This window comes from Solanum dulcamara, chromosome 5, assembly GCF_947179165.1.
Source record: "Solanum dulcamara chromosome 5, daSolDulc1.2, whole genome shotgun sequence".
Classification (NCBI taxonomy): Eukaryota; Viridiplantae; Streptophyta; class Magnoliopsida; order Solanales; family Solanaceae; genus Solanum; species Solanum dulcamara.
Window position 1 is genome coordinate 77,067,619 of NC_077241.1, and position 70,862 is coordinate 77,138,480.

At 33.0% G+C, this 70,862-nt stretch overlaps 6 protein-coding genes and 1 long non-coding RNA gene across 9 annotated transcripts in view; 5 read left to right on the forward strand and 2 right to left on the reverse strand.

Annotated features, from left to right (window-relative positions):
* Positions 1 to 3,489, forward strand: part of LOC129889994 (protein IQ-DOMAIN 22) — a 3,897-nt gene extending 408 nt beyond the window's left edge. Inside the window, exons 1-4 of the mRNA XM_055965483.1 lie at positions 1 to 247; positions 1,807 to 2,007; positions 2,439 to 2,516; positions 2,587 to 3,489. The exon at positions 1 to 247 is cut by the window's left edge and continues 408 nt beyond it. Of these exons, the coding sequence (XP_055821458.1) occupies positions 1 to 247; positions 1,807 to 2,007; positions 2,439 to 2,516; positions 2,587 to 3,312 (1,252 nt within the window). The 3' untranslated portion in view covers positions 3,313 to 3,489. The remainder of the gene's footprint in view (positions 248 to 1,806; positions 2,008 to 2,438; positions 2,517 to 2,586) is intronic.
* A 2,609-nt stretch (positions 3,490 to 6,098) lies between these two features.
* LOC129888570 (2S seed storage albumin protein-like) lies at positions 6,099 to 7,569 on the forward strand. Its single transcript, XM_055963528.1, has 2 exons — positions 6,099 to 6,390; positions 7,141 to 7,569. Exons 1-2 carry the CDS (start codon positions 6,134 to 6,136, stop codon positions 7,343 to 7,345), a joined length of 462 nt encoding a protein of 153 aa, XP_055819503.1. The 5' UTR covers positions 6,099 to 6,133; the 3' UTR covers positions 7,346 to 7,569.
* Positions 7,570 to 12,091: 4,522 nt separating this feature from the next.
* Positions 12,092 to 12,823, forward strand: LOC129888571 (uncharacterized). The gene is made up of 2 exons (XR_008766682.1): positions 12,092 to 12,369; positions 12,450 to 12,823. It is a non-coding gene; the product is annotated as an uncharacterized LOC129888571 (long non-coding RNA).
* Positions 12,824 to 19,098: 6,275 nt separating this feature from the next.
* Positions 19,099 to 19,967, forward strand: LOC129888572 (2S seed storage albumin protein-like). The gene is made up of 2 exons (XM_055963529.1): positions 19,099 to 19,245; positions 19,602 to 19,967. Exons 1-2 carry the CDS (start codon positions 19,099 to 19,101, stop codon positions 19,884 to 19,886), a joined length of 432 nt encoding a protein of 143 aa, XP_055819504.1. The 3' UTR covers positions 19,887 to 19,967.
* A 1,191-nt stretch (positions 19,968 to 21,158) lies between these two features.
* On the reverse strand, positions 21,159 to 25,694 carry LOC129889996 (RHOMBOID-like protein 2). The gene is made up of 5 exons (XM_055965485.1): positions 25,060 to 25,694; positions 23,008 to 23,171; positions 22,497 to 22,660; positions 22,057 to 22,307; positions 21,159 to 21,471 (listed from the first exon to the last, which is right to left on the reverse strand). The coding sequence occupies exons 1-5, from the start codon at positions 25,365 to 25,367 to the stop codon at positions 21,360 to 21,362; spliced, it is 999 nt and encodes a 332-aa protein (XP_055821460.1). The 5' UTR covers positions 25,368 to 25,694; the 3' UTR covers positions 21,159 to 21,359.
* A 3,472-nt stretch (positions 25,695 to 29,166) lies between these two features.
* Positions 29,167 to 33,224, reverse strand: LOC129889997 (replication factor C subunit 2). The gene is made up of 7 exons (XM_055965486.1): positions 33,009 to 33,224; positions 31,136 to 31,242; positions 30,936 to 31,037; positions 30,504 to 30,699; positions 29,981 to 30,109; positions 29,698 to 29,892; positions 29,167 to 29,611 (listed from the first exon to the last, which is right to left on the reverse strand). Exons 1-7 carry the CDS (start codon positions 33,162 to 33,164, stop codon positions 29,501 to 29,503), a joined length of 996 nt encoding a protein of 331 aa, XP_055821461.1. The 5' UTR covers positions 33,165 to 33,224; the 3' UTR covers positions 29,167 to 29,500.
* A 1,602-nt stretch (positions 33,225 to 34,826) lies between these two features.
* On the forward strand, positions 34,827 to 58,280 carry LOC129889999 (protein unc-13 homolog). 3 transcript variants are annotated; one of them, XM_055965487.1, is made up of 26 exons: positions 34,832 to 35,280; positions 35,834 to 35,898; positions 36,156 to 36,408; positions 36,509 to 36,575; positions 36,759 to 36,918; positions 39,049 to 39,216; positions 40,119 to 40,193; positions 40,279 to 40,488; positions 40,562 to 40,663; positions 42,083 to 42,313; positions 42,433 to 42,513; positions 44,662 to 44,745; positions 44,825 to 45,010; positions 45,104 to 45,259; positions 46,189 to 46,281; positions 46,698 to 46,769; positions 49,385 to 49,502; positions 50,215 to 50,387; positions 51,935 to 52,019; positions 52,396 to 52,533; positions 54,160 to 54,266; positions 54,438 to 54,515; positions 54,599 to 54,694; positions 56,453 to 56,548; positions 56,642 to 56,825; positions 57,744 to 58,280. In XM_055965487.1, exons 1-26 carry the CDS (start codon positions 35,100 to 35,102, stop codon positions 57,911 to 57,913), a joined length of 3,429 nt encoding a protein of 1,142 aa, XP_055821462.1. In that variant the 5' UTR covers positions 34,832 to 35,099; the 3' UTR covers positions 57,914 to 58,280. The 3 variants fall into 3 exon arrangements, 2 of the variants coding, with proteins under 2 accessions (XP_055821462.1, XP_055821463.1); XR_008766977.1 differs by lacking the exons at positions 56,642 to 56,825; positions 57,744 to 58,280 and having other exon boundaries at positions 34,827 to 35,280; positions 54,603 to 54,694; positions 56,453 to 56,544; XM_055965488.1 differs by lacking the exons at positions 34,832 to 35,280; positions 35,834 to 35,898 and having other exon boundaries at positions 36,354 to 36,408; positions 36,498 to 36,575.
* The last annotated feature ends 12,582 nt before the right edge of the window (positions 58,281 to 70,862 follow it).

A 70,862-nucleotide genomic window follows, 5' to 3' on the forward strand; every position in this document is an offset into this window, starting at 1 on the left:
GGAAGCAACCGCCGTCGTAGCAGAAGCTGCTATCGCCGCCGCTCAAGCCGCTGCTGCGGTGGTGAAACTCACTAGTAGTGGCAGAGCTACTACTACCACTACTAGTGGTGATGCCGCTGCCGTGACGACGTGGAACGGTGTTTCTCTTAGCTCCTCTGTGGCGGCTGTTAAAAGAAAGGGAGCCCCCACCGGCGACCGTGAAAGTTTGGCAGCTGTCGTTATTCAATCACATTTCCGAGCTTATTTGGTTAGTATAAATAATTTGATGTTTTTAAGTTATTTATAGTAATAATATAATAAAAATTTAATCTTTAACATGTTAGTTGTTACAGCTAATCTGCCTTATTATGTGAATTAATAGAAAGTTGTTTTGTGATGTCCGTTTTTGCTGTGTTTTGTTCAATATAAACAAACCGACGTAGCTTATATTGTAGTTTCCAGTGTGTCATAAGCATATATGTTTTCATTTTTTCAAGAAAAAAATGATTTTTTTTGTTTTGTGGGGTAGGGTGGTTAAGGGGGTGGGTGGTTAAGAGTTGGAACATTGGTGAGGGGGAATGTAGAAGAGAAGAGATATGGGGCCAAAGTAGAACCATGTGGACCTGAAAATCTAAAAATGGAAAATATTATGGGTTAGGTTGGAATTTTCAAGATTCATTTTATTATTAATTTAAAGAAATGGGCTCAAGTGTGTACTTTTTATACAAATTTAAGAGATGGGCTAATATGAATTCCAAGATGGGTAGTTTCCTGTTCTGTCTTTCTATTGTTTTATGTTTTACTTTGATTAGTATGTTTTTTGTACATTAGTGCAACTGTAGTGTTACTGTTACAGCCAGCAAGCAAGGTCACAAGCACTGTTTGATGATGTTAAAGTTGCATGAATTTGGCTATGTGGTACTCTTTTTGTTTCTTATATGATGGAAAACTTGAACTACATCTCAAATATTAATACAAAAACTTAGGTAAAAGGTAGATAATTAGTGAAAAAAGTTTAGAATTATTTGTTTGCTTTCTTTTTTTTTTGGGGTATTTTGAGCATCATAGACTATGACTGGAACCTAAAAAGCACTTTATGTTGGTTAGGCACTGAGGAATTTCATATTAATATCTCAGTTAATATGGCTAAGTGTTAGGTAATTCAGTTCAGTGTGTGGAAACATCATAATTTCTGTGCCCCGAAGGCAAAGGTTATTAACTTATTATAATAGTTCAGCTGGTTTTTTGGACCACGTGGTGAATTAGTTGATAATCAATATGTATTGAATTCTTTGAGTATCAGTAACTTTTGTGATGGTTTTGGAGTTCTTGATTTCTTTTCAAGGTATAATGAATGTAGTATTATTGATGGTTTTGTGACTCGAAATGTTGTCTCACCTGTGTTTGATCCTCCAAAAATGCACTACTTTCAGAGGATTCGACACCAAACATACTCCCAATTTTGTTCCTTCCATATCCAAGAAGATTATAAAGGAAAAGGAGATGAGAACTTGTGTGTAGTACAATTACTGTCTTTAGAGAGTTGGAAGTCAGAAGCTTTTATGGTACTACTTTTCATTTCTTTATTGGAAGGTTGGTGAATTGTCATATGTCCTAATCTTCTGAAAATGTCAGACTTCACTTTAGAAGAAGACTTCAGGGGTGTGAAAATGAAGTTTTAAGGCGCCAACACCTTTGAAAATTTTCATGCTTTTCTGTGCGAAGGCATCATCACAAACTAGTTACTGTTACACTAATATTTTGCCAATTAATTACATTTAAGGGTCTTAATTTTACTAAGTTCATGTTTTCATATGTAATTTGAAGTCAAGGAGAGCGTTACGAGCGTTAAAGGGATTGGTGAAGCTTCAAGCGCTGGTGAGAGGTCATATTATTAGGCAACAGACTGCTGATTATCTACGGCAAATGCAAGCAATGTGTAGAGCTCAGTCAAGGGCTCGTGCTGGGCGATCTCAGGTCTCAGGATCCCCTCATTCGAGCACTAAGTCTGTTCAATTTCTTCATGCTGTAAGTAAAAATAATCTTCCTTCCCTCCAATTGTACAAATTTGAAGAGAATTCCTATTTTCTTAAAGACTGCTGTACTAAAGTAAAGAGTCTTTAACAGAAGTTCTACTTTGATAAAGACTATTCTTCTAGAATAAAGATGCATGCTTTAAACATTCACTGTAGCCCCCACTCCTTTTTACCATTTATTGTAAAGATGGCACTCTTTTTTCCTCTTATAATAGTCACTCTTTTGGAAGTAGATAAACATGTCATGTGACGCTAAAATTCTTTTACATGTCACGCGGGGTTCTTTGTAATTTATGTATTAACACTCTTTGTAATTTATGTATTAACACGCTCAATTTTTCTTAGCCGAAAATCTTGTCCCTGGTACTGTGTTAGGTTGCTCTGAGCTGCCTATGGTTGATCAAATGTGTTCTTTTTGAATAGGATCCTACAACTCCAGAGAAATTCGAGCATGTTATCCGTGCAAGGAGCTTGAAGCACGATGAAACGTCTACGCTCAAGGTATTTTATGCTTGTTTTTTAACCAACTATTTTAATTGTTAATGACTAACTTGGAGTGTTAATAATGTAGAGGAATACCTCAAAATCAAATTGGAAGGTGATTGATTCGGAAAAGGCACGAATTAGACCCCAAGGATCTTCTGCAAGAACTAGTTCTATTGATGACGAAAAGAGTGACAAGATCCTTGAGATAGATACTGGGAAACCATATGTTACGCCTAAACAAAGGAACCTCTTCCACTCCTCACATCTTAGCTTGAATTCTGACCAATACAGCTATAGCTTAACAACATCGAAGGAATCAACAGCTCATCAAACTGTTCCTAGTCCATCGTCCTGTGGAAATCAACCCCTTAGTCCCCTGAAATTCAATGAAGATCTTGATGAAGCTTGCTTCTGCACTGCTGACAATAGCCCTCAGTTTTACTCGGCTTCATCAAAAGGCGGTAGTTCAAAGAGAGGTCCGTTTACACCAACTAAGAGTGACGGTTCAAGAAGCTATATGAGTGGTTACGCTGACCATCCCAACTACATGTCCTACACTGAGTCCTCGAAGGCTAAGGTACGCTCAATGAGCGCACCTAAACAAAGGCCTAACTACGAGAGATCGAGCTCAATAAAAAGGTACTCGATTCACGGGTACAGTGAGTCAAGAAATAACTCACAAAAGGGTTCTTTTTATGCCAACTTCACTGGTAAAGCTTATCCTGGTTCTGGTCGATTGGACCGGCTTGGAATGCCTGTTATCCGGGCAGATCCATCTGGATTCAGTGGTGGTCTTCGACACAGATATTAAGCCAGATATGGTAGTTTGTACTAACCAGATGTAGCTAATTATGAATATCTAATGTCTTGTGTTTGGACCATGGTGCTAATGTGAAGCATTTTATGTCTAGTTTTAATGTTACTTGGAAAAAGAATGCAATCTCTTGGTTATGAAAATTGTTTGATATTACTACATATTTTAACTCGAGGTTTCGAATTCGAGTCTGGAATTGTCTTGTCTTTGTTAGGGTCTTATACTTTTCTAATGCAGGACTTTTCTATATGAATCCAGATTAGCGGACACTGCCTTTTTGTTTTCCAACTCCCAAATTATCATTTCAACTTTTTATTTTTTTGTATTTTTTGAATGATTCAACAATCCAACATGAACTGAATTCAGCACTGGTTAAAACAAAAACAAAAACAAAAAAGGATTCAATTCTGGCAGTCTGGCACCCTCTATTTAAGCATATCTTACATTTTCCCTGGAGGATCTTTGTCATTGTAATTTTAAACATGAGATTTATGGGTCCACAATAATAACAGTATGAATGGATAAGGTGTGGCTTTTGGGACCATCATGAGAGAATTTTTTTGGTGCGAACTTGTTCCAAATCTTGATAATTTTGATGTACCAAAAAGTAAGTAGAAGTTGCATATATTAAAAGTGGGCAAAGATAAAAAGTGTCAATCATGGGATTTTTTTGACAAAACCTCTTTTCAGTTAATGTAATCCTGCTTTGGCTAAGATGTAATTTTTGAATCTAATTCAATATCGAAACTAGCTCTTTTCTCATTGTTTAAAATCATATATGGAGTCCACAACTCAATCCATCAACTAAAGCAGGACTTAACACTATCTTACACATCAAAACTTAAAGTAGATTACGAGCGGCAAATGAGCGATTTCACCTAAAATTTGAACTGATCAGAATGAATTGAATCAAGAAATGAGTCATTGACAGCTCTCTAAAAGAAAGTTAATTGAATTAGATGAGGTGAGTCAAGATGGACTAAACAAACTCATTGGCTCATAGCTCAACTCCTTTTCATACATGGTTTAATTTCTTTGTCAATGTTCTTGTCATTTGTCTATGACAGCAACAACAATATGTTCCGTATAATCTCAAAAGTTGGATCTGGCGAGGGTCCTTGCCTTGTAAAGGTAGAGAAATTATTTTCAATAGACCCTCGATTCAAGTAAACATATAAAAAATTAATAAATATTTTCTTCTTTACAATATAATTATATATAACATATCAAATAAAAATAAGTTATTTTGTTTCTCGTGAATCAATTTGTACTACATTGCTAGCCCAAATCAGTCCAATTTTTTTTAGATGGTTGAATTTGTGCGAATCAAGATGAATAAATATATATATTGATCGGTCATAATTAATAGGTCCAAGTATTATATACTAACTAATAGTGGGTCGGATTTTATGGTCATTTCATTTGCCGGTCTGCTTACGCACCTTTGCTCTCAGTTTCCTGCCTCTCTTAATTACATTCAAGTAAATGTCCCTCTTCAATATTTCAACCAACAACTATAAAATTTTAATTTTTTGAATTTTCTGTACTACATTCATTAGATAAGATAGTCTAGACTTGACTATTTATGTATTTTTTTTTAGATGCACTCTCAAATTGGGATTGCTTGATTAAAAAAAGAAGAAAAACATCAGTAGTTAGGGGACATAATCTTTTGACATATTAAGTACTGATTTTGTATTCTATTGGAGACAAGCATGTCCATTTGACTTGAAAAATTTCAAAACATATATAACAATGGTGAATAGTTAAATAGACACCACTACTAACATAATGCAGTGGTTGTGGCAGCTAAAAAGTCATACTCACACCTCTTAAATTTCTATCTATTTCTTCATTCTTGTATTTATTACTAATATTTTAGAATATATTTGTTTCTTGTGTAACTTTAGGTGAGCTAATAACTGTATTTATCAAGAATGGCATTTGGTGTCCAACATCATCGTAAATGTAATATTAATAAATAAAATAATTACAAGAATCGAACAATAAGGTGTCGTGGTGTAGCTGGTTATCAAATCACCCTAAACATACTGAAGGTATCCGGTTCGAACCCGGTTTGATGCCATTTCTTTCTTGTGGAAATCATTTTTCTTATATGAAGGTCTCCGGTTCGAACCCGGGCGATGCCATTTTTCTAACTATATGGTTGTTCCTTTTTTTTGTTTTTTTAAATTTATTTTAGTTATTCTAAAAATATATATTCATAAACACATTTTTTTCACCAAAACACATCAACTGTCTATTAACAGTTTCAACATTTCCATCATATATATAATGTTTTATTGTTTATCAACTATTTTATGATCAGTTAATCCAAATGAATTCTAAATATCTATAAATATTTAAATATAAATTCATAAATTTTATATTCTAAATTTACTTTTTACAATATAAAAAAATATATTTATTTTTGATTACCCGATATAGACCAAAACTATATAAGGTAATTGAAGTTAGTAATAACTTTATAATGTATAAATAATAATAATATAGTCCATGACATAATATAACCTCCAAATTCACTTACTATACAAACAAAATAGGTTCTCTTTTTTGCTACGAGAATACTGTGGATTTTTCTTCACAAAAAAAGGTCACGTGGAAGCAAAAATAATTACACATATCCAACATGCAACACATACACCATCCACATGCCAAAACCAATAAAATTTCGTCTGCCACGTACTTAACATGCAACCCCTTTCAATCCCTTATAAAATTCACACTCTCTATAACATCTTCCATTAAAAGAAAATAAAATAAAAAGAATATATTATCGATCCCTTTAATTTTCAATATGGGTAAAGTAATAATATTTGGAGCAATTTGTTTAGCCATACTTTTTATGTCAGTCACAGCTTCTAGCTTTCGTACTACAATTACCATATCTGAAAACCCAAAAGAACAAATTTCTCAAAGTTGCCAGCAGCAAATGCAAAGGGCACAGAACTTACGTTCTTGTGAAGAGTATTTAAGACAAAGCCATAAATTTACTGAGGAAGAGGAAATATATATGGACCAACAAAGTGGAGACTGGCGCCAATCATTCCCAAGGTAAACATTGTTAGAATTAAACTTAGGGAGTTTTAATAATTGCTATCAAAATCTCTCTATAACAACGATTATTTTCTTTTGTGACAGGTATAGCGAAATGTTGAAGAAAAGAATTTGAATTTTTTGGTTTAATTAAAATAAATTAAAAATATTTACATGTCTATTAATTATTTCATTAATTTTTATTAATAATGTTAATTAATTTTAAAAAGAAGTGTTGATATTATTTTTTTGTTATACGGGTGAAGAGATCATCTTGGTTTTTTTTAATTATATGATTTTGATGAATGGTCCGTTTATATAGTTTTGTAAGCTGATTTTTGGATTTGAGTAACTCTTTTAAGATTATTTTTTTACTGAACTAAACCCGGTTTGAATTGGGTTTGAATTGACTTATTTTAAGTGTTTATAAATTAAAATATTTTAAAACAGTTTTATAGTATTGGTAAAAATAAGATACATAAAAACGAAATAGGCTAAGTAACACAGTAGACGATTCATATGTCGCATATATATATAGACATATTGAGTTGCATCAATTCTTAAACAATTGATTATTGAACTATCTAGAACGACTCAAAATATACGAGTACGTCACACCTTCAGCTATAGCTATGGTTCAGTCGAACTCAATAACTTTGTTTTGGGTTCACAAGAGAACCCTTATTATTTGTGTCGATAAGATGAATTAAAAATATTGGTTCCGCCTCTCCATGTGATTAATTTTAGTGTGTAATTTGATGAAAACAGATGCTGCGAGCAGTTGGAAGAGATACAAGAGGAGCAATGCCGGTGCGAGGGAATAAAGGAAGTGGTGCAGCAGGAGCAAAAAAGAGGAGAATTACAGGGAAGAGAAATGCGAGAGGTTTTAAAGACTGCACAGAGCCTTCCTGATTTATGCCGCATTGCCCCTCACCAATGCCAAAATATTCCAACCGGTGGCACTTTCTTCTAATTAAGAGGGGATTATGAAATAGCAAGCCTTAGTTAGCTTGCTTTTTTTTATTATTATAATAAAAAATAAAATGAGTAGTAGTATTACTAGCTTAGTTAATGAATAATTAATCACCTCATTGGTGCCTGTGTTGTGTTGTTGTCCAGGCAGTTTAATTTGGTGTACGTGCTTGTAATGTTTTTGAGTCATTTTAATTAATAATAATATGATAATACTTTCTATTTCCTTCCTTCAAGTTAATTTGATCATCAATGATTTGCTTCTTGGTAGTCCATTTTATGTATTATGTTTTTAGAAGGGATTTAGGCATTATTTGTTTTAACATGAGTCAAGTCATTATGATTTAGATGTTTTAATTTGAATGTTAAAGATATTACACTATTGTGATTTAAAGTCATTATGATTTAGATGTTTTTATTCCCATAATCTCACTATTATTGATATCTATTTATTTTTCATAAATTCTTCAAGGTTACTTTTTACTTCCTTCCAAGTTAATTTGATCATCAATGATTTAATTTGTTTTTCGGTAGTCCATTTTATGTATTATGTTTTTCAGAGGGGATTTAGGCATTATTTTTTTTTATTATGATCAATAAAATTTCTGAAAAATGTGACACCAAGATTTAAAAATACTAAAACAGTACCCCTATTGAAGATATCGTACGAAGATCTAAATCTTATATAATATATAAATGAGAATTTTAGACCTCCTACTGTAAAAAAGGATTTTATTTATTTATTTTAAACCACAAAATTTGGGAAATTCCTCGAAAAAACAAGAAATCCTGCAAATAAATAAATAAATAAAACACCGCTTCGTAATGCCGTCGTTCAGAATTCTCCCTATTCCCTTCTTCCCTCTCTAATTCTTATTTCCATAAACTATTATCCCAAATTTCAGTAACTACATGTCCGCAAATATCAGTATTGATGGGATTAGGGACTGCGGATACAGAAATAGCAAACAATAACCTTAGATTGCTAACCCAGTTCTATATTTAGGGAGAATATCATCATACTCGACAAAATTGCTGTAATGTAACTAGGAGGTCATGATTCAAACATATAAGGCTAACATATAAGGCTGTATACAATAAACTCTTGTGGTCGGACCCTCTCGGAGGTCACGGTTCAAACATATAAGGCTGCATACAATAGACCCTTGTGGTCGGACTCTTCTCCGAACCTGAGGTCACGGTTCAAACATATAAGACTGCATACAATAGACTCTTGTGATCAGACCCTTCTCCGAACCTGCGCATGTGAGAGCTTTAGTGCTATGATTATATATATATATATATCTTCATACTCGACAAAGGTATGCAACTTTTATTAGATTTATATTTTTCCTATTCTCTTTTAATTTTGCAGGATAACAAAATTTACGCCTTTAATTGTTGAATTTATTTTCCTCCACACTGGGCCTGATGTTTGGTACCTATTCTCTTTTTATTTTGCAGGATAACAAATTTACGCCTTTGATTTTTGAATTTATTTTTCTCCACACTGGGTCTGATGTTTGGTAACGAGGTTGATGAAATTATTTCATGAGGTTTTAAGGATGTGTATTTCAACTTCTGCAGTTAGATTCATGTATTTTACACCTAAATTGATGTATTTGAACAAGTTCAGGTCTAAGATCTTCTAGGTTTGCTAATCTTGAAATGTGTCTGGAATTAGTCATTCTGAAGCAACCAACATAATAGATGCAACTTTAGTTGATGTTAAGATGTTCTTGTACTCTGTTAACCAGTCATTTTAATTAGTGTCGGAAATTAACAATTGGAGTTTAGTTATCATTTATGCTATTGGTATGATAATTAGTACCATTTTCATTTATTTAGTTGCTAAGGTCATTATAGAAAAACTCATTCCGTTCAAGTAGTTACTTGATTTGCTGATTTTTATGAGTAAAATACAAAGTTCAATTTTTTTTTTCCCTGTTTTGCTTTTATGCACTTTGTTAAATTAGTAATTTTGATTTTTTGTTCATGTGTCTATAGTGCCAGATTTATGAATTTTTCAGTTGCTGCCTATCCAAGTTCAAATCAGACTGTTTTCTGTGACCATGTCACCAGAAACTTGTGATATCACAAGAAAGTTCATATACACGTCGTGCAAATATTGGTTAAACGCACTGAATATTCAAGGGTATTAAACAGCTCTCTGCAAATGTTGACAAGGAAGAATGAAAGCTTGGAACACTGTGTTCTGTATGAGACGTTAGCGATCACTCAAAACATTTCTTTTGAGAACACTAGACGCAAGAGTGATTGGTCAACAGTCTGTGAAGCTGTTAATCACACAGTCTTAGGTACGCATGGATATCTGGATCAGAATATTAGGGACATAATCATGCACGAGTTTCACTCTAAATTTCTTTGTCCATATCACAACTTATCTGTTGGCTCGTGGTATTGATGTACAAGTATCACTTGTGATCTCCCAATTTAACCGGAGAATTATCTTCATCGTAGTATTAAAATAAGTAGCAGGTTGGAAGAAAAAGATTTGCAATCAACTTTATGATGCAGGCGAGATCTTACCCGCGGCTTCAACCGCATCAAAGAAAAACAGGATTACAGGTGACTACTAAATCAATTCTGAAATAAAAATACTATCTGATTATTTTTACATCCATGAAGTGTTGAAAACAGACACTATACTTGCAACATGTAAAATTTAAAGCAGACTTAATCAAATAGTTCTTTTTACTCAATAGATACATGTCTAAAATTCTTTAGAAACTAGTATGTACCACCACTATATTTTTGGATATATTTGCCGCATGTAGGATATATTTGTTCGTTGTAATATATTACTCTTTCAATATTATATTGTGGCCTTTGCAAAATCGATTGTCACATTCTCTTTTGCAAGTACACCTAAGTTTCAAATATAAGTTGGTGAACTTGAGGTTCACTTCAAAGATTTTGAACTGCTATTACTTTTTTAAAATTGATTCCGCGCCTTCTTTCTTTCTTTTTTCTCGCTAAGAAAAAAACTTTTTCCTTAATGCATCTAACAATAATGAAAGTTACGAGATATTAGTATACCGAATGTATATAATGTTGTCCCTGTTAATCAATACACATTTTGATATGCTATAAGAAACTTTCCTCTGGTATTGAAGGTAATTTCTAAAATTAATTGATCCTTTGGAGAATTTCATTTATACAACATTTGTTGTTTATGTTATAGATTCTAGCATAGTGTGAAATCAGATTCTAACATTATGTGAAATTATGTGTTGCATTCTTAAAGATATACATGGTTCTTTTTTATAAATTTCTGGCTTTATCGTTGGATCGAACATTTTAACTTTGAATCCTTAATTGCATGATGTGACACCTCTCTTTTGCTAAGATCTTCATTTATTTATTTCAGATGCCTAAAGAATCTTGAGGATTTTACTATCCCCTTTTTATATCATCACAGATTGCAGATTTTTAAACAGCAATATTTCCTTATCTCCATTTCTTTTGTTTTATGTTTTAATACAATATAAAAATATGTACTTTACACGATTTAGTATTTTTAATGGTTCAAATGTTGTTTCTGTTTTGAATCTGTTATCAATTTTATCAGTAGCTATTGAGAGGAAGGAGAAGCATCTCCAATCCAATCACTGCTGTATCAAAATAATCATTCCAACAAAAAACTTGGGTTGTTGTGCATTAGCCCTAGAAAATGATTGTTGTTCAGTTCACATATATAAAGCTACTATCAGCTTGACAACAGAAAAATAAATAAGACATCTCAACCAAAGTAAATAGAAGGGATCAATCCTAAGCTGAATATGTAATAAGTAGCCTGCAATAATCATTAGATTGAGTGTTTGATTGTTACATGTCATCCATAGTTTTAGCAATGTCATATTGACGTGACTATAAAAGTTAAAGAATTAAAACAGTTTTATTGGGTGATTTCTTATGTTTTTTTCCAAATATTTCATAGATGTTACCATAAGTTGGGAACAATAACAAAGCATGAAGAGTTGACCAGTGGCTAAAAGATATGGAGAGAAGGAATCATAGGGCAGAGAAATGAATGAAAGGAGGTAACAATTCTTTTGAGACATATTTTCTGTCCCATTAAAGTTGGAAGTCTATGTGATCAACTTTTGGTATCGAGGTCATACTTCATGACTACACGTTGTTTTACCTTTGCCATCACTTTTCATAATGTTGTATAAGTTAAATTCTGGATTTGACAACTTCACAAATATGATTAGTATCTAATTTTCATTCGAGTGAGTGAGACAACTCCACCACATATTAGCTTTTTTTTAAAAGATATGCTTTGCTGGTACATATATTATGTTATTGCATTCACGACTTTACATTGCTATTTTTTATAGATAAATAGATTCAAATACCAGGTAATATTACATATCGTTGTTAACACTGAATGGATACTTGTACTGTAACAAGTGTTGGGTTTGCCCTGACTTTCCTTGTATAATTAGGTTTTCCTTTTCCTAAAAGGAAAACACAATGTCTCCATTTTTGGCTAGTCCTTTTTCTTATAGGAAAAGGTTTATGACTTTATAAATAGAAGCTTATTCCATCTAACTTGGTAGCATTCACAATGTAGTCCTAAGGGGCTTTGAGAGTTTTGTGTGGGGGGAGAAATTGTGAGACACAAGTGATACGTTATTACTTGTGTGAACCTCTTTGTATTCCGAGTGAATTGTGTGAGGTTATTTCTCTCGATATTTTGTACTCTTATATTTATAGTGGATTGCTCATCTCCTCGTAGATGTAGGTCGGTTGACCGAACCACATTAAATGCTTGTGTCTCTTTTGGTATATTTCTCGTTTGTCTTCTTACTCATGATCATTCGAGGTTTGCTTTGCTAGATTTCGCATGACAGCTAATTATTTCGGTCCTAACAACAAGGTTCCTTACAAGGAAGAGTTCTACAAGGAGACATGTGGCTAGGTTAAAAAAGTACTTCATTATTTTGCTTTGTCTAAACAGGACGGATTTCAATTGGTTATTCCTTTTCTCTATTTGAGGTACATACCAAGTTGAATTTACAAAATAAGGATCTAGAAAATATTGATCACAACAGAGACTTATATTTTATTCATTTCAGATTAAAATTGTAGCAATGATTGAGAAGTGGGCTATCAGGATGCCTTTGATGATGAGGAGCACTCCTACCTCCTAAATGTCCTATATCTTCATTTTACATCTGATTTCTAACTGATATGGGAAGTTATTTTGCTAATAAAAACTAACATTTACATGCCTTGCATAATATTCTGTATAGGCATAGAGCAATTCAGTGATGGTCTTAAACTATAGTTGGATACGTAGACTCAAAACCTCATGTCGAACATGTATGGTTCACAATTTCAGTATCCATAATTACAATTTGCTTTATCGGCAAGTACTTTCTTGTTTTAATAAGCTGACTTAGAGTTGTTGAGTGGAATGTTTCTCTGTCAAAGAGCCTTGATTTTTAAACGATGATTGCTATTGTTTTGCATTCTCTACTTATGAGAATGATATGGCACTATAGCTTATGGGTAATTTAGCCACAAAGATCATTGTCAATGTACTGAGCTCACAATAAGGAGCTAGCAGTTTGTTGTCCTAACAATTTGCTCATATTGAGTATATTATTAGTTGTTACTATTATTTAATATAGTATCTTATATATAGAGAGGATCATATCCTACTGATTGGCAGCTTCTAAGGCCTACAAGCTATATATCTTTCTTTTCTTTTTTTTTTCCATTTTTCCTCCCATTTTTTAAAACCTAATTTTCCAATCAAATTTAAGTTATTTCTCCCAAAAGTCACGACTAATCAAGATTCAATCAATTAATAATTGCAGTTTTCAGTTAGAAAACTCCAAAAGACACATTTACTCTCATCTCATATGTTTTCTCCCCACTTCGCGATATTCACTGGTTGCAGCTTTGGGAACTAACAATTGCAACAGAGATTTCCCTGTTTCTTTCCTAAGGTTAATCTTTTGACACTTTTCCTCTGATTTTCTTGTCTTTTTCTTCTAATCTCGGGCCTTATGTTTTTTCTCTCCACACTTAGCAGCATTTGTTGGAGTAGATTTTTGCAATGTAAAGAACTATTGATTGAAGCAGAGATTTTTGTAAGTTTTATATGTTTTTCTCTTGAAAGTGTCTTTTTAAATTAAAAAAAAAAAGAACAAGCTTTTTCTGTTAATTCAGGAAATTTGGCACAACAACCTAGTTCAATGCGATATAAAGGAAAAAAAACTTACTATATAGAGTTAGTTGATGGTCCACTAGATATCTAACTCTCCAAACGGGGATATTTATTTGTCTTTTATCTTTCAATTCTAACATATTATTTTTCTCTGACAATTTTTCGCGCTAGGCGCTCACCTTTTTTGTCTGGGTGGATGCTGGCGGGCAGGGCTTGCTTAACCGGATACATGGAATTGGGATCTCTCTTGCAGTCATTTGAAATTATTAGAAGTGTAGTTATCAAAAAATTATCACTAAAAATTAAATAGGATCTTTTTATATTGCTTTGATTATATAACTTTGTGCTATATTGGTATTATTATAATAACGAATGTGATGTGGATTTTCTGTATGCAAAAAGTGCACTTATCTTTTTTCTCCTTTCCTATAATATTTTTATATCTTTAAGCTGATATCTGAGAAGAAACTACCTCTTGAAGAAGCAACATTTGAGAATCCAACTGTTACAAAGTCTGGAAGCAAAAGAAATAAACAATTGTTCTCATCCTTACTACCCAAAATCCCTAAGACATATTACTGTGAAGAAATAAACAACTGTTCTCACCATAACCCCAGTAAATAGTCATGATTCTATTTATTCCTCCATTGCTTCTTCTTTCCTTATTTCATGTCACAGTTATTCATTATTTTTCATCACTTAGTTATTGTAATTATGAAGAAGTATTATATATTGAACATATATATTGTATAATGTTCTATTCTATGTTGTTCGGGCTCTCTAAAGATGCTTCTACACATGTGTTGGATCCTTTAAAAATGCATCACTTTTGGAGGATCTAGCAAAGAGTTCGAGCAACATAAGTTTTATTTATATATTGGTCTTCCCCCTTACCCCGCAATAAAAAGTTAGCAGGATGTTGATTTGGTTGTATAAATTTTGCAGTTCTACACCAATTAATGAATGATAATATTTGTCACGATCCAAAATGGGCCATGAGTGGCACCCACACTTGACCTCCTTGGTGGGAGAACCAACGATACAAACCCCAACTAATAACAATAACGCGGAAGCTCAAATAAATACGTTTTCCCCAAAACCTGAAAGTCATCACATGAAGGACATCTAAATTCTAAAATTAAGTCTCGAATTATCAAACACCAAATAAATAAATAACATAACGTGTCTGAAAACTAAGGACACCATGCCATGATAAGAGATTCCATCGCCAGCTAGAAGGATAGCTCACCCTGAAATCTTATGAACTGGAGACTGACTAGAGCTGAGATCGAGTCAAAGTCGGTGGAATACTCGCTGCACCCCACAAAATAAAACAAAAAAAGATACAAGTAGGGGTCAGTACAGGACAACATGTACTAGGTAGGTATCATCGGCCGACTCAAAATAGGAATCAATATGCAATAAGTAATAGCGGGAAATCAACTGTAGCACTTAACAGGTGGCAACCAACAGGATCAAGATCAAGTGACAACACAATGAACAATTTCATAACCAATCAACAATATTAAGATCACACATGAGGACTCAAGCCTCCATATCACACTCCTTTGGAAAATGAGTTATTGGAGATTGGGTAGTATTAAGTCATTTTAATATATTTTTCTTTAATATTACCGTGCCGGAACGTGACACCCGATCCAAATATACCATGTCGGAACGTGACACCCGATCCAAATATATCGTGTCGGAACGTGACACCCAATCCAAATATATCTAATTTATCATTCTTCATGATTACATTCCACTTCATTAACAATATTTCATCAAGCCTTCTTTATTCAAGGCACCACTTTTGATAGGGCAAGTTCAAGATTATGGATTTCATGGCCTCAGGATTTCAGACCAATCACAACAACATATCAATCATCCAAACCACAATAATTAAATGCATAGTAAACTTCACGCATTACTCAATGACTATCGATCACTCTTAAGAGTCTATCTATGATATAGAATAAAAAACCATAACCTACCTCAACCGAAGAACCGAAGTAAAGCAAGCTAATCCACCAATGTCTTTCCTTTCTTCAATGCCTCAGACCAATTTCAATCTATTAAATATATAATATTTATAAGTAAACTAATCCGTAAACACCAATATTATATATATGTTTAACCTAGACCCAATAACTCACCTAATTCTATAAATACGTTCCTAATCTTGATGCCACTTAACATGTCCACTCCCATATTTTATGAATTTCAAAGCTAGGGTTAAACCTTAATTAAATTAAATAATCACTTTAAAACTTGAGCCTCTCGTAACGCTTCCGAATTATCAAAATATGTTCAAATACATAATCTTCATAAGAATACGAATTCAATGACACCCATATAGCTATATTTATTTTCGGATAAAAAATTAGGTCAAAAAGTCATTCCGAGTCATTGAAGTCAAATCTGAAATTTTCTTTCCAATTATGTTCACTCATGATAAAATAAATTCACATGTCAAATTTCAGCTAAAACGGATCGTTATTCGACCCCCAAATCAAGATTTTATGTGAAGAATCCTAGGATCATATTTTCTTATTTCAACATTATTTCTTCACCAATATACCCTAAAAATATGTTCATAATCACATAAAAATTTAATGGAAAGGATGAAAATAATTACCTTGACGCTTTGGAATGAAAATTCCTATTTTTCTCTTCTCCTTTATTTTTCTTTTCTCCTTTCTTTTCTTTCTTCCTCCGTATTTTTTTCCCCAGCTTCTGCGTTCTGCTTTGTCTTCGTCACTGTTCTCTTCATTCATTTTTTTTTCCTTTCTTTTTGCTCCAACTAATTATGTAAAAAAAATAATTATAAACCCTATCCTTTTCCTTTAATAATTGGTATGTAATATTAATTAAATTAAGACTTTAACCCATTAATTTAATTAGTTATTTAAATTCAACCCTCAACTAAATAATCATACTTATTGAATAATCCAAAATACCCATTAAAAATTTACGGAATGAGTCTTTTATAAAATAAAAAGCTCTAGTTCTCAAAATGACCTAATGGGTCGTTACAATATTTTGATCATGTTTAAGTTGGAAACTTCGCTGCTTGTGTGTACGAACTTTTTAAGACTTATATGATTATTATTGATATATTGTTTGAATCTCAATTATTCAATTAATCATCAATTTTCGCCGAGATTGTTTTCTTCTTTCATTTTATAAGATCTTGTACAAGATTTTATAGAATTCTGTTAACACAACGTAAAAACTTCATCTTATCTAAGTTGCTTATGGAGTTAGTAATATAGAAAGTGTTGGTGTTAATTGAATCCTCTTTTCCCCAATTGAGAGGACTATCCCTCGAGAACTCTATAATTTCTAAAAATTATAAAATCATATGATGTGTTGCATATATTGATTACTTCGAATTTTTCATTTGTGTAGTTAGGAGAAGTTTCATAACCGCGCGAAGCAAATAATTTTACTAGTATTAAATAATTAAAAATTATTTAATTTGTTCATTCTATATATGTAACTAGATAAAAGTTTGTCTTTTTCTAAAAGTTAATAAATACTCGAAAAATTCATAAATTACTAAACTAGTTTAATAATGTTATTATATCGACTAAATAGTTTGATAAAATTATATGTTACTTGAGGGTGGTGTATTGGCTAAGAGATAGTCGATTGGAGGATAGTATTTTGTGTTGGGGATGACAGTAATAGTTGATGATTGTTATGGTAACGATGGGGTTAGTGATAATTAGTTTGTAGCGAATGATGAAAAAAAGTATATATTTGTAATTTTTTGACGAAAAAATATCACTTTTTAACATTATTAGAGTATGTGGTTCTGTTACTGTAATATAATTGATGGTGATAATTATATTGCGAAAGGTGTCTAGTGTGCTGATATTTGAATGTAGAAATCTTTAAATAAACATTTTAGTGAATGATATTAAAATGGTATTGCAAATCTTGTTTAGATTATTAAGATTTTGTTGCAAAATCTTATCCAGATTCATTAAATGATTCTAACATAGACAAAACAAATACACTACTTAATAATTAAAATTCAAATCTTAAAAAATAAATGCACAATAAGTGAAATCTGAATACTTAAAAATAATCTGAATAATTAAAATTTTAATCTTAAAAAAGAAACGCACAATAACTGAAATTTTATTAATGATTAAAATTAAAATCTTACATTAAGCATAAACAAATAAAATTTCAATAGATCAAGATCTTTCATTAAACATAAACAAATACTTTTTTTGTCCTAATTTATGCGTCACTGTTCAGATTTCGAGAGTCAAACGGTTTAATATTGAATTAAGTATGAAATTTTAAAATTATTTGAAATAAAATTTGCATATACGTAAAACATATAAGTCACAATAATTGATAGCTCAAGATATAAGTCAGAATAATTGATAATTCAAGATATTTAACAAATATATGAAAAAATTAAGATCAAAGAAAGACTAGTTTGATCTCGAAATCCAAAAAGTATCACGTTTACGAATAGTTACGGTTTATTTTACATTACAATTTTTTTTTAAAATCATTTTTATTTTAAATTTTGTATCCAAACAAACAATGTCTCATAATGAAATTAAGAGTCTGTTTGGATTGACTTATTTTAAGTATTTTTAAACATTTTTTTAACGTTTGAATTAAAAAATAATGCTACTAAGTACTTAATTTAAAGATAAAATAATAAAAATAAGTCACAAAATTCTAAGTTAAAATTTATAACTTGTGAATTTTCACTTATAAGTCAGAAACAAATTCAAACATGCTCTAAGAGTGAAAGGGTATAATAGGCAGTATAATGCTCCTCCATTGTTCCTAGTGTTCAATTTTTTTGACGAAGAAACCAAAGTAAGCAAATAGAAACAACAGTTTCTATACAGCTCCTAAATCAGTTTCTAATTTACAAACAAACAAAGTTATTTTTTTTCTTAATTATGTAAGAGTGTTGTAATTGATTTCTTCTTCTTTTTCCATGCGATATCCGAAGTTTGTAGAGCTCTAACTAAATCTGAATCGTGCTCTGTAGGCTCATTTGGGGGTGGCGTTCTCAACAGAATTTTTACCATACTCAAGGCTCGAATTGGAGACCTCTGATTAAGGGTAGAGCAGTCCAACTAATGCACCACAATTCATGTTGGTTATAATTAAATTTTTTTCCACCATAATGTCCGGAGTTCGTAGAGTCCCGAATATTAAATCTTGAATCATGCACTGCAAGCCTATTTGGAGGTGGCGCTCCCAACAGAATCTTCGTCATATTCAAGGCTCGAATCCAAAGCCTCCAATTAAGAATGGAGCAGTCCTATCACTTCACCACAACGGTTATAATTGATTTCTTCACCTACGTGTTACCAAGGAAGATAAAAACATAACAACATGCAGAAAAAGACACCATATATCCACCTGCCAAAACCTATACCACGTACTTAACATGCAACCCCTTTAATCCCCTATAAATTTAGTCCATTTTTTCCATTGAACAACATCTCACATCTTTTCATTATAATCATCATCATCTAAAAAAAAGTTTAATTAAATTAATCATGGGTAGAGTAATGATTATTGGAGCCATTTCTTTAGCCATCCTTTTCATGGCAGCCACAGTTTGTAGCTCACGTATCATGACCATCACCATTTCTGAAGATGCTGAGAACCCACAGACTCAAAGCTGCCAGCAGCAAATTCAGCAGGTTCTCTTTTATTTTATCAATCACAAAAAATGACCTTTTTTATATTTAATTTATATGGCATGGTTTCAATTTTGAGAGTCCAACTTCTTATTTTTTTGATGGTGAATTCAAACCTACAATTTTGAAGATTTTTAAAAAATAATCTATATATTTAAAATATTACCAAGTAACCAGAATTAACAATTTAAAATCATGCAAATAAATCACAATTAGTTCTTTTTATTCGACTCTCGAACTAAAATTGAGATAGAGAAAACAATAATTTATTCTATATGGTGACAAATATTTATGATTAGATGAAAATTTTCGTGTCCCTTCACATGAATTGAAATGGTGATGTGTTATTAACAATACAGGCACAACAGCTACGCTCATGCCAAGAGTTCCTAAGGCAGAAGGTCCAATATGAGGATCAACAAATCCCGCGTGAGGTTCAACAGTGTTGCAATCAGCTGGAACAAATACAAGACCCACAGTGTCGTTGTGAGGGATTAATGCAAGTGGTTCAACAAGAGGAGCAGACAGGCCAAGTGCAAGGAAGAAAAAAGCAGCAAATGCTTCAGACTGCACAGAATTTGCCTGGTTTATGTAGACTTAGCCCACAGCGATGTGAGATCCAAACACTTCGCACCTTGTTTTAATTATGTTAATATATATAAGGCATCTTAATTTGCAACAAATATGCAAATTATATATGTATTGCCTTTTAATAAAAGATCTAGTTGTTGTTGTAGACTCGATCGTTGTAGTATTAATAAAATAATCACACCTTTAGTGGTGTGATGTTCGTCATATTCGACTCTGTTTCTGTTTTTGACTATGTTCAACAAGTGTCATTATTTTCCTTTTATTTTTTTAAATAATTAAGAATTAATCTAAATAGTTTTTTTAATCAGCAAAAATAATCCGCATATAAAATATGTATATTCGGCTATTTGTGTAAATATCCTTCGTTTTACATAATATTATATTTACCATTTATAGTAATAAATATTATTTTTTAATGAAGATTTATAATATATTTATAATATAATTTTAATATATATTGCAGAGAATAATTTATAAAATTCATATAATATAGGTTTTATTACATCTATCATATATTTTAATATACTTATAATATATCATATATTTTAATATACTTATAATATATTGTGTTAATTTCTTATTAAACAAGCCTAATATATTTTAAAAACACTTATAATACATTTATATAGTATGCATTTACTATTAGGTATTGCTAAAATTAGTAATTATTTAATAAAAAATACTCACCCAAATAATTTTCCTAATTAAATTATAAACTAAAAATAGCCCGCGGAGGTATAGTATGTGTATAATTGTGTATAATTTATATATAGGGTTAAGAAAAAGTAAACAGTAATTTGTTCGGCTATTTGCATTCTTTATTTATGTAAAGATCCCTTCATTATAAGTAAATTAAGATTAATTTCCCTAATTAGAAGTTACCGTGTGGTTGTATGTATATCAAGCATTTGTTCTTACACATGGTCATACATATTTTCATATACAAATGTATATATTTGGACACACAAATACGTATATAAATGTATATTTTTTAAAAAAGTATCACTATAAAGTGTAATTACAAGGTATGTTGTATATCTACATCAGGTAATTTTTCCAAAATTCTATCCAATGTAGAAATTACTCCGTATTTCTCAATTTATGTCGAAGTTTAGAATTGAAAAAAGAAGACTTTGAAATTTACGGTTTACAAGTCATGGGGAGTATAGGCTATCAAATTGTCAAGTTCAGGAGGATTATTGGGCCAACTAAAAATTCAGATGTACATTAAATAAAAGTAGTCATGTTTATAAAAGAAATTTTCATGTAGTATTCTAATTTGATTATGAAGAAAAAATAAAAAAAAATAAAAAAAAATATATATATATATATTCTTGGTATCTTTCTTAACATAAAGAATATAGATCCAATGCAAATAGTATATAGATTTACAATATATTATAATTCATACCACAAAACCAACAGTCACTATACATGTCAAAGTAATAATAAGATATGAACAATATGTTTGTTTTTGTCTAATGTAAAAAGAAAGACAGAATTAATAAAATCATAAAGCTCTTTAGTTAATTTTCACAGCTCCATCTTGATGTACGCAAACAGCTTAAATAACGACACCAATCGCAATGCTCATTTGCCTTCACACCTCTAAATAGCATCACCAATCCCACTGTGAATCTGTAGGATTTTTAGAGGGAAAAGAAACAAAATTATTGGCTCGGAATATACATGTATATATAGTATATGCACTGACGATGTAAAAAAAATAATTTGACCTTATTAGAAGTACTAACACACTATAATAAGTCATGTTAACTGAACTGTCAGCATATATGACTTAAATCCTTCTAAAATATATTACTATAGACACAAGAACGAAACGGATGTACAAGATTTTATATAGCGTGATCCCAACTAGTTGATATATATATTTATAGCAAGTCAACACCCATAGTTGCAAAGGAGTAGTGGGTGACAAGTTCTTAGGACTAATTGACTTAGAATTCTAAATCCGCCTCCTTATGCAGACCATAGTGTTACTCAACATTTGATCCTGATCGACCAATAAGTTATTCTGAGCTAAAAAAAGATTTACGAGCCTTTCTAACTATTTTTAAGACACTACTATAAGGCAAATATACTCTACCTCAATGAGATAGTGGTAAGGTCTGTATACACACTACCTTCCTCAGATCCCACTAGGTGGGAATTCACTGGGTAGGTTGTTGTACTGTAAGGCAAATGTAGGATGATAGAGCTTACCCGACAATCAACAAAATCGAGGCAATCAGCAGGAGAACGTATTGGTAAGCTTTGAACTTGGACTTGAGGCGACCTTCAGCTGGAAGATGTTGCCTTTCGAGCCAACCAAACTGAGGTCGTAGTAGCAGAACAAAGCCAAGAAGAAAACCACTCATGAAACCTCCAATATGGGCATAGTTATCGACGTGAGGAAGAAGACCAACAGCTAAGTTAATCGCGATGATGATAATAAGAGTGACAAGAGCTGCAGCCTGTACAAATGAGGGTAATTAGTGCCGGAATTAAGTACTTGGAACGTGTTATAAAATGAAACGAATAACCTGCTCAACAAGGGAAAGAACATAAAGAGATGCTTAAAGAGCCAATATGAATGACCTGTACAGAACCCTGACCGACAAAAGAAACAAAAGAAAAGAACAACAGAATACCAGAGTTTATACCTTATTGGTATATATACTCCAGTTAGTAAGAAGCTCCGATAACATTGCTCCAAGAAGTCCAAATAGAGCACCAGAAGCTCCAACAGAGATGCTTTGTTGAATGAAAAGGCAAGAAAGAACACTCCCACCAATTCCTGACAAAAGGTAGATAATCCCTACCCGGACTGCACGTAACATTACAGAATGGTAAGTAACACAAGACATAAATATAAGATCAAAAAATGAATTAGGACGCTTCTCAGCTCAAGTTTAAGAAAATCGAAGGTGGGGTTTGATTTCAGAAAGAAGTGACTGAAATTATTGATGATAAACAGCTTGCAAGTAAAAAAAACAGTACTTCAATTTCAGCAGATGACCTGCAATGACAAACTGACTCGTCGATGCTAGACACAGGGCACAATTTAGAGGAAAATAGAATGGTTTGCTTAGGCATGAAGAAAGCATTCGTAGAATAATAGTTATCCAAAAGAACGTAAATAAAAATTTGAGGGCATAGGGAGTAGAACTGTACCGAAACCAAACTGCTGCTCAAGGCGAATTCCAATGAAAACCAAGCTCAACATGTTGGCAAGCAGATGAACAACACCAGCATGTAACCAGATACAAGTGAAAAGCCTCCAGCCCTGATGTCCGTGAACTACTTTTTCCCATTCTAGAGCTCCCAATTTTTGCAGCCTGCACAAGAACAAGGAAGAATGAATATATAGTAGTTCATTTATCTGTCTTCCATTTTTTTCTTTGGGTTTCTCTTTCATTTTATTTTATATTTTCCAATATGAGTGACATCGGTGTGTGGCATAGCAGTAAGTAAGACGTTAGCAATAGCAGATTCTTCCATTTTAACTCCGGAACACTTGATAGTCAATTGAACCAATATAGGAACAAACATTGCATCACAGACTCTACCCCAAGGGATCTACTTATCTCCAAAATGCCCAGAAAAAAAGAAAAGCTATCCAATTCCCTCAATGAACACAAACACTCTTAAGATGGCGGTAGGGAATTCTCCATTAGAGGTTGCTGTTAAGTTTCTGCCAAAAGCACTCTCCTAAATATGCCTAACTTTGTAAAAATTTTACCAAGGGGGTGCTAACTGTACGTCCATCTAGCTGTCAGTTCACATCTCCAAAATGTAATTCTTCTCACAGAAAATGGAAAAAGGTTTGGTTTGGAGGTGTAGGGAAAGGTAGAAAGTGTTTCATAATTTAGTAGCAAACAAACAATTTTTCTACTATTTCGTTTGTCTGATGTTTGGAAGAGCTAGCCATTGCCCAAATGCAAATCACATTTGAAAGCCCATTTTTTTTATACTATCATGTTTGTGCTATCATTTCAGATTGAGCTTTTGACTACATCTGTTACCTAATACCTCCGGCATATCTTGCCTGGATTTCCATAAAGTGTGGGTTCATTATGTCAGCAGAAGTCCAAACAGCATAATAATAATGAGGATTAATTAATCAAAGTAAACTTAAGCCGAACTTTCAAGACGTTACAGCCAACATATGCAACTTGACATGATTGAACAAGCATTAGCATTAAGAGGTTAAAAGGCAATCAAAATATTGTTGATCTAGCAACAGCATCATTGCAACATTACAAAGGAAACGATCCCAGAATATTACTAAAAGGCTCCAAATGAACCCAAACAGGAGCTAAGAAGCAAACTTTAGATGTCCAAAAGACATGCTTGAGGCAAGAGTTCTAAACATTAGCAGAATTGACTAGCAATTAAGCTGGCATTATTGCACTCTTCAAACTATGCTTGGGTTGGCCTCCTAAGACCCCCATTTTAAAACCTTATAATAATATCAGATGAATGAAGAGGAAAGAGAAATTTGAAACTCTCATCAGAGGGCGAATGTGTTGTAGGAGTTATGGTTAGTCCGAATCCAGCAATTTTAGCTCAGACCATTAAAAAATAAGGCATTAAATAAGTCTGTGTAATAGATTTCATACCCTATAAATCAAATGGTTGTGATATAATTTCAAACTCTATCCATAAAATTCAAATCCTAAATCCACTTCTGCCAGCTGAAATGTCTTTGTTCAAACAAGACAAGAAACACAACAAAGTAATTGAATCATGAATCAGGCACAAATTAATCCAAGATAGTTAGTGTTTTACTAAAAACCAACAATATTTCCTTTTATGAATTAATGTAATCAACTTAAAAGCCTCTCCACCCCCACAAAGGTATTTCCTTTTATCGGAAACAACCTCTTTATCCTCACAGGTAGTGGTAAAGTCTGCATATATCTAACTTTCCCCAAACCCCACTTGTGGAATTACACTGGTATGACGAGTATGTTCTTGTTATAGAGAAAAATTCAATCTTTTTCCTTTTCTTGTGAGGATTAGCTGACTTACAAAACCATAGAAATCAAGAATCCATATTACCACACTCTGCATCAAATAAGCAAGAACCCTCATCCTCTATAAGTTCAAATTGTATACTATATATAATACAATCAAATCAGGCAGACCAATAAACATCAAAATCCATAAAAGAGAACAATCATTACAAAAATTAGGTCAAATTTAAAAAGGTAAAAACTTTACGTGGAAGAAGAGGGTCCAAAAAGTGGATTATCTTGAAGGGGTTGAAAAGAAAGCCTCCCAAGAAACCTGGCAACACACTGGCGGCGTCCACTGCCAAAATTGTTGATATTACTTGGGCAATTGTTCACAAACATGATGACAATAAACATAGCTACATTGGCCACAACAATCATAGGGACAAGCCAAGAAGTCCACTGTGATTCAGAATTCTCTATATAGTAAGGTACTGATGTTGTGGGGGGTGGTGGGTAACTCCCATTTCTGGATTTTGTTCCACCTCCCCTCTCCAGATCTCTGTTACCCATCATTCTTGATTTCAAAAAAACTGAACAAATTCAAGAATTTCTAGGAAGTGTATTTATATTGATGTGTGGGGGCGTGAGGGTGGGGGAAAAGTAGCTTGGAAGCAGAGATGAAGAAGGCTTTAGAACTGAATTTCAAGAATTGGGGAAGAATTAAAACTGAAAAAGAGAGGATTTTTAGGGGTTGTGAGGATTTATAACAGCTGGGAAGTATCTTTCAGACAGGAAAACGCGGTGAGCACATTTTTTTTTTATTTGCTTCTCTGTGTTATTTTAAGTTTGGTAGAACAAGATGAGAAACTTAAGTGGATGTGGATTAAGATATTATTATTCGATATGGTATATTTATATACCCCAAAAAGGTTAAATGAATTTATATATTTCTCTTTTTTACTTTTTAGTTTTTTCCTTTACAACAATCAAAAACAATGGTAGGGTCTTTTAATTAGGCATTTGTTCATGTCTTTTTTAAAAAAAAAAAAGAAAGTTTGAAGTTCTACTTGGACATAAATTTTATCTGAAAAAATTAACTTTTCGTGAATAAAAAAAGTTATTCAAATTTGAAAATCTCATCTATAAAAACTAACGGAAAAATTAATAATCAAATAATGTTCATTAATTTGGAAAATATATTTTCCCCTAATGAAGTTGGTTTATTTAAATGATCGTGAATTATTTAATTAAAAAAATCTTCATATTGCTTTGATATATGTTATTTAAGTCAAGAGTCTTTTGAAAATAATATTTTTACTTATGCGGTAGGTCCTAAGTATATTTTCTCATCTACAGACCCACCAAAATTACATTAATAATTGAATAATGATCCTTTAAAGAAACAACAATGGTCTTTTTTTCTAAGAAAAAAAAGTAATTAGAATTTGGAGTATGAAAGTTAATTTATTTAACAAAATCTTTAATATTTTAAAATTATTTGCTATAAATTTTACACATTTGAAGATACATAAAAGAGTATTATAAATTAGTATAATTCTTTTTAAAGTTTTATAAAATATTTAAAAAGATTGTAGGAGATTTTCCTTTTTGGGGGGATGAATCACGAAGAGATGATAATATAACTTTGCTCTTAAAAAAGAAAAGTGAATTATTATATCTAAGATGATGCAATTTTATAGAAGGTTGTTTTCTCTTGTAATATTATTAATGTCTTTTTTTCACACTTGGGGTAAACAATTATTCTCGAAAATGTTTTATTTAAACGATATTATACTTTTATCATCATCTTTCTATAATTAACAATTTCATATATAAAATTTTAATATGAATAATAATGAGATAATTGAGATTCATCTGCCCTTTAATCAGAAGTCTTAAAATCGTTCAAGAAATAAATTAATTGAGTCTCAATACATAGAGTAAATATCGGGTGAATTTTTCTTTTTTATAAAAAAAAAACTTCATAAAGTTGACAAACCTAAGAGTTATCACACCTTTTAACAAAATTCAAGTTAGTTGGAACATTAGGAAAAAAAAACTTAGAAATTGGCAAAGTAGTTGTACTTCTTGCAGTATAAAAATACAATCTTGACTTGAATCTCTCAATGTTCACATTTCATTTGGTGGAAATCATTTTCTCTTGACATTCACTTTATATATACAAACACAGACCACATGTTTTTTTGTTTGTAAAAATGTGAAGATAAAGATAAATAACTAAATAAAGATACATATATCGACAATTTGAAGATTAGGGTAAGCTTTTGATAGCTAAGTTCTACCTATGATAGTTGATATTTTGTTTTCACCACATATGTCATGTCATAACATATTGTGTTTTTTGAACATACAAATATATTCAATTTTAAGTTCTAACTTCAAATTATCATAGGAATGAATAATTATTTATGATATTTTCATGAAAAAATTTCAGGTCAAATATTTTTTTCTTAAAACGGAACATACAATAAAATAATATTTTTTAAGAAAATGAAGATGACTTTTTAATTTGTATTCATTGTATGTATTCAGAATTTTTTAGTGTGAAGCAAATATAATTGTGATCAGCATTATCATTTTTCGTATTGAACTATCCTTTCCAAAAAGGGAAAAAGGACAACTATATAGTATATATGGTTGATTAATTGTTGAACTACTAGCTTTCAACACAATTGGAAGAAAAAACAAATAAGAAAAAGTAAAATGGCGCAAGAAGAAATCATATTAAAGTAAAATGACACAAGAAGAAATCATATTAATTTTTCTCTTCTGACTACTAAAGAGTCAGAATTATTGTATGTTACATGTGTTAACGCTAGAGTTTTGTAAAATAATTAGTTGTTTACTGATAATGATTGTGGTGGAATTATAAGTACTTCTTCATTCTTAACCAGATGTTTTGAATTTGAGTTTCCCTGGGTTTTACCAGACCTTCCTTCTTCAATGTGAGACTTCTCGACGCGAATCTAAATTAGTGGGACTACAATATGGATATCGAATACCGAATAAGAAATTAAAAAAAATAGTTGTTTAGTTATAAAAAGAGTCTAGTAGTTGATTTAGTAGAATTTCCAATTTCTTAGTTTTTGCAACAGTCTAATAGTATTTTAGTTGTAAGAGGAATCTATTATTTGTTTATGTGCCTATAGAAAGTTATATAGCCTTATGATTAATAAAAATTATTTGAGAAAGTTTTTCATTCATATAAATATTTAATTAAAAATCTTGTACCAAAATATATTATGAATTCGACAACAAAATCAAAGTCTATAAATTTTAAATTTTGTCTTTTGTCTCTGACTATTCAGGGTCCACACAAATGGTATGCTAACATTTTTATATTACTAATTAATATGAAATTTTCAAAAAAACAAATTTTGTAACTGTCTAACGTATCAATCACCCATAACCTACCCATTTATTTCTCAAATTTTATTATCGAAGAATCATAAATTAAAAGGGTGAGAATTAGGTGATCAAGAATGGTAACATCATGAATTTATTAACAACAAATTTTAATTATTTAAACAGAAAGTAAACTGAAGTCAAGGAAATAACATAATTTCGATATTTTTTCTTAGTCAACGACAGAAATGTGCAACAACGGAAGAGTGTAACCATTTGACTCTTAATACTCCCACGCTTCAATTTATTTACCTTATTTTAACTCGATACGAATTTTTTTTTTTAAAAAAATAATTTAAATTTTGTGATTTTAAACTAAAGATATAAATAATTAATAAAATATCTTTTAATTTTATAGCTTTAAACATATCACGTAAAAAATTAAAATTAAAAAATTACCTAAAAACATTCTTATTTAGACTAATTAAAACGAAAAGTAAAATAAATAAATAAAAACAAAATATAAATTTATTTATAAATATTTTTTATTAAAACACATTATCAAAAGCAATTATTGTCATGATTGTACTTCCCCACGGGGAGAACACGTACTAGACCCGGATCACCGCAACTAGGTAATGGAAATATGACACGGCAAAAATAATTAAATTAATGGACCTACCATATGTTTTTAAGCATATTTTAAATATATGCTTAAAAAAATAAAGATCACACCTAATCAGGATTTGCTACACCCACAAGGATTTGTGGTAAAATGATATATGCTCCTTCAGGTTCGAATCCCTTGTGTTAAAAAATACATTTTTCGATGCGAAATTCAAATTTAGTTGAACTTTAATGTGGATATCGAATATCGAACGAAAAACTAAAAAAAAAATATTTTCACCATATCAATCAACAGAAGTCAAAGAACTTATATCTTAGGTCACAATTTCGAGCTCAACGCCAAAAGAACTAAGTATTTATCAAACCAATAGACGAAAAGTTGAGGAACTTGTGTTTTAAGTCACGAATTCAAACTCAGCCTATATTTAAGAGTCGAAGGATATGAGGAATCCTGAGTTTTGAAGGTTGCAATTATGAGGCTTTTGTTCGTGACAAGAGTCGAAGCTGTGATAAGTATCTAACCCACCCGTCACATGTTCTTAATCAGATTATACCAATCAAAAAAGGAAAGACATGGTCTTTCTCTAACATGTTCATTCGTAGAGTAGAGTTAAAATGCAGCCTTCACACATTTGTAGAATTGAAATGCATAACGCCTCATTGCAGTAACAAACTTTGCAATTCGACAGGCTGACACTTCAATGCCTATCTCATCATGCAGCCTTAGCTGTTTCTCGAACCAATGATAGTTTAGCCAGCAGACCACACATCTGGAGATATGAACCAACCCCATCACAGATCCTCATGTGGGCGAAACCAGTTTCCTGTTATCCCAGCAGAAAAGAATAAATGGTGCTAAACAAAAGATTGCTTATAAAAATTGAAGTTTTCAGAAATAGAATAGGCAAACCTTCAAGAATTCCAGCTTAACATATTCTGCCATATCATAGTTCTTTATGATTCGGAAGAGGGTCGTGATAATGTCAGTGGGGGAATATCCCAGGTCATACAGTGCCTTTAGACCGGCACATGCATCATCAAATTTCCCTTCAAGGACATTCCGCACCATATTCTTCACATGCAACGGATGAGGTTGGTCACAAACCTAGCATTCAGCAAGAGAGAATGGGATCATCAGGGGGGAATCTGTCAAACATGAATAACTAATCAAAGAGATATGTGAGCCTTATAACCTTGAAAACATTCTCTTGGTTGACAAAACCAAATCCACTGTGTGTTGCTTGTAAGTTATTTAAGCCCTGTCTCATATCTCCATCAGCAGTAAATATAATAGCTTCAAGACCTTCAGGTACATAAGCAACCTGCAAGAAGTAGCATCTCTTTAGATCATGAATCTCTTCCCTCCCTTCCACCAATATGTTTCTGCAAACAATTTGGTAGAAACACAGATGACCGCATATTGAAGTGGTTAGATGAAACTTTCCCAATGTCTTGGTTAGAATTTTTTCTAAGACAGAACATAAACACCAGGATGTTCCTTAACCAAACTAATTAGCAAACAAAGGCATGAATTTTTGCAGAACTGGGAGGTTCATTGTGCTGCAACAAATTAAGGCCTAATAACATGGTACCTCACTCATTGTGCAGACAAAAATTGTTGATTTAATACAAGGATCAAAAGAAACCACTTAGAAGCAGCAAGAGGAACACTAGAAGAAATAGTACGTGTGTGTCAAGGATTAAAATTGCTAGTACCTTTTCTGCTGCAACTACAGCCATAAGGCGTCCAAGGATCTCTTGGTCAGATAATCTTGCAAATCGGACCAGGGCGCATCTACTTTGAATAGGCTCGATAATCTTAGAAGAAGTGTTGCAAGCAAGAGCAAAGCGAGTGGAATTCGAATATATTTCCATTGTCCTCCTCAGTGCTTGCTGAGCTCCAGATGTCATGCTAAAAATTCATTGAACATAGCAATAAAATTCCCATACCCAATAATGAAAAGTAAAATGATTGGGCTACTGCAGAAAATGAAGGTCAACAGAGACAGATTGTCTACTACCCCTGAGAATCAATCAAATTGATAGCGATAGTGCAGAAGAGATAGAAAAGTGAACAGTTTTTTCTCATATGACTTCAACCTCTGAGCACAAAAATGATGTCTAAAATTTACAGAATAACATTCTAACCTGTCAGCCTCGTCCAAAATAATTATTTTGTGCCGACCGGAGGGTAGAGTAACTTTCTTCTGAGCAAACATCTTGATTTTGTTTCTAACAACATCGATGCCTCTGCACAAGAAACATTAAAGCTTCTAAGCATTTTATAGAAGCAAGAAACAACCATGCGAAACAAAGAGATTTTAGATCTAATCAAGCACTCAATATACCTATCATCTGATGCATTTAGCTCCAAGACAGCCTCCTTATAGTTTGGTCCCAAAAGCTCATGAGCAAGAGCCAATATACTAGTGGTTTTGCCAGTACCCGGAGGACCCTACAGAAAAGTTATATATAGAATTGAATATCCAGCATGAAGAAATTACGCACAAAATCTTTTAGGGATGTAATTATACATTTTTATTCTCTTTAATGGATTGGACTAGATAAATATGTGAAAAGTAACATTTGCTGGACATGATTTTCAAGAACTTTCCAGTGAACAACATCCTGTAAAGTCTTGTCCACCTTTATGTTTATCCTAATATAATTCGCGGACCATGTTTTGAATTAAGATCCAGTGCTGCAATGAGCAAACTGCTTTTGCCAATTCAATGTGACACCAAATGGACAAACATTTTGGTGGCTGAAAGTCCTAAATTAGACTTGCATTGAAGTAAAAATGGTCAACTCCAGGAAAACAAGCAATAACTACTTCGTTGTTACACATTCTCACCAATCAACACACTGGAACTAACCAATCAATTTTACTCAGGGATCCAATTCGCGATTCATCAATAACAGCATTGTATTTGAAACTGGAAGTCTATTGTCCCACAAAATCGAGCATGCACAAGAGGTAATAGAGTCCGCATCCAACATCTGGCATAAGCTCACACATAAAGTCATACTTCTTTGCAAATATATATGTCCATGCAATTGTAGAAGTTCAGTTACTAAGCAAGGACCATTGAGATTTACACAAGAAAAGGAATCATGAATGGTTGGACTTATTGAGTGCAAGAGAATAAAACTGACATTGTAGTAGCAGAACTACAATCTAGTAGAAGTAAGACACATTGTATGGAGCTTTTGAGCCCCAGTGAGCTTCCATGGCCACTTCTTAAACACTAACTTTCTCGGACAATTTTTGATAGCATGACCTGCAAGAAAAAAACTCTTTTCCCACCAGGTCCCCGAACAATAGACTCCTCCCTATCAGGTTGAGTATCTCCACAACCATTTCATGATTAGACTTTGATTATGGATCTCATAGTTGCATAAATTATTAACCCTCAAAATCCATAAATAAAGTTTCATAACATCCAATGAAGCAAAAATTAGAATCTCTTCATTTTACATAATCTTGATATATTAATAGCTTCTGACATATTTCAAGCTTGTGAATAACCCTGCAAAGCAATTTTTAGCGATATGTTTCTCTTTTACTTTTTGACAACTCAAATCTAGAACCCATTACAAAAGACGTCTATCACTCTACTATTCTCTGCAGTAAACCACAAACCTCACAATAGTTTCTTCATTAACCATACATGGAGCAAAAAGTTAAGTGTTTTTTTCTCTTCACTTTGGATAAATTTAGATATAGTAATAGCATCTAACATAGTTTAAGCTTGTGAGTAACACCGCAGGAAAGTTCTTATCCCTTTTTTTTTCATTTTCCTTTATATGACTGGCCAAATCAATAAACACTACAAGCTGGATCTATCACCGTACTAATCTCAACACTAAACCTCCAATACAGAAAACAAAGTTTCTCTTTATCCACAGAATTGAACAAAAAGTTAAGTCTTTTTTGCTATATCTGCAAAATACCTCAACCCCATAAGGTAAAGTTTCTTATTTTTCATAAGTGGGACAAAAAAATTTAAAAAACAGTAGCAAAATTGGGAAGCACCATTAAAGTTTGGAAAGCTGGGTATACAAATCTCAACGCTAAACCTCAAAGTTTCTTATTACCCATAAATTGAGCAAAAACACTTAAAGAACTCAGCCTGAGAAGGTAAAGTTTCTTATTTTTCACAAATGGGGCAACAAAAAAATGAAAAAAAAAAACAGTATCAAAATTGGGAGATTTCTTACGGCTAAAATAAGATTGGGCATGTTTCCATCACGAGCAATAACTTGGAGCCTGGCGACAGCATCTTCGTTGCCGACGATGTCGGATACCTTGGTGGGTCGGAACTTCTCAACCCAAGGGATTTCCGGGCCAGATGATGTCGAAGAAGAAGATGCCATTTCTCAACTCCAAGAGAAAAAACTCTTCCTAAAACCCTTCTATTGCAGCTTCAAATTGGAGGGAAATATAGCATTTTGGCATAGGTTTTTAATATTTTTTATTTTATTAAACTTTTTTATGAAATTATAATTAAAGATTAAGTTGTATTTGGTTGTATTTTTTTGCAAAAGAGAGATAAAACGAGTATTTTATTTTTTATTATATTCATATTTCATGTAATACTTGATTCGAATTTGATGTAAGAAGCCAGCTTTAAATTTTAAAAATTATGCAAATATTAGTCGCACGATATTTTGAATAAATATGTTTTTCTAATGGCCTTGTTTGTTATTAGAGAGGTTATTACATCATATGTAGCAAAATGTTTCCATAGAGCCAAAACAATGTGGTCAATGAATGCAAATACAAGGCATGGAAATTGGCTCTTATCCCTTGTGTTTGTCATTGCTTGGAGTGGAATACTATGAAAACTTACTTAAAAGTTTAATCAATTTATCAAAATTAGAAAAATGTTGGAAGGAAAGCTTTAAGTTTTGTTAACATAATTTTTTTATCTTAGTAAGTTAATTTGATTTACGATTTGAGCTACTATTTTAATTACGTATTCGATAAAACTGTTTTTTATTTGTCGTCTTAATTAAAAATAAATAATTTAAATATAGTAAATGCGAACAACACTTATACTCGAAAAAAGTAAACTATTTATTTTTAAATATTTCATTACTTTCATACCTTTTTTTAAATATTGAAATGACATAAATTTATTTTAAAATTCGTGCACTGGCGCCATGCTGACATTAACACTCACTTTACATGATACCGATATGGTACCAATATATTGAGTATCATAGAAGATTAAGCTCAATCCTATATGATATCGATGTGGTGTCAATATACCGACGGAGTAACACAAAAAATAAATTTACTAATTTAGAGTTTAATAAATAAGATTGTGATTTTAATAATTTTTTCTTAATTATTTTATTTTTATTTCTTTAAAACAGAGCTCAACCCTATATGATGCCGATAGAATATTAATATACCGATGGAGTATCACAGAGAATTAAACTCAATCCTAAATGATACGGATATGGTATCAATATATCGATGGAGTATCACATAGGATTAAGCTTAGTCCTATATGATATTGATATGGTATCAATATACCGACGTAGTATCACAAAAATATATTTACTAATTTAGAGTTAATAAATAAGATTGTGATTTTAATAATTTTTTTTAATTGTTTTATTTTTATTTCTTAAAAAAAAAGTTCAATCCTATATAAAATCGATAGAGTATCAATATATCGACGGAGTATCATAGAGAATTAAGCCAAGTCCTATATGATATCATATATTGGAGTATCACAATGAATTATTTCATAACAGTGATGCTGACGTCATGCACAAAATTAAAAGAAAAAAATGGAATAAAAAAAGAAATAGTTTAGCTAATGAATCTATTAAGAATAAATAATTTTGATTGGGTGTAATTTGAATAAATAGTTTCATAATTAAGTCTCCCTTAAATATATTCTAGAGATCAAGAGCATAATTTCCTAATATTTTAGGGACTAAATGTGTTATTAATTATTATCTCCTTTTTTCCCCTTAAAATAAAAACAAACTTTGACCTGGTAAATTAAATAAGAAATAAGAAAAAAAGCAATAAAGAAGAAAGAGACATAAACTGATCAACAAAAGCGGAAACAAAAAAACAGACGACTACTTTTTCCGGCTTTGTGCCATTTCTTTCGGCTCTTTTCACCACCTTTCACCTTCTCGCCGGAAAACGCCGTACGCGGTGGCTATTTTCACCGGCTGGAATCGGAAGCGATTCCGATTATTCGAATGCTCATAGAACTTTTTGTCTTCTAATTCACCGGCCCCGTTTTTTCCCGGCGGCGGGAAATTCGTTAAATATTAACGGTGATGATGGAGACAAATTCTCTTCTACAACGGTATCGTAACGATCGTCGGAAGCTTCTAGAGTTTCTTTTATCATGTGGGTTAATTAGAGAAATTCGAACTCCTTCTGGTCCCACTTTCTCCCTCTCTAACATCAATCTCGATGTTATTAGTGCTGATTATGTTCTTGAATGTGTACAATCTGGTAAGTTTTTCTTCATTTTGGCAAGTGTTTAACAATAAAGCATAAATATATTTTGTTAGGAATGTTTAAAATAGTATTCTTGTAGTAATTTCTTAGCTTTATTGAAAGTTACATATTGAAGAAGAACTACATGAAAGGTACTAAAAATCAAAACTTTTTCCTATAGTTTAAAATATTTTAAAATTTTTTGAATAAAAATGGTAATCCCTCAGTTTCAATTTGCTTGTACTACTTCTCTTTTTAGTAAAGAATATATCTTTCCTTTTTTTTCTAAACATGTTGGTGCGTTCTACCTATATATTTAGTCTTATTTACTTTCTTAAACTCCATGTCAAGTCAAAGTCAAAACCAGGCAAACAAATTGAATGTTAAATAATGTTAGTGCTGAAAAGGCCGGGGAAGGGGGAGTGCTAATTTGACTTGTACTGCAATCTTTTTGTATGGTTTTCTTGTGTTATTCTTAATGGAATGGTGTTGCTGTATCTTCTCTGTTGTTTGTTTACATTCAAAGGCTGAAGCTTTTGTTTTCACTGTCTTTATTTTGTATGATTAGGTGGGGTGCTGGATGTTTCTTTAGCAGCTAAGAAGTATCACGATGAACGTCGACATCCAAAAACAGTAAGGAATTTACTTTTAATAAAAAAAATTAAATCTTTTGTGTTAATTCTAGATGTATAATAATATGTTTCATTTAACAGTATCGTTTATCAAAAATAATAATATTTCATTTGTCTTCGAATCTATTAAGTCGAAGAATAAATCATTGTTTGGGAAAGAAACTGCAAAATGATTTGCCTTGTCTCATGGTGGAGTTGCATTTTGATGTTTCTACCTTTGAAATGGAATAAATGTTATTCTTGTAATGCTCTCTGCAGATGCAGTTGCACACAGGCGACGCATATTTTCTTGTTACAGATCCAGAATCAGCTGGCTCCCAGCCTCAGCATATTCCGCCTTCTATTATGAAGAATCACTCCAATAATAATGGATCATGCCATTCTGATTTGACAGATTTCTCTCTTTACGGTGGTGATTATGGGGTTAACAGTAAAACTGCAGGAACTGCAGGGTCATTTAGCATTAATCAAGCTGATTTTCCATCAATAGGAATACCTGTACTTAAAACCGGTACTGTATGCTTATTATCATGATACGAAAAAGAAGAATTATGTATGAAACTGTTTTCACCTTTGGAGTAAACTGATACAAAGTTTTAGGTCTCCTGAAGGACTACTGGACGATGATTTGCGTGAATCTGCCTATGAAGTATTCCTTGCTTGCATGGTCTGCTCTGGGTAAAAATTCTTAACTATGATTCTCATTGTGTATTTGTAGTTGAGCGTCAATTTATGATTATTTGAAGGGGCTAATGAAAATGCACTAATTACATATTATGCATTCTGATGGCCATTCATTTTCGTTTACTTCTTAGCACTACATTCTCTTTCACTCTTGTAAAACTAAATTCTAACATTTAGGCTTGAGGTTCGCTTGACTGAGGGTAAAAAGAAAGAGAAGAGTCCTAGATTTCTGTCTGGGCTGAAGAGAAGAGAGAAAAGACATTCACGGTCCCTATCTGGGTCCCTGTCTTTCGATAGAAACGCCGAGCTCATTGAAACTTTCAGGACACAAATGCAGGCAAGTTTTCATTGTCTTTGTTCTTAATTTTACATTTTCTTCTGACATACCTTTGCAATTTGAAGCCAGTTAAAAACTTTTTGTGGGTAATTCTTTTGGTGAATTTTCTAACACACCCGAAAAAAGGGAGAATGAGAATTTCTATTATACAGGATGCTTAGCTATGAAATATATAGTTGCATGAAAGTTGGTGCATCCCTTGGTGCTCTTGAAGAAGTAATTTTTTTTTGGAAGGATTGGCGGGAAGATGCTGACCTGTTCGGAGAAATAAGTGATCTTTAGTTCTCTTTTCACCACAACATATTTGCTCTTTACCTAATTTCTTATTGTGTGTTGCATGCGAGCCTGAAGAACTGTAAACAAACTGCAATCGTGCATTTAATAGAGAAATCTTGCAGTTTGTGCAACCACTATGTGCCATCGCTTTTGACCCCAACTATTATAGACCAGTTGTTCTAGTCTCCATAATTGTATATGAAAATAAATATGAATATGCTAGAGGGATGGCACGCTTCATTTATAAGAGAATCATCGATGACTCCTGAAGTCTAGTTTAGCTTTTTCCCTGAACTGAAATCAAGTGGTTTACTGCGGATGTCTCGGGGAAAATGAGGTCTTTGCTAGTCTGCATTGATGAGTTTGAGGTAACGAGGTGGGATGGTGATATTAATGTGTTAAAGGGCAGCCCGGTGCACTAAAGCTCTCGCTATGCGCAGGGTCCGGGGAAGGGCCCGACCACAAGGGTTTATTGTACGCAGCCTTACCTTGCATTTCTGCCAGAGGCTGTTTCCAAGGCTTGAACCCGTGATCTCCTGGTCACGTGGCATCAACTTTACCAGTTACTCCAAGGCTCCCGTGATATTAATGTGTTAATTGAAATTTAATTAACAAGATCTAAGTATGGCAGTCACCATTGGAATCAAGTCCAGAAAATCCATAAATACTCAAAAGACTGTAATTAATGTGAAGTAGGAATGGCAATTTTCATCCAACTCATGACATATCTGCATGGTTAGTTTTTTCTTTCGAAAAGAACAATGGCTGAGGAGAGAAGTACGGTTGAAATTTTGTTCCTTTTAAATTGATCTAGAATGGAGTATTATATTACATCTTAGACAAAAAAAATCAAAAAGTTTGAAATGTGAAAATTTCCTCAGATGGTTGAAAATATGTCACATTGTTTTCAGATAATAATATATTTTTGATTAGTTCAGACTTTAAACAATAATTAGTACTCCCTTTGTCCCAATTTGTGTGTAGGTGTTTGACTGAGTACACAGTATAAGCATGAAAGGAAGACTTTTAAAAGTCGTCATCTAAAATAAGCCGTAGATATTTGTGTGTTTATAAATCATCTCATTAAGAGTAAAATGAGAAGTTTAAAATTAAATTATTACTAAATATAGAAAAGTGACTAAAAGGGTAGAGTGTCACATTAATTGGGGTGGAGGGAATATTATTTTAAATTGTTGGAGATCAAAAGTTTGGCATTTTGAGATAGACAACATTTAGGAAAGATTAAATTAAAAGTACGTCAATTAATACGGGACGGCTGAAGTCTCGAGTTTACTTCTATTTATGTAGTCTTGGTAGCAAGTATGGAAATTTCATGCTGCAGCCCGGCATGGAGTTGATTTGAAAAGAATCGTCGAAGGGGAAAGCAACGCATTAAATCTTGCTTCCGGCCACGGATAAACTTGTAGTAACCTGCCGTGTCTGTGGACTATTGGTTGAAGAGTAGAAGATTTTCAGTAGTGGGTGTCTAGGGCACAGAGAATTTTAAAAAGCAATCATATTTAAAGGTAATGAATTAAGCTTCAGACCAGCAATGAGGATATTACTGAATCTGATAGGTGATAGCTTAAATCTATCCTGTATTTGTGCAAATAGACTTATCTACCTTTTGGAAACTCTTTTGTCAACGTCCTCCAGTTAAATCTGCCCTATGAGGTGCTTCACCTCACTACACCTATTTGTAAGTTAGTCTAAATAGCCTTATGTGTGAAGTTTCATCTGATTGATTGACAGTACACTTTTTTTCCCTTTATTTTTGCACTGTTTGTTGTCCACTATGTCTTTAACTTCTTGCTTCACTAAATTGTTTCATGACTAACATATACCATTCACTAGATCTCAGAACCAATGGATGCTCTCACTCGGAGAAAGTTGGTGCGTTTAGCTTCTGAGAAATCGTTTGGACAAATTGATGTTCCTCAAATCACACTGGGGCTTTTGAATGGCACAACAAAGTCTGAATTTTTGAATGAGAAGTCATACATCCAATGGAAGAACAGACAAGTAATAGTCACTTTTCGCTTTTGTTTCATTACATGTTTTTTTCACTTAAAAATTTCAGAGTGTCGTAATTTTAACTTCAGTGGAAGTCGTCTTTCTATATTCTTTTTACTCACATTTGGTTAGATTGGGGTCCATTATGTGTTGGTTATCGTATTGGCATGTTCCATTACGCTACAATTTGGAGTTATGGTTTGTGGTGGTAATTTTTAGTTGAATCTACTTTTAAGCTAAAGGAGTAACTCAATGGTTAATCTGATAATATATGAACATCAATAAAGCAAGGATCTGAAAAATATGATTACTTTTAGCATGATGGATAATACCAAATTTGATTCTTCTTCAGAATACTATAAGGCAGAGATGTATCCAGGATTTAAGTTTTATGGGTTCAACCTTCTAGGTTCTTAGTATTGAGCCCATTATATCTTCTTATTTATGGGTTCATATCTACTATTTGTTGCAATTTTAATGACATTTTACACAAATATATGCTCCACACCCGAAAGTACTGGGTTCAATTTGAACCCAGAAACAATAAGCTGCATCCGCCCTAGCCACAAGGATAATCATGTGGTTGATCTCTTAATGTGGCCTGGTCATCACAATCTTCAAATCACAAGGTTTTTTGAAATAATTTAGGTGAAACTTGTTTTTTTTTAATTGAAATATTGCCGAGACAAACAAGTACATTTTGTTTGAATGAAACTCAAAAATATAAGGAAAAATGACTGAGCAACATGAAATTAATAAGTGTTCTCTGAAGTTGGTATTCCTATGATTCATAAATCTCATTACTGAGATATTTGTTGATTATAAACCAATTGGACTTCCAATTAATGTAAATAACTTTTCACGACCCTCTGCCTCTTAGTTATTCTAACTTCTAGATGATTCTCTTGTAGGCTAATATTCTTGAAGAACTTTTATCTGCTGAGAAATCAGTTGGAGTTTTTCTTGCAAAAATTAGGAATTTTGAGGTATGTCTGTCTGCAACTCACCTTCCTATGCTTATCAAATCTGTTCTTCAGTTGCAGATTGAGAAGATATTTGATTCTTCTGTAGGAATGGGACATTAAGATGTCTCCCTCTAAATGCAGAGAGGTGCTATTTTCCATTAGAAATATTGCTTCGACATTGTCATCTATGCCTGGAAATTGTGGTGTAAAAGGCGAAACATACTACTGGAGTGCTGGTTATCCCTTTAACATGAGGTTGTATGAGAAGCTACTCCTTGGTGTATTTGACATTCTGGAAGATGGCAAGCTCATAGAGGTTTCTGTTATATCTTTTAACCTTTTGTGTTGGTTATTCTGAATGTAGTGTACTTAATGCTTCTTATCATCAGGAAGCTGATGAAATCCTAAAGCTCATCAAATCAACATGGCCTTTGTTGGGCATTACCCAGAAGTTACATGATGTATTATATGGATGGGTGCTTTTTCAGCAGGTAACTGAGCTTAACCATGTTATTGAAGCAACCTTCTACCATCTCAGTCCTCTCCCTCTCTCAGTTGCTGATGCTTTTATTAGGCACAGAATATATGAACATATGCCGTACCTAGGAAATGAAGTTCTTATTTTCCGGCCGCATAACTCATGGACCAATACATACTGATTTCTATGAATGCATAATTTTAGCCTAGATTCTTCAATTGCATCACTGTTTGCACAAAATAGGACACCTAGAGTTGCACCCATGTTGCCACTCACTTTGAAGTCTGCTTGTTATGTTAAAAAGTTAACTGTGAAAGGTGGAGTTATATGCTATACTGAAATTTGAAGTAAGCTGTCTGCTTGTGCGTTTAATCTTCCTTTAATAACTTTTTTGTTTCCTTTTCTCCTGTAAGATTCAGGTTCTCAAATTATTACATGTGTATCCTTTTTTATGGCTTGTACCTTGCTGCTTTGGAGCCCCACCTCTCATATTATTGTTTTTTTTGACAATCTGACCCAGGTTCTGATTGAAAAGTAACGATTCATATCATGATAGGGACTCTTTTAATTCTTCTCTGTTTCTCTTTTCTAGTTATCATTTGCCATCTACCATTCTGACTTAAAGCTGTTAAGCTATATATCTTATTGATGCCTAAGGGAAGTTTAGGGACTATAACACATGAGACCTGTCATGATAGGCTAAAGAAATTTCGCCAGATGTATCTAATGGGTGAGGATTACTTATACTGGCATGGTTGCACTGTTCTCTCCGTGTTCTATAAAACAACTGACTTTTAAAAAAAATTTCTTTAACGATGATGACAAATTAACCAGTTGCCATTGTTGAATATTGAGAGGAAGTGTTTCTAGGGGAGTGAAATATTTTTTAAAAAAAAGAAAAAAGAAAAAGAGAGATAGAGATGGGGCTGAGAGAAGCTATCCTTCAAGCCTCTAGTTTTTCTTTGAGGAACTGGTCCGAGCATTACAACTTATATTTGTCCACACTAATAAGGAGGAGGGAACACCTATCAAAAAACCTGCTGGAGCTGAGCTTGTGTTAAAGCTGCGAATGAACCAAGTCAATAATAGGGAGCCTACTTTGGCTATATGATACATGCTTCTTCATTTAAGACTGTATTCTTCTTCATTTAAGACTGTATTCTTGCTGATTTTCTTGCACTTTTAATTTCGTCATTTCAAAGAATCTGAATATTAGCCTTCTTATTTTGCACATTTAAATCTAGCATTGCTCCTCACTTTGTGATAAGTCAGTTGCTTGCAGTTTGCTAACAAGGAGTTTCAATTTCTGCTCTTTGGTGGATATTTTGATGCATTTAGCATTTAAATAGTGCAAGATTAATTTCCTTGTAAAGTCATTGCTATTATTTGTAGACTTGATAAGATTTCTGATGTAGTTTCTTCTTAATTGAAGTTTGTTGGGACAGAGGAGGCGATGCTTTTGGAGTATGCAGTTCGTAAAGTGCGGAATATTCCATCATCTGAAGATGTCGTACAGAATGAAAAGAAGTATTTGGAGAGTCTAGTTTGTGTTAATGACTGCAGTGGCTCTGAGATTAGGCTAAATTTGGTGCAGTCTATCCTTTGGTCAATTGGTTTATGGTGTGACAATAAGTTGCAGGATTATCATTGGCATTTTTTTCAGGTTGTTTTCTGTGCTTGCATAGTCTTCTTATCTTCTTTCTCCGATGTGATGTATGGCTTGTTAATGGTGGTCTAACATGCAAAATTCTATATCTGATGAGAATTTTCTCCATTTGTCAGAAGCCTTCTCTTTTCAAGGGGGTGTTATCCATGGCATTGGCAGCAGGAAATCAGAAGTTCGATGCGTCTGGAAATATGGAGGTATTTGGGACAAATTTATCTCTATTAAATGCCTTTTCTGGTGGAAGAAATAAGACAACCATGGACAATATTTTGCTGGGAAACTAAATGCTCACTTGCTCTTTTTGGAGAACCTCTTTGCCTGTTGGTCTCTCTCTCTTTCTGCCGTTCCCCCCCTCTAGATGTTTCTGTAAAGAAACTGCCCAATGTGCACACTGTATATATATATATATATATATATATGAGAATGGCAGAGGCTTCATCAATAGCAGAAAAGGGAAAATCAAAATCTATAAAAGCATGAAGCCAGTATATATATGATTCTCCAGCACTAATTCTCAAAGTGTTTAACTGGAAAGGACATGGCTTAAGATCCTTTAAATTGGAATCTGTAAACTGTTTCTTTATGTAATTGGACATTTGAGTTAGACAAGAATCTAGAATTGCAATGCGTTCCAAACAAGCTACTTTTGGAGGGGCTTTTGTTTTTATACCGATTTCCAAGGTCATATTCTTCTCCCTGCATCATTTTTGTTTTAAAAGTAATTTATACCAAGACTTAATTGAAAAACATCCATACTTGCTACCTTTCCAGAAAAAGCTGTCCTCCTTATCTTCAACAAAAAAACACTCTGCTCAATTTTTTTTTATTAAGCGGCTCACCTTTCCAATCTCCCAACTATTGAAACTTTGTCTGAAAAGTTTTTTCTTCAGAGAAGCAGCTTGCTACGGTACAAGTGTTGTCAATGACTAGTTTATATAAATCTGGGAATATGTCCCTTGAGGCAGTCTTTTCCAGCCATTTATCCGGCCAAAGTTTAATCTGTTTTCTATTTCCAATCTTCAGGCTTGTACATGAATTAAATAGTTAAATTCATCCCAGCAATTTCTAATTTGCATCTATATGGCTATTTCATAGGGGAGCTTTTACCAGTTTGATGCCCCAGGGAGATCCCATCCCATATTTTACAGTCCAACTTTTTTCCAAAGTTCTTCCTTTCCATCACTAAACCTCCGATGCCATTTGAAACCATCAAATCAACTCATACACTATGTGGAAAAGAACAAAGTGCACAGAAATTTTAGAACCTACCAGTAATTCTTACCTGTTAATCTGATTATTTAACAAATAGTGGCTTGACTTATAACACCCGTATGTCTCTAAGTAGGACGGGAAAATATTAACAAAATTGACTTAGAGTAGTGTTGCCAAAGGCGTGCTTAAGCCCTAAACCGAGGCTCAAAATGTGTTGAGCGCTTCGCCTAAAGTGCACTTCAATGTCGTCCTGTGCGCTTCAACGTCGTCATCAAGGTTCTAAGGCATACTTTTCCTTCCCAATGAACCTCTTATGTAACGGTGACACTAAACAATTGGTATTTTGCTTTATCATATTTTTTTTCCAATTTTTTTGTCCATATATTTGTCATTCTTGATTTTAATTATTAGTCTTGGACTAAACATATTTATTTGTATCATCTCTCTTTGTGCTTTTTTTCATTGAAGCCCACACTTTATTTGCACTTTGCGCTTAAAGCTCTAACGAACCTTAGAGCTGTGCTTTTACTTTTGATAACACTTACTAAGACTCATTGAGTGGGGTTTGCTATGATTTTACAAAGGAAAGTATCACCTATCTTTTTTGTTTGATAAGAACTTAAAGATTGATCACCAGCCACACAATTGACAACCAAAAAAAAAAGCTTAAAAACATTAAAGTCCTAAAAATTTGTACACCATGAAAAAGGGTGCCGTTATTTTCATCAGTATCCTGCATCACCACCATTTGTTGCTATAGTGCAGAATCCTCTGCTTTCCCTGGCATTTGCTGGCCCTTGAGTAAATACAGTATCTGCTGATCCTGTTCAAGCATATTAACACCGTTCTAGGGAACCATAATTCAGTATTTTGGTGATCAAGTGTATGTGGGAGATTCCTTTTCTGTGAACTTGATAATTTTTAAGCAGGGATAGAAATGAGTTTCTTAGTGTCCTTGGGCTTGTCATCTTAGCTTTGTTTAGAAGTTTGGTTTATGGAATTTTAGTTGTAAAAGAATTATTTAAGCTTTTACTTTCTTTGCGACTCCTTTTGATGTTCTCAAGAGCAAATTGTACTTAATTCTTTAATGTTTCCTTAGAATGGTTAATATGTCTTTCTTCACACTGTTGCAGCTGATGCTCAATGCTTCAAATGAGATCATTGATAGCAAAGTCAGAATGTACGTTGAGAGGTCTGCCGAAGCTGCTTGCCAGAGGGTATGGTACCTTATGGATCTGCAAATGCAGTATAGGAATACCTGATTTTAAAACGTTTGACATATTAGCTTGATCTCAGGTTACTGATGCAATAAATACTGGATCTAAAGTAGATAAGAAACATCTCTTGGCTTTGCTTGCAAGTGAATTGAAGTCAATTGCTGAGAGACAGCTGACTGTTTACCATCCAGTCCTGAGGCATTGGTGTGCTGAATCTGGAGTACTTTCAGCTTCGAAATTGCACAGATTTTATGGTGAAAGACTGGTCAGCTTGCAGTGATAGATAATAATCTCTAGCACCTTCTTGCGTACCTTTTGGTTGTTCCTTTGAGTCAAAATTTCTTTTTCTGCTGTGTAGGAGCCATTTCTCAAGAATATATCTTGCCTTTCCGAAGATGTGAAGCAGGTGCTTGCTGCAGCTATTCTGTTAGAGAATTGCCTAATTGAGCTCCATTCATCCGAACAAGTAGAAAAGGGCGTGCATTCTCCATTGATGTTTGATTTTGAGCGTGAGGTAAATTTACACTGGAAAGCTATCATATTACAAATTTGTTTAATGAGCTTCTTCCTCTTCTGAAGCTTTCCTGGATATGGATGCCACACGTTAATTCTTTTTTTTATGCTTACCTTCTTTGCTTGAGACTGTCCTTAAAGTAGATGGAGTTTCTTTTTCCTTCTCTTTCCTCAATTGCTTGAGTTTTTCTGATGATGTGTAGGTGAACTTTTTTCAGTCCATAATATTAGTGGAAATTAGTATGTAGTGTTGCAAAAGATGCGTCGAGAATCTAGGCATGCAGGCTATGCTTTTTGCCTTGCTTAAGGGGCCAGAAACCTAGGTACTAAGACTTGCGCCTTGATGGCTATGTGGTATGTCACTAGAAAATAAATTTAGTTGGCAAAGTGATATATCAGCTGCGAAGGAAATGTTATGGATGAATATGTTAATGTTTACTCACCAAATCATACCTTTGTATCTGAAGTGAAAAAACTACTATAAAATGGTTTCTGAACTTGATTGATACCGGTTTTACATTATATTTTAATTCCCTTGACTATATAATTTTGCTGTTGTTTGTAGTTATTCTGCATTATATAGTTATTTTTTAATTTTTGCTTCATTAATGTCTTACTTCATTAAAGCTCGCACTTTTACTGGAATTTCTTGCTTAAATTAAAGCACTTACTTCCTTAAGAACTTGGGGCTCTTCTTTGTGTTCAACTATACTCCCATGTTCTGCTTATCTAGCATGAGTTACAGCATAGCTTGAATTTTCTGCTGTCCTACATGAAATGGTCAAATGATGAGAAGACACAAATGAATGTTCACAGTGAACATGTTTATACATCTCCAGCTGTGTTTTTAGTAGATTCCATTTTTAATAATTTTCACTTTATGAGACTCTAATAAGAGGTACTCTGTTGCTTTGTTTTCTTGGTTGCAAGATTGGAGAAATCGCAAGGCCAATTATTCTTGATTGGGTGATTGCTCAGCATGCGAGGATACTTGAATGGACTGGACGTGCTGCTGATCTCGAGGTTATCTTTTAATAGCTTCTAGTTGGTTGTAACATATGTAATAGTGTGATTCCTAATGTGAAAAGCATATAGAGTCATGATAATGGTGTTTGCTTCCTGCCTTTGGTCAGAATAATCTACTTGCTGATTAAACTGTACATTGGGTTTTTCTTTCTTAATCTTAGGTCCTCCTATTTAGTAATGATGCAAAGAATTCAACCCATAAGCAAATATTTATTAGCGATTAAACTGAACATAGGTGTATCTTTCATCTGAACTTATGTCTAGTCGTTGTGCTCATATATCTGTCATTTAGATATTGCTGCTATCTTCTTGTTGGAAATAGCAGTTACAATTTTGTTGTTTTTGACAATTTGTTTCTTCCTAGCAAATCTGGGATGTTGTTTGAAATTTAAATTGTCTTGTATTAATCACAGGACTGGGAACCCCTATCACATCAGCAAAAACAAGCAGCTTCAGCTGTAGAAGTATTTAGAATCATAGAGGAGGTGTGGCCCTTAATTATTGATGTTGTCCTTTTCTTTTGATAAATTTTGAGTTTAGCTTCTATTTATCTTCTAAATATTATATGGTGAAGCTACTGTTGAGTGTCTGAATATTTCCTCGGTGTTTCTCTATTTGAAATATTCCTTGGATACGGATATATACTTTTTTCTTGCTGAACTTGATTCAAACTAATGATGCTTGTCATTTCCAGAAATGCTATATATCTGGTTGCATTGGGAATTAATGTGTCTTTTCTAAAGTTGGCAAAGACTGTTTTTGTTGTTAAACTGCTCTATGGGTGATTACCATTGAGTTTAAGGCAACATATTTGGGCTTATATAGAAACTCTTAGTAAGAACGCTAAACCATGTGTTCGCAAGTTCCAATGTTACCTGTTTCAAAAAAATGTGTTCGCAAGTTCCTATGTTTCCCTTGCCATCATGTTGTTCGGATGTTGTATTGTGTGTACAGTTATGTAATCTGTGGAACTAGACATGGTTACTTTTTTGGTTTGACGGGCTTACTTCTGCCACAGTTTAAAAGTTTGATGCAGGAATGAACTAAATTTTTTGATCAATTTACTTTTTTAGGCAAACTGGTGGAATATTGTTTTGAATTTTTTCCTGAAATATTCAGTTTATGTTTTGAGGTACAGACATTCTGAGATTCGCTTGATTCATTTGGATTTCTGTACTCCATCTATATCTATATGTATATCTGGAGTATATGCAAAACAGAACAGCAAATTCACTCCTGGTTCCATGGAAAAATTGCCCTTGAGATAAGTCGAAATGAGACACTAACACATGTTCTTTCCGCTATACAATTTTTGGAAGGTTTAGCTGGATTGTTGTTTAACTGCTCACAACCTGATAGTATTCATATCTTCTTTTAGGTCAATATCCAAGTGAAGGCTTTCTTTAGTATGAGATTTTCATATCTTTTCCTCAAACAAGAAATCAACAAAAGCCTGACCAAAATCCCATTTTGGCCTATGTTGCGATTTGGTCCTTATTTTTCCCAACCATGCTAACTTTGTATGTTTGGTCATTTATGGTTAAGTGATTCAAAGTTGATAGGTGGCCAAATTCTCAACCATTTCTGGTTAGCGTCAAGTGATGTTGAAGCCCGCAGGTAAAATTTGGAAAAAGAATCATTAACTACAATAAGGAAAATGGAAGAATGGGGGTGAATCAAGCATTAACCAGAAAAGGATGCAATATTGCACGTCTAATGGAAAAATGGAATAAAAGGATAAGAATTGGTACCAAAGTAAATAAAACAGAAGATAAATATCAAATCTCACATGTTTGTCATCTTTGTAATGTGATCACCAGGTAACCATCCCCTTTTTGCTTTACCTAGCCAGCAACCCCATGTTACTTCCCATAGACCGTAGTCCCTAGGTCATACCATTCTCTCTTGTCCCCTGACCTCTAAGCTACTGAATTTTGTGTAGTATCGGCCATCCCTCACCAGCCTTCTCCATACTTTGCCGAACACTTTGGTCCTAGCCGAGCCCAACACATTTCTTTTCCCAGACCACAGGCCGCCTTATCCCCATTCTAGACCCACTTTCTCATTCCTGATTCAATAGCATTAGCAACCCTTCTCGGCTTCTTCTGCATCTAGGCTCCGTGTTAAGAAAACTCCCTCTGTAAGTTAGTCGAAACACTCTCACATCATGAAATTCACTTTCTTTTTCTCCATCATTCCATTTCCTACAATAAATCATTTTCAAATTAGTCAAGGGTCCATGGAAGGTAAAGAGAACGAAGGTCAATAAAAGAGTAGTTGCTGTATATTACTCCTTTTACTTAAATTAATCTTAACTTTTGATCCATGTTTTGGTCCTCTTTATAGTTAATTGAGATATGGTCATCCACAAAGAGAGCTGAGTGGAAGAGAGGATAGGAAGAGAAATTCTTATTTTTATTTTGACAGGTACAAAAAATTTTCTGACCAGGGGAGAAATTGTAGAGAAGAGGGCTAGATGTCTCTTAGGGAGAGTTACATTAAACAAGCCCTCCAGTCTCCTGAAGATTGGTGGAGAGAATATCATGAAAGGCCTATTGCATTTCACCACTTGATGTGTAGTCTCTGCAGTAATACTAGACAGTAGAAGACCTTTAAGTGATGTATCTCATGGAGCAGGCACCAAGAAGAATAACGCATGCGCATATAGTAGACTTATATTCTTTCTACCCATGCACATATAGTAGACTTAGATTCTTTCTGCTAGCTGGAATTAAGATTCTTTCATTATCAATTTCTATTTATATCTTCTTAAACCAACAATGAACTTATATTACAAAACGAAACATCAGATAAATTAAGCCCATTCAAAACGACTTTGTGTTTGCTAAGTGTTTTTTTAATAGTTTAATTACTCTACGTTTAGCACGTGCATGCATGTTAGTCCATAAAACTTCATGCATCTCTATCTTCAGGAGATTACTAGGTCTCTGTGTTTGCAGAGCCTGTATATGTTTTTGCCTATGCTTGTACTTTCTGCTGTGCTCTCTCTTTGAAGTTATTTTAGGTAGATCCTGTTCGTGGTTGCTATACTGTCTGTTTGTTTGTTTTCTCTGGATTTCATCTCCGAGTTGATTTGCAGACTGTTGATCAATTTTTTGAGCTGAGGCTTCCAGTGGATATCACGCACTTGCAGGCTTTACTTTCCATAATCTTTCACACATTGGATGCCTACTTGCAGAAAGTGGTTAACCAGTTAGGTAGCGTGACTCCTGAAATCCAATAAGTCTTCATATTTATTTGTCCATTTCTGCTTCGAGTTATAACCATTCTTGTGTACTGTGCGAAAAGAACACGTGTCTAGATTGAATCTCTTTTTTCGTGCTTCCAAAATTGTTTTACCCAAAAAGTTGGTGCTGTTCTTGTGGATGATCGAAATTTTTTGGGGTCTTCATCAATAATTGCATGTGGCAGATATGTGAATGTTGGTGGTCATCTGATTGGGATATATGGTTGAATTTATAACTGACCTGAACATAGTTGATTCTCTGGTCTTCTAGACATTACAATCCTTTTAAATCCTTTATGGGAAGTCTTCTTTTTGGTTTTGCAGGAACTTGTATTATGTCCTCAAAAATATTGTCATTGCTTTCATCTTCTCTTTGAAATACTGGGTTTGCGAATTTTCTTCCTGTTACATAAGGATTTTGCAGTTTAATGATTTCTAGGAGGACATGTTTAGAGAAGATCGGTTAGGTAATTGCTACATTACATGGATTTGGGATTGGCCAGTAAGGAACATCTTTTGTCTTGTTATGCACAGCCATTGATATTACACTTCTAACCACCAGAGCTTTCAGGCACTTACAAAGAAAAAACTTGTTCTGCTAATATATCTTCTGATCAGCATATTAGCATATTATTTTTCGCAGTTCTTATTTGATATCAATTGCAAATTGTTGAATGGTGCAGTTGACAAGCATAATCTTTATCCTCCTGCTCCTCCCTTGACTCGTTATAAGGAGACAGCATTTCCGAGTGCCAAGAAAAAGTTGGTTGAATCTGTGGTTCTTGATAATGTGGTGAATAAGAAGTTGGGCGCCTTGACAACGTCCAAACTTTGTGTCAGAATGAACACCCTTCAAGTGAGTGCAAGCTCTTTCTATTTGATGTTTTTCTAACTTTCAGTTAGTGTAGTGACGGCGATGACTGATGTTGCTATATTCATTTTTATAATGTCATGCATCAGGTGTTCATATTTTGCTTTTAGAGCGTCTCACATTGGTTGAGAATATGTGCTTTTGTCTTCTTCTATAGTCTTGGGAAACCCTCAATTCAAGAGCTAGCTTTTGAGGTTGAGTTGACCCAATATATATTTTCGTTACATGGTATTAGCTAGACCCATTCCTATTACCCAATGTTGTTACCTTATGTTACAGGAAAATTGAGCTGGTAGCCAATTTTACCCTTCTATAGTCTTGGGAAACCCTCAACTCAAGAGCTAGCTTTTGAGGTTGAGTTGACCCAATATATATTTTCGTTACATGGTATTATCTAGACCCATTCCTATTACCCAATGTTGTTACCTTATGTTACAGGAAAATTGAGCTGGTAGCCAATTTTACCCTGCTATTTAAGCTATATCTAGTTTTTTCAAATTAGTTTGTTCTTTCAAATTAGTTAACTTGTAGCCAGTGTAGGTAAACTTCAGACAAAAGCACTCCTCCTCCTCCTCCCTTGTCTATTTAATTATATTCTTCGCCAGTTTGTTGAACAAGTCTCTGTATCAAACGATTCAAGATAAAGAAAAAACAATATTGAACTTTCGACATAAAACTAGTCCCAATTCAACCAAAAACATGTAAAGACAAACATGCCAATGTGCCCGGGTTAAAGTAACAGTGGAAATTAGCTTATAGATCTTTCTGTTATGAAGTATTTATCTTTTGTTCATTTTGATATTGCTCCTCTCAGGAATCTGAAAGTACTTGGGTGAGATATGATACAAAAAGTTCAACTATGATTTATGTTAGACTTGTCAAGTTTGAAGGACATTTGGGTCTGAACTCTGAAGTTAGGTTTAGTAGTTCAAATCTTTTGATATGTCTGAAGTCTGGGCACTTCCAAGACAAATTTCAGATAAAAACGTCTGAAGTTTGGGATTAACAAGATAAACTTCAAACAAAAAATTCTGAAATTTGCTTGCACAAGCTATATGCCAAACTTCAAACAGTTTGTACGTGTGAGAAAGGAGTTGTCACTAGATTTTGTTTGTACGTATAAATTAGAAAATAATTCTTTATTTTTCAATTGTGACTTTTAATTTGATTGTTACATAAAGCGAAATTCAGTTTTATCTGTTTGATCGACTTGCTATTCACCTCTTGGACTGTCTCTTCCAATCCTTTCACCTTAAAAGGGAAAAGAAACTCGATAATTGATTTCTGATGTCTGGGGATTTTTTTTTATTTTTCTTGATCAAAGGATATCTCCCTTGTGGAATCTTTTTTCCTTCCCATATTGTCATTGATTCCCTAGTTTAACTTATAACTGTGGAAGACCCATTTCTCCAAATTTACTTGAGATATCATGTTCTCTGCTTCTATTCCTTGCATTAGGTTGGTTCACTCTAACTCTATTTAATCACAGAAACTACAATTTTTCTGATGACAGTGATACCTTCTTCATACAGTATATGCAGAAAAAAATTTCCTCCCTTGAGGATGGTATTAGGGAGTCGTGGTCAGCTGTTAGAGTTTTTAAAGATCAGACACGCCGTAAGTTCTGCTTCTTTACTTTTACAAAGTATAGTTTACTATTATTTGAAGATAGTCCTATTCTCTCAGCCATATTTTTTGGAGACGTTGTAGTTAGTTGCTTATTTTATTGTTGGAGTATATCTTATACCGTGCCATTTGAAAATTAACCATGAAGATCAACAAGAAAGTAACCTCAACCTTTTAGGGGTTCCATAGAAACGCTGAGGTTAAGAGGTTTATGCTGTCAGATATTTTCTCTGCTTGAAAGAAAATGCAAATTTCAGTTTTAAGCTTGATAAAGCTATTAACATATTAGATGAGTTGAGGAATTATCTGAAGATTATCTACCTTTGAATAGTTATTTTATTGATCTCCATTCTTGTTACCTTCACAGCTGATGAGGATTCTCATTGGACTTCAAATGGGATTTTGGAAATGTGTAGTGAGTCAGTTGATGAGCTTTTTGTTGCCACCTTTGACTGCATCCGTGATAGCGCTGCTGATGCTATCAAGAGAACTTGTGCGTTAGTGGGTAAGTGAACTATCCTGGTTTTATTTAGTGCTAGTGGAATTACACTTGGTATACAGTGTGGAACAGCATATTGACATCTCTCAATAATATGACGATGTAATTACTAGTATGTTCGCTGTTCAAAGAATCCTAATTGGGTCTTGTTATTTTGTAACAGAAGTTATCCTTTCTTAGTATTTGATTTCTGTTTCGGAAGATGCTAATTATATATTGTTGAGTAAACATTATTGTACTATTTATCCTCAAAAAAAGGTAATATAAAGGCCGTTTCATCACCTGACAGTCAGTGAAAGTGTATTTACTTGCTTCTATTTTGATCTGGAGTCTAGGGAAATCTCTTCCTTCTGGGGACCATCAGAGACATACTCCCATGTTGATCTGACATGAGTTTTTCGGAACATGGTTGAAGGAGGCTATGTATCTCTCATTCAAGTCACGAGGACCTTTCAGTTTGAAACATGGGTTGAAGTTATGGCACAAACTTATCTTGGTTTATTGACAAATGATTTTGGGCTACAAGTGGGACCTATGAAGTGTTCATGCTGGCTTTCATCAAATTTTACTATGAATCTTTGAAAACTAGGAAGAAGGTTGCCCAAGCCTAACAAGGTGTCTAATATTTAGAAATCTCCCTGGGCATAAAGTGTCCTATCCAAGCAAATGTAGGTAGCAAGATATTGAGAACATCCTGTGTCGGGTATTACCCCTAAAATTAAGTCAAATGGTGTTGAAATTTTGAATGTGGAATCTCCTTGCAGTATCAGGGAATGCACCTCCTCAAAGGTCTCCAAAGCATTTATCATGCTAGTGCATAAACCTTTTTTTAATTTAGCTACTTATTCTGTTTTTTTAAAATTTATCCATGTATTTATTGTTTTTCTCTCAAGAAAATGCTATTATCTTCTTAATATGCTTCTGGCAACCGAAAGCCTCTATTGGTGCTGTTGGAAGGCTTTCTTTTGGGCATATGCTTTATAAAGTGCTTGCGCAAATTGAATTGAAGGGATGTCCTTGATGGTTTGGTGACTTTTGATTATTGAAATGTTGAATGACCCAATTGCTACATAAATTATTGTTACAAATTGCTTCTTGATTGTGCTTTAGTTTTTTTTTTTTAATCGTTCTTTTTTCTTTTCTTTTATTATTAGAGTACTGCTGTTCTGTTAACAATTAACAAAAAGAGTACTGTTGGTCTGTAAGTCTTTCATGCCATTATTAGTATGTTCAAATGGTCATTTGTTTATTAAAAGGTAAAATGGGCATCTTGCAAACATGTGGAATCACTTAAACTCTATGTTTGGTGTATTAATTTAAATTCGTGAAAGCTTGTTTTTAAATGATATAGTTTCATGTGTGCATTCAACTTGAACATGCAATAGAACTGGCCTCTCTCAGTGTTTACTTGATTTGCAAGATAGACGTTCTTGGTATCCTCTTAAAGCTCTTTAATGTCTTTTCACAACTTTCTTTTATCATATTAATAAATGCTGTGCGACTTTTGAGAAATTATTCATTCTTGGATTTGATGGCAGTGTATAATTTGCTTTCTGAGTTTTGAAGGCAAAAAATGCTTCCTTTGGCTCTTTTACAAAGTTTTATCCTAAGCTATTCGTATGTGATTTCTAGGAGCTAGAGTTGTGTTTTGGGACATGAGAGAACCATTCATATTTAATTTATATCATGGTGATGTTGAAGGAGCACGACTGGAAACTATACTTCCACAGTTTGATAGAGTAAGACATTCAATATTTCACTCTGCAGTCTACTCCCTAGTCCCCTCTCCTCCTCCGTATCCCTAAATATAGGAAAGAAACGATAAAAGGATTGCATATTCTTTTTCAATGCCTGGTTTAATAGTCAGACCTTTCCAGGATATCTTATTCACTACATTTTTTGTTTTCTAGGTCCTCAATAATGTTTGTGCTCTGATTGATGAAACTCTCAGAGACATTGTAGTGAAAAGTATTTTTATGGCATCTCTGGTACGATCTCACATCTCATTCTCGTGAATTTTTCTATTATGATTCCAATTGTCCAGTTCTGACTCTCTGATTTCACTGGATAGGAAGGTTATGCTTGGGTGTTACTAGATGGAGGTCCTTCGCGTGCATTTTCTGATTTTGATGTTGTCATGATGGAAGATGACCTCAATATATTAAAGGTCAGTTCCTCTTCTAACTTTCTTATTACTTGTGGTCATTGTGCTTATTAAAGCAGCAGTTGAATTTGGTGTTCTCAAGCAGCAGTAGTTATTTTAAACAGATCTGACCAGCACGATTGCCCCTCAAAGTCCTTGTAATTTTACTTGCATAGAACACTCCCCAGTTAAAATGGTACTGGGAATTAAAATTGAAGTTGCATACGGGAAAACAAAGTTGAAAACTTCCTTTGCCTCTGGATACCTTCTTTTAAGAAGGATGTCTAAGTTCTGTAATCTTCTAAAGGCAAGAAGTCACCCTGAGATTCCCAGAGTAGCTGTTAGTAAGTATAAGAGAAACTCTGTTATAGCCATTTCCGTACATTAAATGTACTCTACAGATAGAGGAATACATAGAGTTGCTGGCAATTTCAGTTCTTGATTGTCGCCAGCAAAGTATAGAACTTCAGCTATTAGAAAGTGTATATTTCTTGGTAGTGTCTTCTTTCAAATTATGAATTCTTTTTAGGTGTGATATCTTCTGAAGTTTTTGCTCAGAAGTCTTTTCATGTTCGTCAGTTTAATATTTAGCAGCCCCTAGAATCTGAACTGTTTTAGTATGTTGTTTCCAAGAAGTACCTTAGCAAGCCATGTTTATGTTGAAGCTGAGGCTCAGGTAAGCCTTCAATCTTGCAATCTCATCAACATCATCACCAGTGACCACAATATTCTAAACATTTATTGATCTTCTTGAAGGCCATTTTGTTATTTAGTTTTGAAGAAAGATTCAATTGTGTGTTATGAGCCTAGGTAAAACTTTCTTTTTTGTAATGATGTCATCATCTGTTTGAGTTAGCTTGAAGTCTACTCAGGAAATTCTTATGTGTCAGGAATATCATGTATCCAATCAATTGTTTTTCTCACAATCCTCTGGGAGATGTCTTGTAGATATTCTTAGGTCTTTCAAGTTTCAACTAGGACAACGATTTCTGTAGCTATTTAGATTCGTAATAAGTTGTCTTTTCTCTGAGCTAATGATCCTTGTCTCTCGTAGTCTTATTTATTATATTTCCATAATTGTTATTTTTAGTAACCAAAAGTGCAAGAAATTGTTCCTCAGTACCTGCTTGGACTCCATTGACGCCTCATCTCTAATTTTGCCTCCAAGGTGGTATATTGGCATGATCATTGGGCCCTAGGCTTTTGATCTAGTGGTAAGAGCATAAAGCATGATGTGTGAATTAGGCACACTTCATATTTTGAACACGGGCACTGCTAAAGCCTGGTATTCCACAGAAAAGGTGTGGGTCCTTTATCCACCGAGTTTTGAACCATGCGCTATTGACCCTTGGGGACTTCTCGGCTATAAAGAAAATATTAGCCTGATCATTGAAATTTACTATTCTAGACAATTCTTCTCGTGTAGGCTGGCTTAATTTGTGTTGACCTTTTGCTTTCTTTTCCTAATTATTTTAATTCCTTGGTTTCCAATACTAAAATAATTTATCTAGTAAATTAAGGGTTCTCAAAATAGAAGTTCTCTGAATTTCACACTTACCCGAAACTGAGGTACAAATTTTTAACCAGACCTTAAAGAGTCCAGGCTCACACTGAATGTATCCATTGGTGATGTAAAAGTTTTGTACTTAAACTCAGCTAGTTGATATTGCCTATATTGATCTTTTGCTTCCATTATGTTCAGTTTTTAGATATCTGTATTAGTTATGAGAGATATTCAGCGACTATTTCAGAAACAAAAATTATGTCTCTTTCACTTTCCAGGACTTGTTTGTTGCTGACGGAGAAGGACTTCCCCAATCGCTAGTTGAAGAAGAAGGAAGATTCGCTCATCAAATCCTCAGTTTATTTTCCCTCCGGGTTTGTTAAGAACTAATTAAAGCTTTTGGCCTGTTTATGTGTGTGTCTAATGCATGCTGTGGGACCTATTTGATTCTTTGGTTTTCAAAGCAGGCTGAATCTGTGATCCAATTGTTGATGACTTCTAGTGAACACAGTTCAATAGGACTTGAAGCACATAAATATGGCCACAGACATCTGGGAGATGCACACACCTTGATACGCGTTTTATGTCACAAGAAGGAGAGAGAAGCTTCGAAATTCTTGAAGCGGCATTACCACCTCCCACCATCGTCAGGTGCCCTTTTGAATCCTTTTAGTTTGTTATGGTTTTCCAAAATGCCGATATGGGGCTTTGAGTGATTTAAAATCTTTGTTGTTATTGTCAATCAATGGATTATGGACATAGTTAACATACTACAGTCAAACCGAGGACTAAGAGTAGTATTATGTGTGTTGAAAAGCAATTTCCTTGAAAATTGTATAAAAACTTTAAAATTAGCATGTTTGGACATTAAATACTCTTTCAGTATCTTCAACTGCAATTACGGAAGTTTAGTATTAGCAAATACTGGTTTGGCCCTCACTATTTTAAGATATTGAACTTCAGTATTTCGAAATACTGGTGAAATGCTGAAAACTTATTTGAAGAGTATTTCAAGCGAATAATGGTTTTCATTCACAAATTTTCAACTTTTTTTTTCAAGTGAAGTTCTATGTAGAAACACAAACGAACTAAATACACTTTTTTTCGACTTCAACCAAATATTGTTCAATGCGTACTAAAAGCTATTGAAAAATCATCTGCTCAGACTTCCGTTTTGTATTCCAGTTCAACAACTATTTGAAGTTATTGCTCCCTCGGTCTCAATGTATGGGGCACACTTTCCTTTTCAGTCAATGTCAAAAAGAATACACATTTTCTTATTTGAAATATTTTTAAGGACACTATCAACATTTGGCAATAAGTCCACAAATGTGTACTCTTCTGTTCAAAAATTCATTTATTTTAACGGTAGTTTTGGAACATTGCAAATCTTTCATATTTCTTAAACTCTGTGTCCAATCAAACTACATCACATAAATTGGGACGGAGGGAGTAGTTCATTTGTACCCTATATTGTTCTAGTGATCACATGCTTTTCTGGGAATATTGACACAAATTTGGGTGGTTAAGTATTTTTGGCTGCTGAAGTCCAATTTTTTTGGAGTGCAGTGTATGATGAGACTGCAGCAGAGGACGCCTCTATGAAGTCGCCACTTATGGCAGATCTCATTAAAAGGAGCGCTTCGTTTCGTTGGTCTGACAAAAGCAGTAGCAGTTTCAGATCTTTAAAGAAGAAAATTCAAGACGCAACATCAGATTTTAGGCAAGTGGGATGGTGATGATGGCCGGCTTCCTAATATCAGTTCCCGTTGAAGGTACTTGTTAGTTGTTCGTTGGCATTTGACCCCAAAATCACAAAGCTGCATAAATCCAAATTGCATTAAAATGAAGACTGAGAGGGTACTCCATTTGGGAGTATTATGCTCAGAAAATTTTGTCATGTTTGCTTCTAACTTTGAAGTTGTAGATCAATGTTATGAACTCTGGGGCTCAAAAATAAAAGTAAAAGAAACATTCCCCGATTATGTTATGTCTACATCTCATACCTAATTAAGAAGAAAAATGAACATTGTGATATATCATGTATGCCTGTCCTTACTCTCTACATTATTGAAATTTGACATGTTCTTTTCTGTTCCACCACAACCCGCTCGGGTAGTCTGTCTTCGCCATTTTCTGTTCTTCAATTTTTCTCGAGTTGTTGCAGTATTGCTCCGACATTTTTTAAGTTGGTTGATGAGAGTTCGATTCCGACCTTGTAATCCCCTCCACCCGTTTCCCTTTCCCTACCCCCAATTATTCTTTTTTTAAAGTACATACGCTTGGCTGGTTGAACTACTGAATTTTCCACTGAAAGATTTTATCCTAACAATTTTGTAGAGGGGGAATAATCACCTTCTACTGTAAGCCTTCTCCGATTACTTCATTTTTTGAGTCGAGGATCTATTGGAAATAGTCTCTTTATCTCACAAAGGTCGGGTAAGGTATGCATACATCTTACCCTTCCCAGGTCGCACTAGTGAGATTACACTGGGTATGTTGTTGAATAATCACCTTGTAGATGGATGATACAAAACGATGGTATTCCTCAATGTTGACACTTTCATGTTCATCTAGGCTTGATAATTCAATGTCGTCCAAGCATGCACCCGCATCAGATTGTTATGGGCAGTTTACCTTTGATATGACTTTGTTTTATGCTATCAGTGTATATATAGAATGTTATCAACTTGAAATTTAGTACATTGACGTTGTTGCCATACTTGATAACATTATTTGAGTGAAACAAGGCTTGTGCATTGGATCAAAACATAGATTTATTTCTGCATTATCACTAACTCCCCATTAGTTGAGTATTTAACCATTCGAAAATTGCCTTTAGTACCTAATCTCTTGGCAATACAACCAATATCAACAACACATTCTTTACTTTAATGGTTATGAACATTATTTTCTTTCATCATCCACACATGTTGAATGCTCGTTATACCACATAACGAGAGACAATCGTTCAACATTCCAACATGAATCTCGTAGCATAAATCATTTTGGTACTATAATTGGTAAATTTCTCGCCAAGAATTGGAACCAAGTTCATAAATTCGAGTAGATAAGAGACCAACAGAGGGAAAATCCTAACCAAGAAACCAAGTTAATTACAAGCATGTTTTATATGATCTCCAGCTAGGAAGAACAATATATTCACTAGTGATGGGACTAGTAACATTGCTCTAGACCTTATACCCAAGATGTCAATCATATAAAGCAATCCACCACAAAACTAGGGCCGGCTCTAGCCTTTAAAAAATAAGGCATATGCCTTGGGGGCCTCACATTTTTATCATTTATAAATTATGTATTGATTTTTTTTATAAAAAAAAGTGATTATTTATGATAAAAAAATATTTTTTAAAAAAGATTATATTATTTTATTATTTTTAACATTATTCAAATAGATGAAATTAAGAAAATATTATTTTGTCTTCTTACATTTTCTATGCTAACACTCATATTATTTTATTTATTTTTAACTCCTTTTGTATTCTTCTTCAAATTTTTGATGAGTTCTGAAATTTTTAAGCATTACAACAAACATATTAAGTGGGGTACATCAAGTTATTAACTTTTTGAATTAGATATTATGGTTCTAACTCTTTTCTTTACGTTAACAATTCATATAATGATTGATTCGGTGAAAACAAATTCAACGATTAATTGATAAATTTTACCTAAAAAAATGAATAATTGTAAAAAAGGTATTCGAAGAAATCATTTATAAAAAAATATTAAGTAATAATTTGCATCTAAGTAAGAAAAATAAATTTTAAATAAACACATATAAAATTTATTTAGAATTTAGGCCCCTAATTGAAATTTAGCTTTAGGCCTCCGAATATGTTGAGCCTCGCCTGCACAAAACTTCTTAATAATATGATTGAACAAATAAAACATGTGGTCTTTGTAAGCATCTTGAATAGCTATTTGTCATGGAATTGAAAAATGAGCTTTGAAGGATGTAACTTATGGGATTATATTCCACAAGGACTACAATAGTTTAAATTAAATAGTTGCCACTTTTGTTGATAAAATTGCATCTTGGCATTCATTCTTTAACTCACGCAATATTGTTGGATCTCTTTATCTACATATGTCCCTAGAAGAAGGAAATAAATGAAACCTAATATTATTGATTTCTTCGAAGGAAAAACGAATCTTGGGAAATGCTTTGCACAGTTGAAAAAATGAAAACAATATTTTAGAGGAGGAGGAATTTTGCTTACTTCAAAGTTCATTAAAAGTGAAATAATTTGGCCTAAAAACATCAACTTTATTTTAGTTACTCATATGGAATTAATTAAGTTTCCGCTTTAAACTTGGTGTATTTGAATTCGCGTTGAGAAGTACCCATCTTGTTAATTAATGCACCATAGAGATGTGATTAAGACACGAGGAGTAACTTTATATCAGCAATTACAACAAATGTTATGCTTACAATAAGAATTTTAGTAATAGTTGAGGCTGCACCATTTCATTTTCAGTCAATTAGCTGCATATATCCCTTAAAAGGAGCACTTTACGAGGAAATCTATGACAGTGTCTTTTGAAACGACTCTGGGCTATAGCTAAACCTGTCCTTTGTCTAAAGATGTGGTGCCACGAGATATTCGATTTGAGAAGGTACTCGTGAAGAAGCTTTGTGAATTTCATATAAGTACTCGTGAAGAAGGTATTTTCCGTAAAAATTTCCAACAGGCCTACAAAGTACTTCTTACTAACGCAAATATTGAATAACTCTGCCCCATGGGAACTCGATGATCTTCTCGTGGATTGTGCTTCTTCGTAGCAACTCGAATATTTGAGAAGTGAGCACTAGGAAGGTTCGTTATTAAGGCTCATATTTTTTCTAGGTCTCCTTTCATTAATTAATTATTACTATTATTTTAATCACTATAACTAGTTTATGATTGAGACATGCATGCAGCTAATTGATTGATTGATTTTGGTAATAACCTTAACTTTTTCAAATTATCGTACCCTACAGAACCTCCTTAGCTGTTTCCAAATTCCTTCTACGATACGTGCATGAATTTTGGGTTGTCTTATAAACGGTCTTAATTACTCCTAATTAAATGAATCAAGCTTAACCTATTGCTTTGAAAATTAATAATATTTCTAACCACCATTCAATTTATGTAATCATGCTCTTTTATTGGTGTTCCGGTCAATTTACTTGCACGTAGATTATTTTATCGGATATTTGTTATTTTTTATTAACAAAAATATTGGATAACTCTATCAACCACTTTAGCTAATCTCTGATTCATGTCATCCGAATGTTTATTCTTGATGGCGATTATAGACTTTTTTTGGGAGTCGTGCTATTTGAGAGGATCAACAATCTAGCCTAGTTGCTTCCTTTCCGGTCGATTTCTCAAATTCTGGATCCCACTCTCAAATTCGTTGATTCTCTCAAGTTTCTTATCTAGTTAAAGGCTTATGAAATCGGATTTCCTAAAAGATCGAACTTATCTCATATTAGTTCAATCTTTTCTAATAAGGTGGATAGCAAAAATTGATAATATTTTTTGCCTCCATTGAAATTTGAACATCAGATTTTATGGTTCTCCTCACATGTCATTAACCACAAGAATACTTAAGTGCAATCATGTACTCATACTTTTATCTTTTAAATTTGATCTGTAGAAAAATTGGCAAGAATAATACAATGTGGAATTGTAAACCTAACTTGAATTTTCCTCCAAGGAACCAAATGTGACTTGTGTTTCAGTGATAGAACTTAAAAGACTTCATATCTAATAGGACTCTAATCAAAGGTACTTATCAATTAGGAAAAGTTAAGAATATGTAAGTTTAACAAACTAATTTATTAATATGAATGTACAATATATATATATATATATATATATATATATATATATATATATATATATGGAGGTCGAGCATAATAATTCCTCTAAACAAAAACAAGGGGGATATCTAGAGCTGCAATAACTATAGAGGTATCAAGCTTCTAAGTCATACTATAAAAGTGTGGGAAAGAGTGGTGGAGATGAGGGTGAGGAGAGGCATGTCTATTTCAGAGAACCAATTCGGATTTATGCTGGGACGCTCAACTACAAAAGTCATTCATCTTATGAGGAGACTGGTGGAGCAGTATAGGGAGAGGAAGAGGGACTTGCATATGGTATTCATTGACCTAGAAAAGGCTTACGATAAAGTTCCATGAGAGATACTGTGGAGATGTTTGGAGGCTAAAGGTGTACCTGTGGCGTACATTAGGGTGATCAAGGACATGTATGAGGGTGCCAAAACCAGGGTAAGGACAGTAGGAGGGGACTCAGAGCACTTTCCAGTTGTGATGGGGTTGCATCAAAGATCAACTCGTAGTCCATTTTTATTTGCCTTGGTGATGGATGGATTGATGCGACAAATTCAAGGTGAGGTGCTATGGTGTATGCTTTTCGCGGACGACATAGTCTTGATCGATGAGACTCGTAGCGGAGTTAACGCTAAGCTGGAGGATTAGAGACATACCTTGGAGTCTAAAGGGTTTAAGCTGAGTAGGATCAAGACAGAGTACTTAGAGTGCAAGTTCAGTAAGATACCTCAGAAGGTTGGTACAGAAGTTAGGCTTGGTGACCAGGCCATCCAAAAGAAAAGTAGTGTTAAGTACCTTAGGTCTATCATGCAAGGCAGCGGGGAGATTGACGATGATGTCATACATTGTATTGAGGTAGGGTGGATGAAATAGAGGCTCGCTTCCAGTGTCCTATGTGACAAGAAGGTGCCACCACAACTTAAGGGCAAGTTCTACAAAGTGGTGGTTAGACCGGCAATGTTATATGGGGCGGAGTGTTGGCCAGTTAAGGTCTCTCACGTTCAAAAGATGAAATTTGCCGAGATGAGAATGTTGAGATGGATGTGTGGGCATACCAGGAGCGACAAGATTAGAAATGAGGCTATTCGGGACAAGGTAGGAGTGACCTCGGTGGAAGACAAGATGCGGGAAGTGCGACTGAGATGGTTTGGGCATGTGAAGAGGAGAGACACAGATGCCCCAGTGCAGAGGTATGAGAGGTTGGCCATGGATGGTTTCAGAAGAGGTAGGGGTAGGCCGAAGAAATATTAGGGAGAAGTGATTAGGCAGGACATGGCACAGTTACAGCTTACCGAGGACATGACCTTAAATAGGAGGGTGTGGAGGATCCATATTAGGGTAGAAGGCTAGTACAAAGTATCGTTATTTCTCCTTATTAGTAGGCGCATTAGAGCACTATAATTTCTTTTGTTCTGTTTTCTGTTAGTATATACTACTCTCTGTACTTTGATTACTCTATTTTATCTGTGTCGCTTTCGTTATTTGCTTTCACATAACGCTTTGAACTTCTTGTACTTCTTAGCAGTATCTAACCTCTTTTTATGCTTCTATTGAGCCGATGGTCTCTCGAAAACAGTCGTCCTACCTTGGTAGGAGTAAGGTCTGCATACACTTTACCCTCTCCAGACCCCAAGTTGTGGGATTTCACTGGGTTGTTGTTGTTATATATATATATATATTATCAATAAAATTCTAGGAGTGTTGTGTTTAGGTATATGTAAATTATATGTATATTTAATATAAAATATATATAATTACATTTTATATGTAAATTGATTGATCGACGTGTTTTGGGACGTAATAATTCGGCAAGGGGACAAATTTGACTTCCGTGTGATTGTTGAACTATTTATTAACTTTGATAATTTATTTATTAACTTTTTCTTAGGGGTTCACAACTAAAAACTTTAGCTTAACAAGATAGAAATGATGAGCATTGACACACAAAGTCGAGAAATTAGAGGCAACTACTTGTCTTATCTCTTGAGAGTGCCATTACACAGCTCAATATATTGATCACTTATTATGAATAATTAAGGGTGTATTTGGAGTGAAGGGAAATATTTTATACATCAAATCTTTTCCTATAATATATTTTAAAAAATAATTAAGTAATTTTTGATTCTTGATTAGTAAACAAAAAATTAAATTTTTAGACCATTTATATATAATTTACGTAAACACTATCGACATAAGGTGGGGGTGAATGGCCTCGAATAAGGCCAGGGTTGGGTTGATCAGATGGGGATGGTGTGAATGGAGGGGTGAGGGTGACAATCACCCTAACATGTCGTTTCTGAAATTTGTTTTTATTTTTAAAAAAAATCTAACATGAACAATTAGTTTTCCTAATTTTTAAGCTTAAAAAATTATTTTTTTAGAGAAATATTTTTAAAACATTTTAATTAACCAAACACAAAAAACAATAAAATATTTTCTGAATATTTTTTGACTCTATACCAAACACATCCTGATAGAACCGTTTGTAATACGTAAGAATTTAGAAGAATACAACGAAGTTGGTCAAAAAGCATGAGGTATAGCTTAATCAGTATATGTTAATTATTATCACAATTTTTATGTGTTAATTAAACTGCTTACTCTTAATAAAATACCTTCGAAAAATAAATTAAGTATTCAGTCATCAAAAATGTCTCGACAACATAATGTAAGAACATGTGGTTTTTTTTTAAATGCTCCATTATTCCGTCCAATATTGAATCAAACACATCTTACCAACTAAATCTAGACTTTTTCACTATTCGTACAGGCTTGACGGAGTTAAGCTGTATTGAAGGAGATTAAAGCCAAGCAAAATCCGTAGTAACATCTCAAGGAAAATAAATTAAATATTAATTTCACTATATCACCTTTTATAATTCGATACTTGGATAGAAAATAGTAGATATTTAATTGATTCATATCAATAATAATAATTTTTTAAAAAGAAAATTAGAATATAGGATAAAGCTTCATCGTAGCATATTAGGCATGGAGCTTCTAGATGAAATAAAAAAGGAAAAAGGAAAAAAGAAAACAGATTGAAGAAAGGAACCATCTTAGAATTTACTGGGGAGACGAGGCGATATCTAAGAAAGGAAAAAGATAGAGAAATTTTGGAAAAAAGGTTACGTCCAAAAGAGGTAATTTTCCTCCGTTTTAATTTATTTGTGGTATTTTATTTTTGAATCAGTTTAAAATAGAATGTCATTTTTTTCAACATATTTAAGATCACAAAATTAAAAATATATTTTTATTTAAGATCACAAAATTTAACTTTTTTTTTACTCTGTATCAAATTGAAATCAGATAAATAAATTAAGATGGAGGAAGTATTGTTTTGGCTCAATGCTTTCATGTCTCTGTCTCAACCATATTGTCTTTGATATATTACTTCACTTCATATACAACTTAAGAGTAATTAAATATATATTTTTTAACTTATCTAAACAACAATTTTTTTTTTAATTTCAACTTTTTGCATGTTTTACACCATAAAATTAAAGGTCATTTTGATATATTTGATATATCATTAATTTAATATTATAAAATTTAATTTTATTTTATTTTATTTAATTTTGTGTCAAATTAAAATAAATCAAACAAATTAAAAGGAAGAAAATATATATGTAATATGAGGATTGGATATAACATGGTATCATGACCTTGTTGGATAAATACTAAAGGACGGAAATTTGTTTCAAATTTTCACTTATTGTTGTTGGAAAAGAAAAGGAAAAATTTCCATCTAATCCCACTCTGCAGGTAGGACAGTCGGACAATTAACTCTATGTAATTTCGTCCATCTTAATTACTAATAAAACTTGAATTATACATCTCATTTTTCATACAAATTTGGAATTAAAGTAACCTTAGCATGATACAATAGTGAGTTAATCAATAATCTGATTGGACCATAAGTTTTTAATTTTTTTTAGAAGTTTTGCATTTATTCAAGTATTCCTTTGACTTTAAAGATCACACAACTGAGAAGAAGATTTGAATAGAGAAAGTTTAACATAATCATCAGATTAATTATTTAAGAGAATAATTACAATTAACTTCTCATAATAATAAGTGAAGCTAATTACTTGAAAAATTATTAAAACGCAACTTGATATATATAGCAAATTAATTAATAATTAAAAAAAAGATATAGCTAATCAATTAGTTACACGTCTTTTATTCTCTTATATTTACTATAAAAAGATGGATTTGGAATGAGTCTTATTATGGTATTATTATTAAAAAAAAATGAATTTGGTTAGGATCTAATTCAATTTCAATAGTTAGTTAGGCAGAGTTATCCAAAATCATCTAAGGAGATTAATCTCATATTCTACGAGTACTATCAGCATTGTGCATAAGAGCACACATCCTTAAAAAATGATTTTTTTTGTTAGTATCAAACAATGTTTTGAAAGAAAAAATTAAGAGAATTAATTAAGGAAATTCTAATTAAGACCCAATTAAAAGGAGCTAATTAATGATCAAGCATTCAAATGATAATAACAACATTTATCACAAACTAATCATCAACAAAATTCAGGATGTTCTCCGAACAAACAAACTTTAAAGATAAACAAACATGCCAATCAATCATACTACATAGCTAATTTATATATATTGACAATATCTCTTTTTTTTACTATCAATATATATAACTTAAATAATACTGACCTACAAACATTATTACTAGCAATAATAACTATTACTACTATTTACACTTACGTCCATGTAACCGTTGCATGCTCGTTCATTTGTCTTGTAACATATTTGTCGATGATTCCTTCACCGGAATTCCAAGAACCGGCGAGTACTCACTCACCTCCGGTAAATACGTCATTAACGGTGACCGTTGAGGATGCATTCCCAAAACAAAGGAAGCATCCAATTTAACAGCAACATTAACAACTCCGTGACCTCTTGAACCATCTTTATTCCTTAGACGATAACAAAATTGCCGGACAAAACCCGCCGGAATCAACCTGTTGAAAACATCGGCTGCCGGAACCATACACCACCCAAGTTCACTCCGACCCTTAAGGAAATTTTTAGAATATATTTGAATGTATATGCGTAAATGTCCATGTAAAAATAGACTAGTATTGATAGAAAGATGAAATTTATCGCCCCACGTAGGATTATTGTTGTTGTTGTTACCTATTTTTTCATCAACACTAGTTGTGTGAACTTCGGTCACGGAGGCGTTGGAGACGGTGGAGACGGTGGCGAAAGGACGGAACCGCCACGGCCAGGTGGTGGTGTTCTTGAGGCCTTGAGCTGATATGATAGTGATTTCCATGAACAAAAGATTTTAGAAAAATTACAAGAAAATAAAGATATATAAAGCGTATGATGCAATTTGATGGCTAATTTAATAACACGAGGGACGATGCACCCATGCAACTTCGCATGTGGAAAAAGTTTTGGTGGACTTGAAATGTAAACGTTTAATTACTCCCTTTATTATAATTTAAGTGTTATTCTCGTTTGTATAACTATAAATTATTTAATTAAAAATAAATAAATAAAAAATTAAAAATATTTTATTTTTAAATATGATCACAGATGACATTTTTAATTAAATTAAATTAAACTAAAAAATATATCATATCAATTAAGACAAACAGTTAAAAAAAAAATATACTTGTTTGGATTAAATGTGTTAACCGTGGAAAATTCTTAGATACATATATCTGACCTAATAATATAGTGGCCAACCATTTGAAAATTAAAATAAGGCCCACGCCGTTTTTTTCTTTATCAATTCTTTCTTGGAAGTAACTAGGCTGCACTTGCAATAAGGTTGAGCATTAAGAAAAATAATGAAGAAAATAGTTTATTTTTCAAAATGTTTTGATGCCTCATCCCTCAATTATTATTTTCTTATATTTGTTTGAGCAAATTTTCTCAAAATTATTTTCTTAATAAGTTTCTTCGAAATAAGAAAAAGTGAGTTTTCTAATAAAAATTAAAAAAATAAACACGCTTCACGAATAACACCTTCCAACAAACTTCATTTTTACCTTATTTCAAATGGCTCCATCCATCCCCCCACCCCCACTCCACCCCACCCCCCCCCCCCCCCACTCCACCCCTTCCATAATCAATGTGTATGGGCTGGAGTGTTGTTTTTGGGGGTGGAATGAAGAGGGCGGGGGAGGAGGAATTTGTTAGAGGTGGGAGGGAGAAAATCATATGAAATAGTATGATTTATGAGATTTTTTTTTGTTTAGCTTTTTACATTGTTTTCTTGATTTTAAAAGAATTTGCTTCCGTAGGAAAGCTATTTTTTAATACGTTCTAATCAATCAAGCATTAGAAAATTAAAAGATCCCCCTCATTCCACCATTTTCTTGACCAGTGAAATTAAACGGTAAAAGGAAAAAGAATGTGTCATTTCTATTAATTGATCAAATATGCATATGCATCGATATTCCTAAGTAGAACAAGCCAAGAAATTTTTCACGAGGGGCCAAGAATAAAAGTGAAAAGATGATTGATAAATACTCCTTCTGTTCATATTAATTAGTTTTTATTAATTTGATATATATTTTTAAGAAAAAAATAATTAGAGATATATTATACTAAATTAATTTTATTAATAATATTTTAAAACTTTAAATTTGTCTACTATTACTTTTATGTAGTTATATATATGAGTTCAATATCCCCCTTTTTATTGGTCGATAGCATAGAGATTCCAAGTGATTTTTTTCCACAAACAAATGATAGGATTAGACGATTTCCCTTTTCTTTTATTTATTTAATTTATTTTGTGGAAAATGAACTAGTAGAAGCGTAATTTTATTAATTATTTATTTATTTAACAAGGGGCCAAAGTGAAAAAAAGAAGAAGATAATACTCCTATTTGTCTTTGAAGTAGTCAACACTCACTTCAAGATTTCCATAGCCCCATTACAAGGATCTTCCATACAATTACCATTCAATTTCTCCACAAAAGAAAAAGTTGGAGAAAAAGAAAAGTTTAGTTGTCACTTGTCTATATATGTTGGAATGTTATACCAAAATTAGTAAATAGTATTAAAATGAGTTATTATTGTCATAGGTGAAATAGTAGTATTAAAAATAGTTATTTCCAAAAAAATGAATAATGAAAATAACAAAATATTCCTGAAGTTCTTCAAATCCCTTTCCTATAAAAAATAAGAGAAAGGATATTATCTTATTTTAAATACAATAAATCAAATAACCAATAAAAATTATCAAAAAATAACTAACACCATTATAATTAATCTTCGCATAACTTCTCTTTTGACTAAACAACCCTAAAAGAGTAGATTTGGATAATTTTCCTAAAGAGATGAAGTGTACTTCACAATAAATTACAAAAAGTCATATATAGCAATCTACGTAATCTCTTATTTATTCGAGGCTATTAAAATGAGTAAATAAGAAAGAGTATATAAGTTCATCATAAATGATTATCATATATTGTGATTTGCCCTTATACCTCGAATTGGACGATAACAAAAAAAACATGTAATCCTAGATAGAGAATGTTTTCCTAATAAGTTTTATGTGGCACAAATTCAAATTTGTTGAATTACAATATTATAGATATTAAATATCGAATTAAAATTAAAAAATATAAAAAATAAGTAGCACACCTCAACACTTGACAAGTTCCATTAAATGCTTACTGGTCATGTTATTTTATTTCATGTTGTATTAAACTACAAAGCTAACTTACTTATTTTCTATTTGCAATTCCTTACCTCTAGTGAAACCTAGGCAATGTTATATTAATTTGGATGTGTACCAAAGAATTTGAGCATTTTAATCCAAAATCTAAAGATAATGGATAAACAGAGAATTTTGCCATTTAGTTCAATCATAAATTGAGATATTTTTACATGCTACTTAGTTTAATTCCAATATTTTTAGGTAAATGATCAAATCTAGTCTCGTCACATCCTGGTGTGCAGAGAAAACCAACATTTGCCTGTATTTATGTTCAAAACTTCAAATAATCATAGTTGCTAACAATCAATATTATCCCTGTCTCAAAATACTTAGCCTTTACTAAAAATATCTGTTTCAATAAAATATTTGTCATTTTAAGAATTTAAGATAAAATTAACTTATTTTTATGTGTCCTTAATAGTAATTGTTCTTGAAGATTATAAATACCTTAATTATGACACATATAAAAAGAGATTATATCATAAGACACAAGTAAAAATAAAATAATCAAATATTCCTTTTAATTAATGTTAAGTGAAAAATAAGATAAATATTTTGAGTTCTCACAGTCTAGTGAAAAACACGACAAATATATTTTAAGACGAAGATAATAATTGTACAAGTGTCATAAAAGACAAATAAATGGAGATATTATTGTATTTTAGAGCCTGTTTGGATGGGCTTATAAGTTGGTTTTGACCAACTTATAAGCCCTTTTTAGCTTATTGTGATGTTTGCCTAATGTTAACTTTAAGCCATAAAGTTCTTAAAGTCAGTCAAAAATGAAAAGTTAAGATTCCTAACTTTTTTTTCCCAAGTGCTTAAAACCAATTTCTTTGACCATGGAAATTGGTTTTATATCCCTTATATTTTAACTAAATTTCCAAACTATCATTTTTATTCTTTTAACCCTAAAATTCACATTATTTTCCCATTTCTTCGGCATAAGCACTTTTATCCAAACACTCAACTGCTTATTTATAAAAATAACTTTCAACACTTCAAAATTTTAAAAACACTTCCTACATAAAAATTACTTTTTAAGTCCATCCAAACAGACTCTAAATGTCTGCTTTACTTGTTTGACTCCTCAAATTAATTTATTATCTACATACAA

Coding starts and splice junctions, on each gene's coding strand:
- LOC129888572 (XM_055963529.1), top strand. CDS start 19,099: ATGGGTAGAGTAATGATTATTGGAGCCATTTCTTTAGCCATCCTTTTC. Junction 19,246..19,601: donor GCCAGCAGCAAATTCAGCAG/GTTCTCTTTTAT, acceptor TTAACAATACAG/GCACAACAGCTACGCTCATG.
- LOC129889999 (XM_055965487.1), top strand. CDS start 35,100: ATGATGGAGACAAATTCTCTTCTACAACGGTATCGTAACGATCGTCGG. Junction 44,746..44,824: donor CCGAAGCTGCTTGCCAGAGG/GTATGGTACCTT, acceptor GCTTGATCTCAG/GTTACTGATGCAATAAATAC. Junction 54,516..54,598: donor GTATTTTTATGGCATCTCTG/GTACGATCTCAC, acceptor TTCACTGGATAG/GAAGGTTATGCTTGGGTGTT.
- LOC129889996 (XM_055965485.1), bottom strand. CDS start 25,367: ATGATGGGTAACAGAGATCTGGAGAGGGGAGGTGGAACAAAATCCAGA. Junction 23,172..25,059: donor TTTGGACCCTCTTCTTCCAC/GTAAAGTTTTTA, acceptor GTTCTTGTGCAG/GCTGCAAAAATTGGGAGCTC. Junction 21,472..22,056: donor TCGATTTTGTTGATTGTCGG/GTAAGCTCTATC, acceptor AAAATCCTACAG/ATTCACAGTGGGATTGGTGA.
- LOC129889997 (XM_055965486.1), bottom strand. CDS start 33,164: ATGGCATCTTCTTCTTCGACATCATCTGGCCCGGAAATCCCTTGGGTT. Junction 31,243..33,008: donor TGCCCAATCTTATTTTAGCC/GTAAGAAATCTC, acceptor ACTTTTCTGTAG/GGTCCTCCGGGTACTGGCAA. Junction 29,893..29,980: donor ACCAAGAGAATGTTTTCAAG/GTTATAAGGCTC, acceptor GCTGAATGCTAG/GTTTGTGACCAACCTCATCC.
- LOC129888570 (XM_055963528.1), top strand. CDS start 6,134: ATGGGTAAAGTAATAATATTTGGAGCAATTTGTTTAGCCATACTTTTT. Junction 6,391..7,140: donor TGGCGCCAATCATTCCCAAG/GTAAACATTGTT, acceptor TGATGAAAACAG/ATGCTGCGAGCAGTTGGAAG.